Genomic DNA, 67,453 nt, shown 5'->3' on the forward strand with positions numbered 1-67,453 from the left:
AGTCAATTATACTCATGCACAAACTCTACCAACTAAACTATCACTACTGGCCTATACTTAGCTTCGGGTGCCCACTCAGCCAGAGGAACAATGGCCGTTGTCCGGTTCTGAGGCTGTTGGGATCGAACTTGTATGGAATAGGAGCTAGGAGCATCTATCCCGTAGCGTGCGTTGACTTTGGACTTACTTGTTCTGGTGCAGCTGCTAGGCAGGCCTCACGCCGCTGAGAGCCAAGGCCAAGAAGAACGATTCTCTCTTGGGGGCTTCCTCTTAAACCCCAAAGGGGCTTCGCGAGCTTTTGGGCGGGCCTTGAACTTGGTCCCAATTAATTGGACCATATCTTGACCATTGGTATCGATTTCCTCCAATAAGGGGGTGGCTGCCCTGATTGCTGGGCGTGTCCTAGGTGGCCGTTGGCCTGCTTTGTTCTAGCCTCCACAGGCGCCGGGGTGTCTGCTTTGGTATTGTTTGCTTAAATGTTTCTCTTTTGTCCCCTGAGATGGCCCATTACTATGCTAATGGCTTTGCAGTACCGGCCTTGTCTGGGAGCTGCAAACTCCAATCCACAGACAAACCTTGCACCTGCTTGCTTTCTCAGCATTGTCCATTTTTCCCATCATTCTCTGCAAGTGTCCATTTTGTAATCGGGACGTGGCCTCCCCAGGTGGCTACACGGGGACGGTGCCAAGGATGGGGAGGACCCTGCTACAGAGGCAGCAGGGAGGGTGGCATTGCCAAACTTGCTTCATTATTATTGGGTAGCAAATGTGGACAAATTGCGAAGATGGTGGGAAGGAGAAGGGGTAGAGTAGGTTAGGATGGAGGAGGAATCTTGTAAGGGTCTAGTTTCTGGGCTATGGTGACAGCAGCGTTGCCAATGGCTCCGAGAAGGTATTAAGGGACCCCAGTGGTGCTGTCTTCGGTGAAGGTTTGGAATCAGTTGAGGCATTTTAGGGTGAAAGGGATGTTGGTGCTAACACCACTGTGTGGGAATTATGGGTTTGAGCTGGGGGTTGGATAGTGTATACACGAGGTGGAGGGAAGTGGGGCTGGTCAAGGTGAGAGATTTGTATTTGGAGGAAGGGTTCGCCAGTCTGGAGGAGCTAAGGGAGAGGGTAGAGCTGCTGAGTGGGAGTTCAGGTGTCTGCAGGTTAGGGACTGTGGTGGTATGATTTGCATAGCTGTCTGCCATTGGTGCAGAACACCGGCTTACCATTGGCCCTGGTCGGTCATGTGCCTCTCGACCGATTGGTTGAGACCAGTCATGTGACGGCTCTCCGATTGATCGAGAGGCTGAGTTAACCACACCTCCATATCGAGGTATAAATAGTCAGAACGCCCGGCGGTCGTCCATTTACTGTAGTCGACCGCAGGGCTAACTTCTAGCTTATTAAAGCCTAACTTTTGTACAGCAACTCGTCTCGCGTTCGATTGATGGTTCATCAGGGACTTTGCACAAAAGGTCTGGAGGGGGCTACCTAGGTTGCCTGGATACACCCTGCTCGAGCGACTGCTGCTTCCGGATGTGGAAGGGGATGCAAATTGGGGATATATACAAGTGTGGGGTAGGGAGGTGAGTGGGTGGTGAAGATCAAGGAGAAATGGGAAGCGGAGTTGGGAGGGGAGATCAATTGGGGAGTATGGAGTGAGGCATTGCGAACGGTAAACGGGACCTCCTCTTGTGCAAGGATGAGCCTGATACAGTTTAAAGTGGTGCACAGGGTGCATATGACTCGGGCGGGAATGAGTGGGTTCTTTCAGGGGGTAGAAGATTGGTGTGAGAGGTGTGGGCGGGGGCCAGCGAATCATACGCACATGTTTTGGAGTTGCAAAAAATTGGGATGGTTCTGGGCGGGAGTGTTCGCGGTCCTAGCCAGGATTGTGGAGGAGAGAGTGGATCCGGACCGTTTGGTGGCGATATTTGGGGTTTCAGAGAAGTCGGAGCTCATGGAGAGGAGGAAGGCCGATGTCGTGGCCTTCGCCTCTCTGATTGCACGGCGGCGAATCTTGCTGGAGTGGCGGTCGGCATCACCACCGGGGGTAGCGGCTTGATTGGGTGCCTGTACGACTTCCTGCAGTGGGAGAAGATAAAGTATGAGTTAAGGGGTTCAGCAGGGGGGTTTGAGAAAAGGCGAGGGATGTTTGTGACCGTAATCGAGGAGCTGTTCGTCGCAGGGGGGGTGGGGGTGAAAGGGAGAAAAATCTGTAGACTGTATAGTTGATTGTTGGCAAGTACATTTCCCGTGGTGTTTATTTGCTGTGACTTGCTTTGATACATGTTTGTAATAAAATAATTTTTTTTTAATGAATTTGCATTTACACAGCATCTCTTAAGCCCTCAGGACTTATCAAATGTTTACTGCCAAAGGTTACTTTTAATGTATAGTCACCTTTGATTTGCAGTCAAAATGTGGCAACCAATTTGCTTGAGCAGATGAATAATTAATTAAATTGAAACAGAAAACACTGCACTAAACTCAGCAGGTCTGGCTGCATCTGTGGAGAGGAAACAGTTAACGTTTCGAATCACATGGCTCCTTCAGAGCTGATGGTAGCTCTGAAGAAGAGTCATTCGGACTTGAAATGTTGGGCGAAATTCTCCCAAAGGGAGACAAAGTGCCGACGCCGGAGTGAAACCCGGAGTGTTTCACTCCGGCGTCGGAGGCTACTCCTCGACCCCTATTCTCCCACACCCAGGGGGCTAGGAGCGGCGGCGCGTCAATCTCGCGCGCCGGGCCTTGACGCCCGCGTCAAAGCGGCGCGGCCTGAATGACGCGGCCGGCGGCGCCTAAATGACGTCTTCCCCTCCGCTGCCCCGCAAGACATGGAGGATTGATCTTGCGGGGCGGCGGAGGGAAAAGAGTGCGTCTTTCAGAGACGCTGGCCCAACGATCGGTGGGCACTGATCGCAGGCCTGACCCCTCCTGAGCATGTCCCTGGTGCTCGATCCTCCCTCCGCCCCCCCCACAGGCCCCAAATGCAGCGGTCGAGCAATTTTCACGCCGGCAGCGATCAGGTGTGGTTGGCGCCGGCGTGAACCGGTCGGATTGAGCAGGCCGCTCGGCCAATCCGGGCCGGAGAATCGCCGCTCGACTGGAGCGGCGATTCTCTGAGCGGCCTGTCGCAAAACGTGACATGCCATTTTGGGGGGGTGGGAGAATCGCGTGGGGGTGCCCGGGCGGCGTGGCGTGACTCACCCGGCATTCCCGCGATTCTCCCACTCGGGGTGGGGGTCGTAGAATCGCGCCCGTTAACTCTGTTCCGCTCCCCACAGACACTGCCAGACCTGCCGGGTTTTTCCAACATTTTCTAATTTTATTTCAGATTTCCAGCACCTGCAGTATTTTGCTTTTACCTCGGAAGTGATCAATTAAGCAATTTTGGTGGTGTTGGTTCAGGGGTGAATGTTGTCCAGCACTCTGGTTCCAGTTGTTCTCCATGGTTTCCTTTATGCCTCATTCACAGGCAAGTGAGCCCTCAACGTATCCTCTCACCTGACAACAGCACCTCCAACAAGGCAGAGCTGCCTCAGTACTGCACTGCAGTCACAGTCTTGATTAACATTCCAAACTTCCTTGGGATTCCACAGAATTATTACAGCACTTTGGAGGCCATTTCTCCATTGAGTCTGCACCAGCTCTCCGAATGAGCATCATGGCTTAATGAATGCCTTGTTTTTTCCCCATACCCCTGAACATTGGCCGGGATTCTCCCCTACCCGGCGGGGCGGGGGGTCCCGGCGTGTCGGAGTGGCGTGAACCACTCCGGCGTCGGCCCGCCCCAAAGGTGCGGAAGTCTCCACACCTTTCGGGGCCAAGCCCTCAAATTGAGGGGCTAGGACCGAGCCGGAGTGGTTCCCACTCTGCCAGCTGGCATGAACGGCCTTTGGTGCCACGCCAGCCGGGGCCGAAAGAACTTCACCGGCCGGCGTTAGTCCGCGCATGCGCCGGAGCATCAGCGGCTGCTGACGTCATACCGGCGCATGCGCAGAGGAGGGGGTCTCTTCCGCCTCCACCATGGTGAAGACCATGGCGAAGGCGGAAGAAAAAGAGTGCCCCCGCGGCACAGGCCCGCCCGCCGATCGATAGGCCCCGAATGCGGACCAGGCCACCATGGGGGCACTCCCCGCGCCCACCCCCCCAGACCCTGGAGCCTGCCCGCGCCGCCAACCCCGCCGGTTTGGTAAGTGGTTTAATGCATGCCGGCGGGAGAGGCCTGTCAGCGGCGGGACTTCGGCCCATCGATCGGTGCGGTGCGATTCCCGCCCCCGCCGAATCTCGGGGAGCGGAGAATTCGGGACACGGTGGGGGCGGGATTGACGCCCATTGTTTCTATTCAAGTAATCATCGAATGTCCTCTTGAACAAAGTCCTGCAGAAGAGATTATTGTGCAAAATTAAAGCGCATGGGATTGGGGGGAGTGTGTTGAGGTGGATAGCAAACTGGTTGGTAGAGAGGATACAAAGAATAGGAAATAATGGGCCCTTTCAAATTGGCAGGCACTAACTAGTGGGGCGCTCAGGGATCAGTGCTGGGACCCCAGCTATTCACAATATATATTAATGATTTGGATGAGGGAACAAAATGTGACACCTCAAAGTTTGCAAATGATACCAAGTTGGGTGGGAGGGAGAACTGTGGTGAGGATGCAGGGATCCTACAGCATGATCTGGACAGGTTGGGCAAGTGGGCAAATCAATGGCAGATGCAGTATAATTTGGATACTAGGGGCTGGTTAGCACACTGGGCTAAATCGCTGGCTTTTAAAGCAGACCAAGGCAGGCCAGCAGCATGGTCCAATTCCCGTACCAGCCTCCCAAACAGGCGCCGGAATATGGTGACTAGAGGCTTTTTAAAGTAACTTAATTGAAGCCAGACAGAGTGTGTGTACTGTTGATCTCTCTTGATCATTTGGTGAATTCAGAATTATAAATGTTCTCAATAGTAAATATATATCTAATGTGCTTCTGTTCAAAGGTGTTTCTTTTGTCTTCTGGATGTTGTTTGGGAAGTTATTAAGGATTACTTAGTGTTGTAGTCTTTGGAGGTTGTATTTGAATTGATGGTTGCTAGGATGTTCACTGTATGTTTTAAAAAGGTGAACTTGAGTTCATAAAATAAACATTGTTTTGCTTTAAAAAATACTTTTCCATTTCTGCTCTACCACACCTGTAGAGTGGACCGTGTGCTCCCCATACCACAATCTATTAAAAGTTGTGGGTCAGGTGAACTCCATGATACACTTTGGGGTTCTCTAAACTCTGGCTCATAACAATTCCCTTTCTTTCTGTCCACGACATCCTTGTCAATCTCAAAAACCAGGGGAGGGTTAGCCCTCCCGAATCTACAATTCTACCACTGGGCAGCAACAGCCGAGCGAGTAAGGGGATGGATCCAGGAGCCAGAAGCTGAGTGGGTGCATGCGGAGGAGGCCTCCTGCATGGGAACCTCCCTCCGGGCCCTCGCCACGGCAGCACTCCCATCCCCACCCAAAAAACACTCCAGCAGCCCAGTGGTGACAGCCACCCTCCAATCCTGGAACCAACTGCGGCAGCAACTTGGCCTGACCAAAATGTCGAACAGGGCTCCCATCTGCAACAACCATAGGTTCAAACCAGCACTGACCGACGCCACCTTCAAAAGGTGGAGGCAGGACGGGGGGACACTGACAGTCAGGGACCTATACACGGACGACAGGATCGCAACACTGGACGAACTGACAGAGAAATTTCAGCTAGCTGGGGGGAACGAGCTACGGTACCTGCAGCTCAAAAACTTCCTACGAAAGGAGACAAGGACGTACCCACAACCGCCACGACAGACACTACTGGAAGACCTACTGGACGCAAGTATCCTAGAGAAAGGGAACTGTAGTGACATGTATGACCGACTGGTAGATAGGGACGACACCGTACTGGACGCAACAAGGAGGAAATGGGAGGACGACCTGGGGATGGAGATCGGGTGGGGACTCTGGAGCGAAGCACTGCATAGGGTCAACTCCACCTCCACGTGCGCAAGGCTCAGCCTGACGCAACTAAAAGTGGTACATAGAGCCCACTTAACAAGAACCCGTATGAGTAGGTTCTTCCCGGAGGTGGAAGACAGATGTGAACGGTGCCAAAGAGGCCCGGCCAACCACGCCCACATGTTCTGGTCTTGCCCCAGACTCGTGGAGTACTGGACAGCCTTCTTCGAGGTAATGTCCAAAGTGGTGGGAGTGAGGGTGGAGCCATGCCCGATAGTGGCGGTCTTCGGGGTTTCAGAACAGCCAGATCTATTCCTGGGGAGGAGGGCGGATGCCCTTGCCTTTGCCTCCCTGATCGCCCGCCGTAGAATCATGTTTGGCTGGCGGTCAGCAGCACCGCCCAGAGCTGCGGACTGGCTGTCCGACCTCTCGGAATCTCTCCAAATGGAGAAAATCAAATTTGCCATCCGAGGGTCGGACGACGGCTTCCACAGAACGTGGGAGCCATTCATGCAACTGTTCCGGGACCTATTTGTGGCCAATGTACAAGAGGAAGAATAGTCGGGGGAAGGTAGCGGGAGGGGGGGGGGGGGGGCTACAGGTTCGTTACGGGGGTTCGATGGCTAGCTAAGGCCCAAAACCAAACTAAATAAACATGTTGAGGGGGGGGGGGGGCGGGCGCAGTTACTACTACGAAGATGCTTACCTGTAAATATGTATGTTAATTTTTGCGTGTTTGTTTTTGTTTGTTTTTTTTTTTGTTTCTCTCTCCTAACAATTTGTAATTTGTTCAATATAAAATACGAAAACTGAATAAAAACATTTATAAAAAAAAAAAAAAAATCCTTGTCAATCTCCACCTATCGCTGGCCCCCTATCCAGCCCCAACTCTCCACCTCACCTCCCACTACAGCATAAATCTAATCTTATTACAGCAAAGCTGAGTAGCAGCGCACCCACGATGAACTCAGTGTATACTATGCTCGGTTTGAGCAGGAAACCATCAAACACTGTCGACTGCCCAGCGGACACACTACCATCACAGCTACCAAAGTCAGATCGGCCTTTTTGAAAGTGAACCCTCGGAAAGTGTACTCAGATCCTGCGTGGATCAATTGGCAGATATGTTCACGGACATCTTCAACCTCACCAAAATCTGCTCCGAAGTTCCCACCTGCTTCAAGAAGACTACAATCATGCTGGTGCCAAAGAAGAACCAGGCAACGTGCCTCAACATTGTCCAGTGGCCTTGACATATGTCATTATGAAGTGCTTCGAGAGGTTGGTCATGTGGCACATCAACTCCATACTCCCAGAATGCTTTGATCCACTGCAATTCGCATACCGCCATAACTGGTCCACAGCAGACGCCATCTTCTTGGCCCTACACTCATCCCTGGAGATTCTTGACAACAAGGATTCCTACAGCAGACTCCTATTCATTGACTACAGCTCCGCCTTCAACACCATAAACCCAGCCAAGCTCATATCAAAACTCCTAAACCTCGGACTTGGCTCCTCCCTCTGCAACTGAATCCTAAACTTCCTGACCCATAGACCACAATCAGTAAGGATAAACAACAACACCTCCTCCACAATAGTCCTCAATACCGGTGCCTCGCAAGGCTGCGTACCTAGCCCCCTACTATATTCCCAGTACAATATTTGGTTCCAACTCAGACAGAACAAGAGAGCGAGGCAGGTAGTGCAGGAATCTCCTGTGGCTTCCTCTGCAGAACAGATATACCATTTTGGATAGAGTTGAGGGGAATGGCCTCTTAGGGGAAAACAGCAACAGCCAAACTTATGGCACCACAATTGGTTCTGCTGCAGAGGGGAGGAGTAATAAGTGTGACAGTGCAATTGTTATAGGGGATTTAATTGTAAGGGGAATAGACAGGTGTTTCCGTGGCCGCAAACAAGATTCCAGGATGGTATATTGCCTCCCAGGTGCTGGGGTCAAGGATATCTCAGAGAGGGCACAGGACGTTCTGGAGAGGGAGGGTGAACAGCCAGTGGTCGTGCTGCAAACGACATAGGTCAAAATTTGATGAGGTCCTAAAAGCAGAATGCAGGAAGCGAGGAAGGAAGTTAAGAAATCGGACTTCAAAGGTAGTGATCTCAGGATTATTACCGGTACCACGTGCTAGTCAGAATAGAATTGACAGGATATATAGGATTAATACATGGCTGAAGAGATGGCGTCGGGGGAGGGTTTCAGATTCCTGGGGCATTGGGACCGGTTTTGGGGGAGGTGGAACCTGTACAAACTAGACGGGTTACATCTGGGCAGGACTGGAACTGATGCCCTTTCTATTTGCTAGAGCGGTTGGGGAGGGCTTAAACTAATATGCCGGGGGGGGGGGGGGGGGGGGGGGTACCTACGCAAGGAGTCAGAGAAAGAGGGAGCAAGGACAAAAGCAAAGGGTAGAGAAGTGAATACGAAAAGTGATAGATGGAGAAACCAAGGACAAAATTCAAACAGGGCAGTAGAGAAAAATATTGGGAGCAAGGCAAGCATTGTGAAAAAGGTAAAATTAAAGACTCTGTGCCTTAATGCACGGAGCATTTGCAATAAAGTGGATGCACTAATTGCGCAGACAGATATAAATGGGTTTGATATAATTGGGATTACAGAGACATGGCTGCAGGGTGAACATGGATGGGAACTGAATGTCCCAGGGTTCTCTGTATTTAGGAAGGGCAGGAATAAAAGAAAAGGTGGTGGCATGGCACTGCTAGTTAAAGAGGAAATTAACACAATAGTGAGAAAGGATTTGAGCTCTGACAATGTGGAATCTGTATGGGTAGAGTTGAGAAAAACCAAGGGACTAAAAACGTTAGTGGGTGTCATATATAGACCCCCAAACTGCACTGGTGAGGTTGGGAATGGCATTTAGAGATGCATGTAATAAGGGAATATCGGTGATCATGGGTGATTTTAATCTTCACATAGATTGGGAAAATCAAATTAGCCACAATGCAGTAGAGGAGGAATTCCTGGAGTGTATACGGGATGGTTTTCTTGACCAATAAGTGGAGGAACCAACTAGAGAGCAGGCCATCTTAGACTGGGTACTGTGTAATGAGAAGGGATTCATTGCCAATCTGGCTGTACGAAACCCCAGGGGGATGAGCGACCATAACATGATAGAATTTTTTGTCAAGATGGAGAGTGAAGTAGTTGATTCGGAGACTAGAGTGCTGAACCTTAATAAAGGGAACTATGAGGATATGAGGCGTGAGTTGGCCTTGATAGATTGGGGAGAGTTACTTAAAGGGATGGCAGTGGATAGACAATGGTAAACATTCAAGGTACACATGGAGGAACTACAGCAACTGTTCATTCCTGCTGGCACAAAAACAAAGGGGGTAAGAGGGCCAATCCATGGCTTACAAAGGAAATTAGAAATAGTATCCGATACAAGGAAGAAGCATACAGTTTGCCCAAGAAAAATAATAGGTCTGAGGATAGGGAGCAGTTTGGAATTCAGCAAAGAAGGACAAAGGGATTGATTAAGAAGGGGAAAGTACAGTACGCAAGGAAGCTTGCAGGGAACATAAGGACTGACAGTAAGAGTTTCTACAGATATGTGAAGAGAAAGAGATTGGTGAAGGGAAATGTAGGCCCCCGACAGACAGAAACCGGGGAATGCATAATAAGGGACAAATAAATGGTTGAGCAATTGAATACATAATTTGGTTCTGTCTTTAGAAATGAGGACACAAATCAGATCCCAGAAATGTTGGAGAATGAAAGGTTTAGTGAGAGGGAAGAACTGAGGGAGATCAACATTAGTAGAGAAATGGTGCTGGAAAAACTGATGGGATTGAAGGCGGATACATCCCCAGGGCCTGAGAATCTGCATCCCAGAGTGCTTAAGGAGGTGGCTCTGGAAATAGCGGATGCCTTGGTGGTCATCTTCCGGGATTTTATAGACTCTGGAACTGTCCCTGCAGATTGGAGGGTAGCTCACGTCACTCCAATATTCAAAAAGGGAGGGAGAGAGAAAGCAGGGAATTATAGACCAATAAGCCTAACATCGGTAATGGGGAAAATGCTTGAATCCATTATCAAGGACTTTATAGCGAAACATTTAAACGCAGTGGCAGGATCAATCAGAGTCAGCATGGGGATTTGTGAAGGGAAAATCATGCTTGGCAAATTTGTTGGAATTCTTTGAAGAGGTAACCAGTACAGTCGACAAGGGGGAGCCAGTCGATGTGGTATATTTGGACTTTCAGAAAGCATTGGACAAAGTCCCGCATAAGAGATTATTGTGCAAAATTAAAGCGCATGGGATTGGGGGAAGTGTATTGAGGTGGATAAAAAACTGGTTGGTGGAGAGGAAACAAAGAGTAGGGATTAATGGGTCCTTTTCAAATTGGCAGGCAGTAACCAGTGAGGTACCACAGGGATCGGTGCTGGGACCCCATATTAATGATTTGGATGAGGGAACAAAATGTAATCTCAAAGTTTGCAGATGATACCTTGTTTGGTGGGAGGGTGAACTGTGACGAGGATGCAGGGATCCTACAGCAAGATCTGGACAGGTTGGGCGAGTGGGCAAACCAATGGTAGATGCAGTATAATTTGGATAAGTGGGAGATTATTCACTTTGGAAGCAAAAAAAGGAAGGCAGATTACTACCTGAATGGTTGTAAATTGGGAGAGGGGAGTGTGCAGCGGGACCCGGGTGTCCTTGTGCACCAGTCACTGAAGGTAAGCATGCAGGTGCAGCAGGTGGTAAAGAAGGCTAATGGTATGTTGGTCTTCATTGTAAGAGGTTTCGAGTATAGAAGCAGGGATGTGTTGCTGCAATTGTACAGGGCCTTTATGAAATGAAAATCGCTTATTGTCACAAGTAGGCTTCAAATGAAGTTACTGTGATAAGCCCCTAGTCGCCACATTCCAGTGCCTGTTCGGGGAGGCTGGTACGGGATTCGAACCATGCTGCTGGCCTGCCTTGGTCTGCCTTCAAAGCCAGTGATTTAGCCCTGTACTAAACCAGCCCCACTTGGAGGCCACACATGGAGTATTGTGTGCAGTTTTGATCTCCTTCTCTGAGGAAGGATGTTCTTGCTCTCGAGGGAGTGCAGAGAAGGTTTACCAGACTGATTCCAGGATTGGCGGGACTGTCATATGAGGACAGATTGACTAGGTTGGGATTGTTCTCGCTGGAGTTCCGAAGAATGAGGGGGGATCTCATAGAGACTTATAAAATTCTAACAGGACTAGACAGGGTAGATGCAGGGAAGGTGTTACCAATGATGGATGTGTCCAGAACCAGGGGCCACAGCCTGAGGATTCAGGGTAAACCATTTCGGACAGAGATGAGGAGACATTTCTTCACACAAAGAGTGTTGAGCCTGTGGAATTCATTACCACAGGTAGTAGTTGATGCTAAAACTTTGAATATATTCAAGAGGCGGCTGGATATAGCACTTGGGGAGAATGGAATCAAAGGCTATGGGGAGAAAGCAGGATTAGGCTATTGAGTTGGATGATCAGCCATGATCGTGATGAATGGCGGAGCAGGCTCGCAGGGTCAACAGGCCTCCTCCTGCTCCTACGTGTCTATGTAACTCCATCTGCAAGTTTGCTGATGACACAGCTGTAGTGGGCCAGATCTCGAACAACAATGAGTTGGAGTACAGGAGGGAGATACAGAGCATAGTGGCATGGTGTAACAACAACAATCTCTCTCTCAACATAAGCAAAACTAAAGAGCTGGTCATTGACTTCAGGCACCAAAGCTTCATACACACACCTATCAGCACCAATGGGGCCGAGGTGGAGATGGTTGACAGCTTCAAATTCCTAGGTGTGCACATCATCAACAAACTGTCCTGGTCCACCCATGCCAACGCTACCACCAAGAAAGCACAACAGCGCCTATACTTCCTCAGGAAACTAAGGAAATTCGGCATGCCTACATTGACCCTTAACAATTTTTACAGATGCATCATAAAAAGCATCCTATCTGGCTGCATCACAGCCTGATATGGCAACTGTTGAGCCCAAGACCGCAAGAAACTTCAGAGAATCGTAAATACAGCCCAGTCCATCACATGGACCTGCCTCCCATCCATTGTATATCCATCTACACCTCCCGCTGCCTGGAGAAAGTGGGCAGCATAATTAAAGACCCCTCCCACCCAGATTATTCTCTCTTCCAACTTCTTCAATCGGGCAGGAGATACAAAAGTCTAAGAACACGCACAACAGGGTCAAAAACAACTTCTTCCCCGCTGTTACCAGACTCCTGAATGAGCCTCTTATGGACTGAACTCATCTCTTCACACATCTTTTCTACTGAGTACTACTATACTGTGTATGCTTCACCTGATCCCTGTGTCTATGCATTTACAATGTCCTATTTATGCATGTCCTATGTTTTTTCATGTATGGAGCGATCTGTCTGGACTGTACACAGAACAATACTTTTAACAGTACTTCTGTAACTGTACGTGACAATAAATCAAATTCAAATTCAAGCGTTGATCACCCACATTAACATTCCCTTTGTCTTTCATCGACGACATCTTTGTCCAATCTCCACCTATCGCTGGGCCCCTATCCACCCCCCCGCCCCCCCCCCCCCCCCCCCCCCCACCCCAACTACAGCACAAACCTGACCCTATTCCAGTTCTCTCCAGATTTGACAAAGATTCAGCCACACACAAAACGTTAGTTCCACAGATGCTGTCAGACCTGCTGAGTTTATCCAGTATTTTCTATTTTTGCTCGTTGCTCTTGTACTCTATAGCCTGGTCTTTTCTTGCACTCTCTGCCCCTGGGGCGGCACAGTGGTTCGCACTGCTGCCTCCCAGCTCCAGGGTCCCAGGTTCAATTCCAGCCTCGGGTGACTGTGTGGAGTTTGCGTTTCCTCCCCGTGTCTGCGTGGGTTTCCTCCGGGTGCTCCGGTTTCCTCCCACAGTCATAAGATGTGCAGGTGAGGTGGATTGGCTATGCTAAATTGCCCCTTAGTGCCCAGAAGGTTAGATGGGGTTACGGGGATAGGGTGGAGGTGTGGGCCTAAGTCGGGTGTTCTTTCCAAGGGCCAGTGCAGACTCGAAGGGCTGAATGGGCTCCTCTGCTCTGTCAGGATTCAATGATTCTATGGTCACCTTCTTGTACTCTCTGTCCCTGGTCTCCCTCCACAAAAGCTTTGTTTTTTGGGGGGATGTGGGTATCGCTGATTGCCCGTCCCTAATTTTCCATAAGTAAGTGGCTCGCTAGGCCATTGCAGAGAGCAGTTAAGAGTCAACCATATTGTGTGGGTCTAGAGCCACAGGTAGGCCAGACAGGGTAAGCCTGGCAGATTTCTCTCCCTAAAAGGCATTAGAGAACCAGATGTGTTTTTATGACAATCGATGATAGTTTCATGGCCGCCATTATTGAGACTAGCTTTTAATGCCAAACTTATTCATTGAGTTTAAATTCCACCAGCTGCCATGGTGGGATTTGAGCCTATGTCATCAGGGGAATAATCTGGGTCCCGGGATTACTAATCCAGTGACGTTACAACTAAGCCACTGTCTCCCATCAAGTCCCTCATTTTTGGAGCTTTCCAAGAAGGGACTGAACTTCCCTTTGCCTGTTACAAGACAAATGATGGCTAGGGAGCAGAGGCCAAGTGGAGGTGGGAATATCCGATGGGGGCTGTTGCTGCTCCCTCAGTTTGAGCAGCGACACAGGGCACCCACAGACACATATGAACTTGAGATCTACTGACCCCCACAATTCTGTAGGTCAGAATTGATTCTGGGATGACATGGTCCGGGGTGTGGGAAGGAGAATGAGATATGGATGGCTGAATATTAACGTAGACTTTGGGGCCCCTGTTGAGGAGAGCAAATGAGGGCTCTGAGCCTGCACTGACTGACAGTGAGGCTGGCTGAGGAATATTCCGGAAGGCAACCTCCATGCTCACTGCTCCATTAAGGATGGAAGGCAGGCTCCTGAAGGTGCTGGCCCAATCAGGATTAATGGCAACTCTGAAGCTTCGGCATTCAGAATGGGAGAGGCGTGGAAGGCTGGAGATTGAGATGGCACCTCAACGTGGAGGCACTCTCAGAGAGATGAGTTTAAAATAAGAATTTTAAAAGATCGAATGGAAGGGGAAACCCCTCTGAATGGCTTAGAACATAGAACATTACAGCGCAGTACGGGCCCTTCGGCCCTCGATGTTACGCCGACCTGTGAAACCATCTGAAGCCTATCTGACCTACACTATTCCATTTTCATCCATATGTCTATCCAGTGACCACTTAAATGCCCTTAAAGTTGGCGAGTCTACTACTGTTGCAGGCAGGGCGTTCCACACCCCTACTACTCTCTGAGTAAAGAAACTGCCTCTGACATCTGTCCTATATCTACCACCCCTCAATTTAAAGCTATGTCCCCTCGTGTTGGTCATCACCATCCGAGGAAAAAGACTCTCACTGTCCACCCTATCTAACCCTCTGACTATCTTATATGTCTCTATTTTTTTTAAAATAAATTTAGAGTACCCAATTCATTTTTTCCAATTAAGGGGCAATTTAGCGTGGCCAATCCACCTAGCCGGCACATCTTTGGGTTGTGGGGGTGAAACCCACGCAGACACGGGGAGAATGTGCAAACTCCACACCGACAGTGACCCAGAGCCAGGATCGAACCTGGGACCTCGGCGCCATGAGGCTGCAGTGCTAACCCACTGCCCCACCGTGCTGCCCCTTATATGTCTCTATTAAGTCACCTCTCAGCCTTCTCCTCTCCAACGAAAACAACCTCAAGTCCCTGAGCCTTTCCTCGTAAGACCTTCCCTCCATACCAGGCAACATCCTAGTAAATCTCCTCTGAACCCTTTCCAAAGCTCCCACATCCTTCCTATAATGTGGTGACCAGAACTGCACGCAGTACTCCAGGTGCGGCCGCACCAGAGTTTTGTACAGCTGCAGCATGACCTCGTGGCTCCGAAACTCAATCCCCCTACTGATAAAGGCTAGCACACCATATGCCTTCTTAACAGCCCTATTAACCTGGGTGGCAACTTTCAGGGATTTATGTACCTGGATGCCGAGATCTCTCTGTTCATCTACACTATCAAGAATCTTGCCATTAGCCCAGTACTCTGCATTCCTGTTACTCCTTCCAAAGTGAACCACCTCACACTTTTCCGCATTAAACTCCATCTGCCTCCATCTGCTTCTTGAGACCAGAATTTCCTGTCCATAGTCCCTAATGAAGATGGAGCCTCAGGCTTGGATGCCCCTCCCCCATTCAGAATTGGTGAGGTGAGGGGCAAACAACTGTCGGATAAATGCCAGTGAGCTATCAGAATTGCCCTCTATTAAGATTTCAAATATGGCTCATTTTCCGCCTCTGTTTAATGGAGAGACAATTCCATCTGCTGGCCGGCCTCTGGGAAACATCCCCAGGAATTGTGTCTATCAGCCATTCTGATATGACTCCCTGCTAACATTCTGCCCCAAGCCCACCCACCATGCACCTGGAAAACATATGCCCAAGGTTCCAGGCCTGCTGTTGGCATCAGCAATGGCCCTTCCCATCATGGACAGCATTACTCTGTCATTGGGTTAGAGCATACAAGTATTGTCATAAGCTTTGCTCAAAACCTGAGGAGTCTCAGGTCCAACACGATTGTTTACTCTTCCATCATAGGGTGGGAGAGAGCTATATTGAAGGATCACTGAGGCAGCACTCTTCCAGTCTACAGAGTTGCAGTAACTTTATACACTGACAGTCACATACGCAGACCATTATTCAGGTGTCATGGTTCACAGATAGTCTCTCTCCTGGCTTAGGCACCATCTGTCCTCCCAGATTATTCCCACAGGCCCTACCTAATCTTTATTTTGATGTCTGTTAGTATGATCCCAGCGATCTCAGAATGGAACATTGGCTCAAAAGACCGCATCTATTATTTTTTAAATAAAATGTGGACAACTACAGTCACAGGACAGATATTAGTTTTAACAAGAAAAAACATTTATTAAACATGGAAAAATTGGATTGTATTCCTTTATTCTTCCCTTAGCTTAACAATCACAAACAGGTCTTAAGGTGAACACAGGTGACAAAGTCCATTTGAAGCTGCAATGTTCTAATTGACAAAGTCCTTTTGATGCACACAAAATCTTTGTGGTCAAACACACACTCCCCTCTGAAACGCCAGGTGAACGCCTGTGGATGCATCCTCAGAATCTCCCCAGATGATTGTCATTTGACAGTTTTCAAACTCCAGTCCCACAACGCACTTTAAAATCTTCTCTCAGAATCATGCTTTCCGTTAGTGGTTTGCATTCTGAAATCTGGTCCACGTTCTCCAAAAGGCTCTTCTCAACAGAGCTTCCGCTTCACTTTTACCAGGAAATCCAGTCCAGGGTTTTACACCAACCCCTTTCAGGATTCCTTGGTCTTGAAGGCTTCTGTACAAACACTGCGGTGCAGCCAATACTGTCTTCCCAATTACTTTAAAATGTGTTTCCAGACTGTAGTAAGACATTCCAAACTTTAGGATAACTTTAAAATCCTTTGGATCAGTATAAATACCTTAAGAAACCTATCTTCTTATCAGCTGATTCCTTCTTAGCTTTGACTGGGTTGCCCATGAACAGTATCCTGTGCTAATTTCAGGTTCCTAGAACAAACTGTCTTTTAGTTCCATTGGAGCTTGCTTTCTTACACATTACTCCATTTTACAACTTTCCCTGCTTAAGCAGAGCTATGAGGGCTGCTGTCTCACCCTCTCCCTGTCTCCATCTGCTGAGGCATTCAGTTTTTTAAAAACTAAGAACAAAGGAAAGCCTTTTGAAATCCTGACACTGCCCCGGTTGCTAAGCAACCACTTATCCTTCTCTATGCTTCGATTTATTTTTCACGCCTGTAATAATTTGCTGTCACAAGTAGGCTTATATTAATACTGCAATGAAGTTACTGTGAAAAGCCCCTAGTCGCCAGATTCCGGCGCCTGCTCGGGCGCACTGAGGGTGGAATTCAGAATGTCCAAATTACCTAACAAGCACATCTTTCAGGACTTGTGCCAGGAAACCGGAGCACCCGGAGGAAACCCACGCAGACACAGGGAGAATGTGCAGACTCCGCACAGACAGTGACCCAAGCCGGGTATCGAACCTGGGACCATGGCGTTGTGAAGCAACAGTGCTCACAACGGTGCTACCGTGCCACCTTAGCCCTCTCTAAGCACAATAAATTCCGAGTTTGAATTGAACCTAACCCCCACACATACAGAGACCTTTATCCAGCATAATCCAGCTATAGGTCCCTTCCAGGCACAGAAACATTAAATTAAACCCACCTAAAACTAGACCTTATTTCTACTGTTTACCCATATAAATCCCTTAAAACTATCTTTGTTTCCCTAACACTTTCTTTCTACAATAAACAGCCATCGCCTTGCATTAGAATGTGGAAACTCATCACACTCATATGCACTGGTTTTGAAGTGAAAATTCAATTGTGCAAAGTTGACTGCTTATGTAAGCATTCTGCTCGTGGCATCTTTTATTCCTTGTGCATGAATATTGGTTACAATCCCTTTTAAATAAATTCATATTAGTTTCATTCATTTTTATTTCCTTATGCAGGTATCCCTCTCCCATTCTGGTTAGTTGCTGCCATCTCCGTTTCTGTAGCAGCTTCTCCTGCGATGGATGTGAATGTGTGTCAATAAGTGTTGAGTATTTGAGTGATGTGGCTGTCATGGTTGAATAGCTGGCAATATGTGCAACCTGTGAGGTTGCAGCGCTAATTCTGTGAGGCTGCAGTGTAGCCCAGGAATGTAAGGTTTAAGTCCTGTTTGGCAGAGGTTACTGAGGTGAATGGTGGGATTTAGGCTGGACATACAGTTAGTGGGATGTGGCATTTCTGACCTTGACCACATCTGCAAGGTCAATAAACCTCTTCCGGCACTGCATCCAGGTAGTCTGGGCTAGAGTCCTGGCATTAACCTCTGCTGCTACATTTTCCCATTGATTTCATTGAATGGCAGAATAGACACGAGGGACTCAATGGTTTACATCTGTTTTTCTGTCCTTCATTTCCTGCATTTGCAGTGTAGCGCTCCCACATTTGGCCATTCTTCTTCTTTGATAAATCTGAAATAAAACTATCATCTCAGATTATGAAATGAAAATCGCTTATTGTCACAAGCAGGCTTCAAATGACGTTACTGTGAAAAGTCCCTAGTCGCCGTATTCCGGCATCTGTTCGGGGAGGCTGGTACGGGAATTGAACCCGCGCTGCTGGCCTGCATTGGTCTGCTTTAAAAGCCAGCTATTTAGCCCTGTGCTAAACCAGCCCCTATGGGTAAACATTAGAAATAAGGTATGGTTTTAGGTGGGTTTAATTTAATGTTTCTGTGCCTGGAAGGGACCTATAGCGAGATTATACTGGATAAAGCCCAGATTAGAACCAGAGGGAAGTTATGGTGCTGAAAGAGGCCCATTCAGCCCATTTTGTCTGTGCTGGCCAAAAACAAGGAACAAGAAACTAGCCATTCATTTAAACCCCATTTTCATTATTGCAAAAATCTGTCTGGCTCATTAATATCTTTTGGGAAGGAAACCTACCATTCTTACCTAGCATGGGGCAGCACGGTAGCATTGTGGATAGCACAATTGCTTCACAGCTCCAGGGTCCCAGGTTCGATTCCGGCTTGGGTCACTGTCTGTGCGGAGTGTGCACATTCTCCCCGTGTGTGCGTGGGTTCTCTCCGGGTGCTCCGGTTTCCTCCCACAGTCCAAAGATGTGCAGGTTAGGTGGATTGGCCAGGCTAAATTGCCCTTAGTGTTGGGTGGGGTTACTGGGTTATAGGGATAGGGTGGAGGTGTTAACCTTGGGTAGGGTGCTCTTTCCAGGACCCGGTGCAGACTCGATGGGCCGAATGGCCTCCTTCTGCACTGTAAATTCTATGTAAAGAGAAGGACTCGGTGGATGATGAGTCTGGGGAAGGGTGTGTAGATAGTCTGGGTCACATTGAGATCAAAAAGGAGGTATTGGGTGTCTTGAAAAACATTAATGTAGATTAGTCCCCCAGAGCCCAATGGGATCTACCCCAGTATACTGAGGGACACAAGAGAGGAAATTTGCTTGGACCTTCACAGAAATCATTGTATCCTCACTGACTCCAGGTGAGGTTCCGGAGGATTGGAGAAAAGCTGACGTTCCTTTGTTTAAGAAGGGTTGCAAGGATAATCCAAGAAATTACAGGCTAGTGAGCCTTACGTCAATGGTAGGGAAATTATTGGAGAGGATTCTTCGCGACAGGGTTTACTCCCATTTGGAAGAAAGTGGGCATATTAGCGAGAGGCAGTATGCTTTTGTGAAGGGAAAGTCGTGTCTCACTAACTTGATCGAGTTTTTCGAGGAAGTGACGGAGGTGATTGATGAGGGTAGGGCAGTCATGTTGTCGAGATGGACTTCAGTAAGGCCTTGGACAAGGTCCCTCATGGCAGACTGGTACAGAAGGTGAAGTCGCATAGGATCAGAGGTGAGTCGGCGAGATGGATACAGAACTGGCTTGGTCACAGATTACAGAGGATAGCAGTGGAAGGGTGCTTTTCTGAATGGAGGGCTGTGACTAATGGTGTTCCTCAGGCATCAATGCTGGAACCTTTTTCTGTTTGTAGTATATATAAGTGATTTGGAGGAAAATGTAGCTGGTCTGATTAGTAAGTTTGTAGACGACACAAAGGTTTGTGGAGTAGCAAATAGTGATGAGGACTGTCAGAGGATACAGCAGGATATAGATCGGTTGGAGACTTGGGCGGGGAGATGGCAGATGGAGTTTAATCCGGATAAATGTGAAATAATGCATTTTCGAAGGTGGGAAATAAACAGTAAATGGTGGAACCCTTAAGAGTACTGACAGGCAGGAGGATCTGGGTGTACGAATCTACAGGTCACTGAAAGTGACAACACTGGTGAAGAAGGTAGTCAAGAAGGCATACGGCATGCTTGCCTTCATCAGCCGGGGCATTGAGTATAAAAATTGGCAAGTCATGCTGCAGCTGTATAGAACCTTGGTTAGACCACACTATACAATTCTGGCCGCTACACTACCAGAAGGATGGGGAGGCTTTGGAGAGGGCACAGAAGAGGTTTACCAGGATATTGCCTGGTATGGAGGGCATTAGCTATGAGGAGCGGTTTGATAAACCCAGCTTGTTCTCACTGGAACAGTGGAGGTTGAGGGGTGACCTGATAGAAGTCTACAAAATGAAGAGGGGTTTGGACAGAGTGGATAGTCAAAAACATTTTCCCAGGGTGGAAGAGTCAATTACTAGGAAACATAGGTTTAAGGAGCAAAAATGCAGAGGAGATGTGCGAGGGACGTATTTTACACAGAGGGCAGTGGGTGCCTGGAACTTGCTGCCGGAGGGAGTTGGTGGAAGCAGGGATGATAGCGACATTTAATGGGTGCGTTGACAAATACATGAATAGGATGGGAATAGAGGGATACGGACCCCGGAAGGGTAGAAGGTTTTCAATTAGTTGGGCAGTATGGTCGGCGCAGGCTTGGAGGGCCGAAGGACCTGTTCCTGTGCCGGACTTTTCTTTGTTCTTTGGAAAACATGTGACTCCAGATCGACAGCAATCTTGACTGCCCTCTGAAATGGGCGAGAAAGCCAATCAGTTGTATCAAACTGCTACAAACAAAAAACTGTGGGTGTAGCTGCACCACATAGACGGCAGCGGTTCAAGCTGCAGCGCCTTCAATGGGGCAATTAGGGATGGGCAATAAACGCTCGCCTAGCTGGCGACCCACACATTCTGAGAATAAATGAACAAGATTTAATTGAAGATGGTCAGCACGGCCGAATGGTAGTAATATTTTATCCATTTTTATTAAGGCTGAAGAATCTCCCCAAAATCTGGCAAAAATCAAAAGGTAGCCCCCTGAGTCTGAATGTGCTCTCCAACTTTGTTCTCTGGCTTGCGGAACCAACACAAATATTGACTCATTCGCCTCCCGTAGCAGATCATTGGAATTTTAAAGCATCATTTTTAACTCAACCTCAAACAACCTTATGAAGTATCTTCAAACTCGGGCAGCAGGGTGGGGAAGCGAGTGAGATAAAGCTTAAAGGATGTTTTTCAAGTGTTGAATGATTCATGTATGTGTGTGTATCTGTTCAGGAGGAGCCCCGCATTGGCTCTTATTGGTTCATTACAGGTTTGCGCCAAGGGGCCTCATGAACCCTGAGTGTAACTCGGACCTGTGGTGAATTATTAACAGCACAAGATAGTTGTCATGGTGAATGAGGGCCTGTTGAGTCCTCTCTCCACACACCCCACTCCCCTTTGCTCCACGTAACCCAGGTTAATGTCATCAGTATCTGATCAGGGGGCGGCCGTATATATATACATATGTAAACTCTGCCAGGGTTCAATGACTGCGTCGCTATTACCGGTGCTGCATCCAGCTGGGAAGTAACGGATTTCCTCCTCCCCGTGTTTTTTTCTTTTGTTGGTTAATTTCGTTCGTTATTTCCCTCCCCGTTTGGTGCAGACTCAGGGGGCTGAAATTAACACCGGCGCTGAAAGTGACCCACCCCAGTCGGTGCCATGTGCTACGGGAAATGTGCCAGGTGCCTGGGCATCACCCTCATCCCTCTGGCCCTTACCTGCATCATTTTGAACACTCTGCTTTTCTTCCCGAATGGAGAGACGGGCTACAACACTCCGGAGCAACTGGCGGAGACCGTCTGGTGTTTCAGTGGGATAATAGGATCCGGATTGCTGGTAAAATATCGCCCTTTCTTTCGAAAGTTGTCCTATTTTGCGGAGGGCGCGATGGGGGTTTTGGGGTTGATCCGAGTTTCCGTCACTGCGCCTCTCTCAAGTAGGGGGTGTAGAAACTTCAGAAGATCACAGAGCCGTCGGAGCGCAGAAGGAGGCCATTCGGCCCATCGTTTCTCCAATCCCAGCACCATGGCTGAGTGCCATAGTGTCATTCCCCTGCCTCCCCCCCGCCCCCCTCTCCCCAATATCATCACCCTGAATGCCTCCATTGAAATTTTGGTCCAAGATCATTTGGTTGGTATTAAAGTCACCAACAAAGGCAGCTTCTGCAATCAATACTTTATTGTAATGTTCTTGTAAAACATATTTCTGATTGCGCCCGTACAATTTCAATTTGTCCTCCTCCATTTGCTGTTATTCCCTCTTATCAGGCATTGTTTAACTGCAAGGATATTTTTATTGACCGATATCTAATATTTATCTTTGTTGAAATGAGGGCAGATGGTGTTCCCGATTCTGGTGTTTATGGGAATGGAAAATAACGATTGCTGTGGCTGCTGTGGAAATGAAAACTGCGGCAAACGATTTGCGGTAAGATTTGCAACAATCGCCTGAACTTCCGCTACTTTTCACTTTTTAAAAAAATGCCTCCCTCCCCTCTCTCTGGTTTCTGCCAATGTCGAACCCTGTGGAAGATCAATAGAGGAAGACCTGTTCTGTGAAGAAATGGGAGGGGTATAAGAAGCGACTATATGTTGCACAAGTGGTTAGCACTGCTGCCTCACTGCCCCAGGGACCCGGGTTCAATTCCAGTCTTGGGTGAATGTGCGGAGTTTGCACTTTCTCCCCGTGTCTGCGTGTGTTTCCTCCGGATGCTCCAGTTTCCTCCCACGGTCAAAAGATGTGCAGGTTGGGGGAATTGGCCAGACTAAATTGCCCCTTAGTGTCCAAAGATTAGATGGGGTTTCGGGGTTGGGACAGGGGAGTTGGCCTGGGTATGGACCTCTTTCAGAGGGTCGGTGCAGACTCGATGGGCCAAATGGCCTCCTTTTGCACTGTAGAGATTCTTTGCCGGAACCCTGTACCGCCATTTCAGGCAGATTGGTAATGAGGGTCAGTCTGAATCTTGGGCCCTAATCATTCACTTCAAGGGGAAGATTTGCTCTGGTTCCCCAACATAACAAATTCAAGAAGACCCTGGCCCACCTAGTTTGCCTTCTCCCATCCAAGCCGTTACATGATACAGTGATAACAACGCTGTTCATTCATCATACCCTATCAATAACTGCACAGAGAATGTTGACAGGACTTTTTCCAGAAATGGGGGGCACGATTCTCCCAAAACAGGAGAAATCGTAAGGCTGGCGTCAAACCCGAGCGGGTTTGACGCCAGCGCGCCCCTTCCCGACCGGGAACCGATTCTGGTCCCCGGTCGGGGCTAGCAGCCCGACGGCGCAAGCTCCGGCATCACGGGCTTAACGAATTTCGTTAAGCCCGCTTGCCGGAGTTAGCGCCGGCTGACGCGTCATATGACGTCAGCCGCGCATGCGCGGATGACGTCATCGCGTATTTGCGCGAAACCCGCGCATGCGCGGGCCGGGATGCCCCTCAGCCGCCCCGCGAATGGATACTGCGGGGGCGGCGGAAGGACAAATAGTGCGCGGGCATCAGGCCCATGGCACCCTTGGCACGGCCGTGGTACTGCCGTGCCAATCGGTGCCATGGTTATAAAAAGCGAGTTGTTCCCGCCGTTTTTACGAACGGCCAGACCAGGTCTGTTTGCCGTTCGTAAAAACAGCGTAAAGGGATGGGACTTCGGCCCATCGAACAGCTGTGAATCGCTGCCGGCCGTAAAAAAACGGCGGCAGCAATTCGTGTCGGGAGTTGGGCGGGGGGGGGGGAGAATAGCGGGAGGGCGGGAAAAATGTCGGGAAGGCCCTCCCGCTATTCTCCGACCCGTCGTGGTGGTTGGAGAATTTCGCCCGGGGGGTTTCCCTTATGAATAAAGGTTGAACAGGTTGTTTAAAACTTAGAAGAATGAGAGATGAAATGAAATGAAATGAAAATCGCTTATTGTCACAAGTAGGCTTCAATGAAGTTACTGTGAAAAGCCCCTAGTCGCCACATTCCGGCGCCTGTTCGGGGAGGCTGTTACGGGAATGATGATCTTAATGAGACAAATAAGATCCTGAGGAGATTTGGTCGGGGTTATTTTCTACAGTACTAGAACCAGGCATGGGCAGTTTATAAGTGGCCCAGTGTTTATGACGGTGATGAAGAGAATTTTGTTCAGAGGGTGGTCAGTCTGTGGAATTCTCTTCATTTGAAAGCAGTGGAGGCCTGGTCATTGAATTTATTCTAGGCTGAGATTTCTGATAAACAGGGGAGTTAAGGGTCTTGAGGGGGTGGGATGGCAATGCCAAAGGGGAGGTGAGACTCCAGATCAGCCATGGGGTTGGATTCTCTGCCTCCCTCCACCGGTAGTGGAGTTCCCGATGTGCAGAGAATCCAGTGTCGGGGGAAAAAAAACGGTTCAGCACCCATTTCCCATGTTCCGGTCCACCGCGAGTGGCAGCATCGAGGTTTGTGCCACGCACCACTGGAAGGATGGGACTGGATTCTCCACGCCTCTGTGATTCTCTGTTCCTCGAGGTCAGGAATCACGTGGGCGTTGATTGATACAAGTATTTCCCAGAGTGGCCCTGAGGTGGTGGACCTCGCAGTGGGCCAAGTCCATCGGAGTGTCCATCAGATCCACACTGCAAATCCTGCCCATCCCACTCCCCCCCCCCCCCCCCCCACCAGACCCGCCTCCACCGGGCCTCCTACTAGACCCCCACCACAGACCCCACAGCAGAGATTATCCCAAAACAAAGAGCCGCACATAACAGAGAGCCCCCCATAACAGAGACCCTCATAGAACATACAGTGCAGAAGGAAGCCATTCGGCCCATCGAGTCTGCACCGACCCACTTACGCCCTCACTTCCACCCTATCCCCGTAACCCAATAACCTCTCCTAACCTTTTTGGTCACTAAGGGCAATTTAGCGTGGCCAATCCACCTAACCCGCACGTCTTTGGACTGTGGGAGGAAACCGGAGCATCCGGAGGAAACCCACGCAGACACGGGGAGAACGTGCAGGCTCTGCACAGACAGTGACCCAGAGGGGAATTGAACCTGGGACCCTGGTGCTGTGAAGCCACAGTGCTATCCACGTGCTACCAGTCACTCTTGCCTTGAAGCGAAAGAGCAGTCCAGATAAAAACTGAAAAACTCACTGCTTGAAAACTCACCTTTCCCCTAAAGCTGCTGCCTCAGGCTGAGAAAGCAGCAGCTGTATCCTCATAGAAAGCAAAAACCACTCAGATCCTTTAATCTGCAAGGCTTCTCTGCACTTCAAAGAGAAAAAGCTTTAATAGGCTGCAAATTGATAGCTTCCAGATAGCTAGGTGTTTGGATTGTTTAATTTCATTTCCCTTCACATTTGAATGGGTCTTAAGTACGCTGCTTTGAACCTGATCGCAATGTTACAAACATCTAGGAGTTTAAGTGCTTTCACTTTCGCTTTTTCTCAGCAGAAAGCACCTTAATTGCTTTTGCTGTGCACATAAACTGTCAATCATAACTAGATTTTTATAAACATTGCGGCCGCCCACTCAAAATGGCGGCCTGATAGAGGGTGGGGTGGAGATTCAAGCCTGCCCTCCTGAACAATGCCAGGGATGAGGTGGCAGAGGCAGTCAGTGCTGCCAACATCACCTGGAGGACCAGCACGCAATGCCGGAAGAAGATGACTGATCTCTATAGGGTAGCTCAGCTGAGTCACCACTTCTGTGCCCCTGGCATCGCTCCCATCCCTCACCCCTCACATCTGCCCCCAATCCCCTAGAGGCCAACAACGCCCCACCTGCCTGCATCTTACAACCCGCCCTCCACCATACCCCAACTCTTTGGTGAGGAGGCGTGACCTCACATACCTCCAGATAACAGACCCCTCTGTAAAACTTGCCTCCCAGGGTCTGACCATGTCCTTTCTGTGGTGTCAGGAATGCGTGGTATCCAGGCCAACATTGAAAGGGTGGCGTCCGTGGTGGCGTTCTTGTCTGGGGCAAGATGTCAGAGTCAATGGTCATGACGTCCAAGGCTTGGAGCACACTGTGCTCTCGATGGTGGAGGTGCAGGACACCAGAGCTCAGTCAGAAGCGGTCATGCGCCGGGTGCTGATGGACACTGCAACGGCGCTCCGGAGCTTAGCCCAGTCACAAAGGGTCATGGCTGAGGGCCTCGAATCATCGCCGGCCCTTGGAAAGAGCACCCTACTTAAGCCCACACCTCCACCCTAACCCAGTAACCCCACCTGAACCTTTTTGAACACTAAGGGAAATTTAGCATGGCCAATCCATCCAGCCTGCACATCTTTGGACGTGTGGGAGGAAACCGGAGCACCCGGCGGAAACCCACACAGACACAGGGAGAACGCGCAGGCTCCACACAGACAGTGACCCAGAGGGGAATCGATCTTGGGACCCTGGAGCTGTGGTGCAACTGTGGTAACCACTGTGCCACCATGCAGCCCAGGAAGTGAAACACTGAGGGAGAGGGAAGGTGGAGTGAAAGGTAGAGAGAAGGAAGGTGGAGAGAAAGATAGAGAGAGGGAAGGTGGAGAGAAAGACTGAGGGAGAGGGAAGGTGAAATGAAACACAGAGAGAGGGAAGGTGAAATGAAACACCGAGGGAAGGGGTGGAAGGACTGCAGGGGAGGGGAGGGCAGAATGGCTGAGGGAGAGGAAAGGGGTGAGAGGTTCAGGGGAAGGGGGATTCTCTTTGTGGGGGAGGTAATTAAGTGGGTTGGGGGGGTCACTGTCTGTGTGGAGTCTGCACGTTCTCCCCGTGTCAGCGTGGGTTTCCTCCGGGTGTTCCGGGTTCCTCCCACAGTCCAAAGATGTGCAGGTTAGGTGGTTTAGCCATGATAAATTGCCCTCAGTGTCCACAAGGTTGAGGTGGGTTTGCTGGGTTACGGGGATAGGGTGGAGGCCTGGGTTTAAGTCAGGTGTTATTTCCAAGAGCTGGTGCAGACTCGGTGGGCCGAATGGCCTCCTTCTGCTCTGTAATTTCTATAAAAAGAAGTTGGACAGGGCGTCTCAGATCATTCGTTAATCTTCGTTATCCAGGCTCAGCTTCCTTATCTAAGATGGGAACAGTTCAACTTTCTGGTATTTAGGGTCATAGATGTTTACACAAAGGAGTGGGCCATTCGGCCCATTTAGGCTGCACTCGCCCTTTGCTACAGAAATCTAAAACTAACTCCATCACCCTGCTTTCTCTTTCTGCGGATGGACCTTCTCTGCTTCAAGTACTGGTCTTATAAAACCCGGGCTGGTTTAGCTCAGTGGGCCAGACAGCTGATTTGTAATGCAGAACCAGGCATATTCCCATACCAGCTGCGAATTCTGAATTCTCTCTCTGTGTACCCAAACAGGCGCCAGAATGTGGCGAGAGAGGGTTTTCACAGTAACGTCATTGCAGTGTTAATGAAAACCTTGTGACAATTAAAAGATTATTATTATTTTGTGTTGAATAATTAATGCAATAGTCTCTGTCTCAATCATTTCCGGCAGCGAAACATTTTAACAAGACCAGCAAGGTTGGTTATAGGCGAAACCATTTACTACTATTTAACTACTTTGAACACCAGCTAGAATGGATCTCTTTCAGATTTTATAATATTAGCACTCAGAGCGTATATCAGAATTTAAGGACACACTTTGCCCAGTGAGTTTCAATCAATTAAGATTAAATGGCAGAAAATTGCAGTGGTGAAGTTCCGAACCCCATTATTAATACAGGCGAGTACAGGGAAGTCTGGAAAAGCTAGATACAGGGAGGCTTTGTCAACCTTAACAGCAGAGTCTCATTTCAATAACATCTGCCCAGTATGTGGCCAAATGTCCGCAAGAAACGGCAAGCGACCACTCAAGATCACAGTTAGGGTTTTCGAGGTTTGGACAGGGGGCAGGGGTTGGCTGAGTGAATGGGATTGTCGATGAGAATAGGGAGAGGCTGAAGGCTTCATTGTGAAGGCTGACAGGAAGAGCCTTTGCTCCTACTGGCCCACAAGGAGTGCTAAAAAGAGATGATCTTGTACTGACCTCAGGCACTCAGCACCTGCCATCTCAGATCCATTGCCAGGCAGCCAATGGCAGGGATCTTCCCCGACTTACAGTTAAGCTTAACTGACCGAGTGATGGTTCCTCATCGATGGCCTGATTTGGAATTGTGCTTTCTCCACTCCAGATCCCTGTCATGCCCGTAGGGTGGGTTTAACATCAATGCCCAAGGATCTGATACATGCTTCTGCTCCACAAAGTTCTGGATTGTGGTGGTAATCTCCCGGGGCTAATAGACAGAATTTACAAAGCAAGTCAATGACTGGCCAGAGCAGCAAAGTGTCCAACACAGGCTCATAGTTTAGTGACAACCTTTGTGCATTACTTCCTTGTTTTAAAGTTTGTAACAAAAAACATAACCTGAAAGTCGGACTCATTTAAAAGAACGTGGAATGGAATTCCTACAGTGCAGAAGAAGGCCATTCAGCCCATCGAGTCTGCACCAAGCCTCTGAAAGAGCACCCTACTACCTAGGCCCACGCCATCCCCCTATCCCTGGAATCCCAGCAAACCTTTTCAGAGGCTAAGGGCCAATTTAGCAAGGCCAGTCCACCTAACCTGCACATCTTTGGACTGTGGGAGGAAACCAGAGCACCCGGAGGAAACCCCAAGAGCTGCATCTAATTCCTTCTTGAAAAATAATGTTTTGGCCTCCACTACTTTCTGTGGTGAAGGAAACCAGAAATGGAGCATTATAGAGCGATTACTTTTTGACCTGATGTAACCTTGTTTTCTTCACTCTTAAGGTTTGTTAGCATCATATTTGAATTAATTTGTTGTTTTGCCTTTGTTTAGAATTTCTCCTCTATACTCTTTGCCGGGGTGGGTGTGGCAGGAGCTGCCTACTGTTTCATTGTGTCGGCTGTGGGACTCAATACAGGTCCAAAATGTACCACAATCAACAACAACAATTTCACCTACCCCTTTGTTGAAGGGTAAGAAGCATCACTCACTCAGACTCTCGTAGAATTGTCATTGTTGTATCGGTTAATTGAAATTCTAATTCCTCCAATGCTCCGAGGAATACTCTGTTTTTGACATTTCTCCAATGATACAGCTGTATAAACAATTTCTTAGTCATGGGGCTAGCTTCTGAACTTCGTTTGTGATCTTATTTTCAAAGCTTTTTCTCCAATGATCTAGTTATTAGGCACATGTGAAAATTGCAAGCCATTTTGCTGATCTTAACTCCACTATCCACTCACAAATGATGAAATGCGAAACTATGGAATATTTTGTTGAGATATTCATTGAAAATGCAGTTTCCGTGGCACTGCCCCAATCTTAGGGCTGGGTTGTCGTGGATCAAGCCTTTAAAAATGTTCGACGGAATCTGGATGCGGAAGCCCATTTCTTGCAGATCCCATTTTTGCCTGCAAGGGAAAGGGGATGGGGGAGTGAATCAGGGAGGTAGAAAGCCCAAACTCAGAAGGGCCATTTGAACTTAGTGCTGAGTTCAAACAGACCCAATTTTGACTCTTCTAACGACCTTAACTCGGAATCTGGGAGTCATGAATTTATGAAGGAGGCAGGAGTGCTCATGAAGAGTGGATAATGTTTATTTAAATGCCATAATCTGACGTTATTTAAATCCCCACCCTTTAAAAAGGTAAGAAAACAGGCTTCAGCTGTCAGAGACACCTGCTGCAAGAATGCATTTACTGACCGGCCAGATGATGTCGCTTAGAAAAAAAACATTAGCCATCTGTTCCTGCAGCCTCAATAGACTTCATTGTTGACATTTTCCAAGGGCTATTATTAGAGTGGATGCCATTATGAATGCTTGGCTGAAGTTCAAAAGCTCCAAAGTCATTTATCTCAGCAAGGAGTTTGGCTCACATTTCGATTGACAGTTCTAAGAGACTATTAAAGAATTAGCTGGCTGCGATGTGGGTTGTGCATAGAAATGTGTTTGTTTTTACAATAAATTGACTATTCAAAGAGACTTAAAATCTTTGAATGCATTTCATTAATGAGGATTTAAGTATCAAATGAAGGAGTATGTGTTCTTAGATTGTTAGAAGATTTTTTTTTCATCTCTACATGGCTCCTGAGGTCTACCCAATATGGATGTTGGTGAGTGGTCATGAAGGTGGCAGGGAGGTCATGAAAGTGCATGGGGTGGGTGCGAAAGTGAGGGCGAGAAAGCCTAACATCATTTTATAACATGGTATTCACCCCCATTATTCCAAAATAAAATGAAACCCAGTCAGAAGTGATGCAATGCACCTTTGGCTCTATACTCCAGACAGTTAAAAAGTTTAGTAATATTTGAGTACAGTGGTCCATAAGACCATAAGACATAGGAGCAGAATTAGGCCACTCGGCCCATTGAATCTGCTCCGCCATTCAATGGTGGCTGATATTTTTCTCATCCCCATTCTCCTGCCTTCTCCCCATAACCCCTGATCCCCTTATTGATCAAGAACTTATCTATCTCTGTTTTAAAGATACTCAGTGATTTAGCCTTCACAGCCTTCTGCGGCAAAGAGTTTGATAGATTCACCACCCTCTGACTGAAGAAATTCCTCCTCATTTCTGTTATAAAGGATCGTCCCTTTAGTCTGAGATTGTGTCCTCTGCTTCTAGTTTTTCCGACAAGTGGAAACATTCTCTCCATGTCCACTCTATCCAGGCCTCGCAGTACCCTGTAAGTTTCAATAAGATCCCCCCTCACCCTTATAAACTCCAACGAGTACAGACCAAGAGTCCTCAACCGTTCCTCATACGACAAGTTCTTCATTCCAGGGATCATTCTTGTGAACCTCCTCTGGACCCTTTCCAAGGCCAGCACATCTTTCCTTAGTCACGGGCCCAAAACTGCTCACAATGCTCCAAATGGGGTCTGACCAGAGCCTTATACAGCTTCAGAAGTACATCCCTGGTCTTGTATTCCAGCCCTCTTGATATAATTGCTAACATTAGATTTGCCTTCCTAACTGCCGACTGAACCTGCACGTTTGACCTTAAAACCTGATCCAGGTCTTTCAATCTCCAGGGGGTTGTACCCCGGAGGTACCCCCCCCCCCCCCCCCCCCCCACCAATCCCTGAGGCACCCCTGGAAAATGAGCTGGGGGACCCTCATGCAAGGATTGCATACGAATTGCTGAGCAAGTTTAATCTTGCAATGGGCAATTACCCTGCATCTTCGACCCTCCAAATCTCTGATTAAAAACAAAAACCTTGGGTGATTCCAACTCTTTTAGCAGAATAGTTACCCAGAAAGGTTGTAAGGATCAAAAACATTTCTAACTTCTGGGCAACAATAGAACTGACCATCCCTGTCATTACCATCCCTACCTTCCCCACCCCCCCCCCCCCACCCCCCCCCCCCCCCCCAAAACACACACACACTGGGCCCCCTGACTACCTCCCAAACCCACACAATCAAAATTACAGCCCCACCCCTGACTGCCAATCAGTCTCCATGCCAGCCGCTGATTACCCCAATCCTCAAACTACCACCCCCATCCCCCAGCTACCACCCAAACCCTCATCCTCACATCCCAGACTAATGTCCCCACCCCAATCCCTGCCTACAGCCCCCCGGCTACCCCCTCAACTCCTGCCCTCACATGCTGACTACTTTCCTGGCCACCCCAGCAACCTTCCCACTCCGCAACTATTCTCTTAGCCTCCCGACCTCTGCCCCCAGCCATCGCCACACGCCTACTTTCCCCACAGCCAGACTACACTCAAGACTCACCAATCAGCCCCTACTCCGTCTACCCTCTCGACCACCTGACTAACCAAATGTCCTAACCCGTCCCCCCCACTCCCCACTCTCCTGACTGCCACTCGACACCCTCACTGCTCCACCCGACCCCGACCCTCGCTATTCTCTGGCCACCCTCCCAACCACCCGACAACCCACCCCAACTACGCTCCCAACTCGCCAGCTACCCCTCATGCCCCTGACTAGCCGACACCTCTCCAACTACAACCCATTCCACCATTTGACCAACCGACACCCCTTCATTCCTCAATCTCCACCTACCCCCACCTCCTGACCATCTGATCTCCTGACCCCCTCGACCCCTCCAACCACTGAACACCTGACACGCACCTGACCACCTCGGCCCCCAGACTAACCAAACCCCAACACCCCTTCCCTGACCCATCCTACCCACTTACCATAAACACTAACCTTCTCTCCTGTCATAGTGGATGGCACTTGAAACTTACCACTTTACGGCTTCTATTGCTGTAAAACGGGACCATGGCGTCATTCCCCTGATGGCGCTGTGCTTTTCATTGCTCACCAGGCCTGGGTCGGAAACTAAGGTAATTTAAAAATTCTCGGCCAGTGTTTAATTCGCTGCAAAGATTAAAAATAATAAATGGTCGTGTTGGCTCATTACATACGTCTGATAAGATTTGCGGTGAAGGTTATTGACCGCTTCCCATCTGTCGAAAAGAGTCAATGTTGACATCTGGGAGCAATTACACTCATATAATCTAAAAGGAGACAGTCATGTGATACTGTAACCTACAACAAACTGCTTCAGACAGTCCAGAAACACCGGGCCTCCTCCCAGATCCTGGTCAGACTTTTCTGGAAAGTTCCATTTCCTCCCCTTGTAATTTAATTCAAGTTGATCTTACAAAGAGGTGCCTTTCCCTGGCTGAGCTCGAGGACAATCAGTCAGACCCTCTTCCCATATACAATTTTTCTCTGACATGCATTTTTAATGCCTTGGTGAAGAGAACAGTGGGTGGAGTTTGCCCACAAATAGGCAGAGCAGCGCAGCGGGCAGGAAAAACAGTGCGAGGGCCGCCAGACCCAAAGGTGGCTTTCCCCGCCCTTTCATGGCTGACAAGAAAGAATGGCCGCATCCCGTGTTGTGGCGCTGGAGCCCGACCCGCCAGAAACTTTATTTTTCAAAGATCGGGGCGCCGCCTCTTAAAGGGCCTCCCGAGCCAAGAAATGAAAAATGGAACCCCCTCCCCCATTCACCCACAACAAACCCCGCCCCCACAGGGCAACCCTCCACAGAATTCCTCCCCCCATGGAAGAAAGTGCTAGGGGTCAGTGCCTGGGCATGATCCTTTCCCCTCTGAGCCATGCACTAAACTGAAGTCCTCTGGCGGGTTCTGCTCGCCGGGTGCACGTCCTGGGAGACCTGACTTGATTCACGCATGTCAACGTGAAAGGACAATCTAACTGGGAGTTTCTCATGCCTGATCGCTGGGATTCCTGTCACTTCATTGGTGGAAGTGGGGGGGGAAGACAATCGCAATGGGAAATCCCGTGGTTTGGGACTCCCACAGGATTTCCTGCTCCCGCTGTCGGTCCTGCCCAAAAATCCAACACCCGCTCCACCCCCCCCCCCCCCCCCCCCCCCCCCCTCAATTTTGGAAATCTCAACAGACTACTTCAGGTTCTAGTTTTAATTCCATGCAAGAGTTTCTCTATACTTTATAAGGTATTGTCAGTTCCTTCACTTCTCCTGTTACCAAACCAAGGTGTGCCACAGCTCTCAGGAATTCATTTGATTCTCCTCAGTGTCCTGCTCTTCTCTGTGATTTCCTGTGGCCCTATCCCTAGCATCTGACTAGGCAACCCTCCAATTCGCTGTAAGCATCTCATGTGGGCACCTCAGCTCAAGCATGGACCTCACATCTTTCTTACCCATGATGCCAAAATCAGACAACACCTTTTGCCTCTGATGACCCTTTGGTTTCTGATTTGTAGCTCTGGCAGATCTTTCTCTCTCTGCGTCTCTCAGACTTTCTTACAGGTTTCAATTAATCGCTTCTGCGGGAAAATACAGATAAACCCCCAAAACACCAAAAGATTCCTCCAGGCAATCTATCCCCATGGCAATATGGCATTCATGGGGACAGAGATTTACTGATTTACCTTTCAAAGCATCCCTTTGAATCTGTTAAATCATATTGAAAACTTAACCCCCTTAAGAAGATGACTGTAGACACCACAACTTCACCAGACTCCAAAAGGGTTAATAGAATCCCTTTAATGCAGCAGGAGACCATTTGGCCCATTGATTCTGCACCAACCCTCCAAAAGGGTATTCCAAATGTGGCCGAACCAAAGTCTTATACAACTGTAACATGACCTGCCAACTCTTGTACTCAATACCCCTTCCGATGAAGGAAAGCATGCCGTCTGCCTTCTTGACCACTCTATCGACCTGCGCAGCCACCTTCAGGGTACAATGGACCTGATCACCCAGATCTCTCTGGACATCAATTTTCCCCACGGCTTTTTCATTTACTGTATACACGTATTTACCGTATATTTGTTTGCATATCTTTTAATGTGACAGGGCAAGTTGTTAAAGCTGTTAAATATTAAAAGGGATCCTTATTTTATAAATAGAATCTTAGAGTGCAAAAGTAATTAAGCTCCGCTAAATCTTCATTGATCAATGGTTAGGCCACAGCTGGATTATTGTGCCAATTCTGGGCTCCACACTTGAAGGAAAGATGTCAAGGCCATGGAGAAGGTGCAGAGGAGACTTGCTAGATGGTCCCAGGGATGTGGAGAGACTGGGAAGCTAGGATTGTTCTCCTCGGAGAAGGCAGTTGAGTGGAGATTTAAGAGAGCTGTTTATATATGTGAAGGGTTTAGATAAAGCAGAGAGTGAAAATCTTCTCCATTTGCTGGAGGGTTGGTAACCAGAGAACACAGATTTAGGACTTAAAGAAAACAAAATGCAGCAGATGTGGGAAATCTGAAATCAAAACTGAAAATGCAGAAGATACTCAACAGGTCAGGCAGACTATGTGCAGCAGGAAACCACGTCAATGGTTCAGCTCAATGATATTTTATCAAGATGCTATTGTCATTGAAAGGTTATTAACACTATGTTCTGAGTTCTGTAAGCACGGGCTGGTTGAGTATGGTCAGTTCTTTGTTGCAAACAGCTGAAAAGTTGTGCTGTTTGACGTGTTGGCGTCTCAAAAGCTTGAGCCTCAGGTGAAGCTAGCTGTTTGATACTGCCACCATGTAGTAGCAACACGAGTGGCCGGGGCGGCTTGATGGCGCAGTGGTTAGCATTGCTGCCTCACAGCGCTGAGGACCCCGGTTCGATCCCGGCTCCGGGTTACTGTCCATGTGAAGTTTACACGTTCTCCCCGTGTCTGCCTGGGTCTCACCCCCACAACCCAAAGATGTGCAGGGTAGGTGCATGGAGCACGCTAAATTTCCCCTTAATCGGAAAAAAAAGAATTGGGTACTCTAAATTTTTACAAAAGCAATATGAGTAGTATTTGAAGAGGGTGTTGCAGTCAAGCCAAGAAAGGGGGCTCTGCGTACAACGTACATGAGTCATGTGGTATATGAATTTCAGTGCTGGTGTGATGCCAGATATGTAGGGCGAGCTGGTGGATCGTATCAAGCTGAGCGGCCCTTTGGCTGTTCCCAACAAATTAGAACCCTCTTCTCATGCGGTATGAATTGTTGTTCTCTTTGTGATTTGGCATTCTTCCAATTCTGTCCTGATGAGCTCAAGACAGCATCTCCTTTTTCAGCAATACTCAAATTCTATACTTCCAAACAACAGTTCATTACTTGTTTTTCTCTCTCTCCATTGTTGCTGCTTGAACTCCTGAGTGTATTCCAGCATTTTGGGGTTTAATTTAATTGGTGAAAGAACCAAAGTTCCGGGTTGGGGAGGTGTGGTGGGCGTGGGGGGGGGGGGGAGACGAGGAGAATATTTTCTTGCGGAGCCAAGTTGCTAATGAGCTGCCTGAAAGGGAGGAGGGTTCAATCGTAACTTTGAAAAGGATATTGAATCGACAGTGGAAAAGGAAGAATTGCAGTGAAGCAAAACTAATTGGCTAACCCCTTCAATGCGACAAGATACACCCAATGATCTGTTTCTGTGCAACACGTGTCTATAACTGAGTTTCTTGAGCTGTTTTCACTTTGTGTTTTGTCTCTTTCCTTTGGCAGCGATTACCTGGGGGACCACTCCATGTGGGATGTCTGCATAAAGCCCCCCAATATAGTCACCTGGCATGTCACAATGTTCTCCCTCCTGTTGGTGACAAGTGGAGTTCAGCTCGTTCTCTGTGGCATCCAAGTTGTCAATGGCCTGGTTGGGTTTATCTGTGGAGAGTGCAGCTGCTGTGGTTCAGGTAACCAAAGTCATTACTTTATCTTATCATAATCCTACCAGCCTTTTTTTAAATCCACACCAATTGATAAACCGTAGTAAAATAGGATAAAACAATAAAAGCAAATAGCTAGGACGGTCATGACGCTAACTATATCCGTGTGCCTTTGAGGCAAAGGCACTAAAATAAACCTTTCTCTCCAGGGAGGATCTCATCTGGTTATACTAGAAACAACCAGATTGCAATCGTACTGTGCGCTGATTAGTGGTTTACATTCGTTAACACAGTGCCACGTTCACCATTGCAGGAGAGAGTTTAACCCGCTTCAAATGAAGAGGTTTCTTTTTATTCTTTCCTGGACCACAGACAAGGCCAGTATTTGTTGCCCATCCCTAGTTGCTCTCGAACTGAGTAGCTTTTGCTGGGCCATTTCAGAGGACAGTTAAAGGTCAACCACATTACGGTGGGTCTGAAGTTGCGCGTAGGCCAGACCGTGTCCTTACAGGGCCTGAGGGAACCAGGTGGGTCTCGACAACAGTCAATGATAGTTGCCACGGTCATCGTTGCTTAGACTAGCTTTACCTTTCAGATTGATGGCAGCACGTTTCTGGCGGTTGAGGCAGCTCGCCATTGACTGCTGATGGGACTGTCCTGTTCCACCAATGTTTACAGCGTTTTGCGTGGTTTGCCTGACCCACCACCGGGCAATACCACCGGGCAACCCACCATCGGGCAACCCATCACTGGGCAACCCACCACCGGGCAACCCACCACCGGGCAACCCACCACCGGGCAACCCATCACCGGGCAACCCACCACTGGGCAACCCACCACTGGGCAACCCACCACCGGGCAACCCACCACCGGGCAACCCATCACCGGGCAACCCACCACCGGGCAACCCACCACCGGGCAACCCACCATCGGGCAACCCATCACTGGGCAACCCACCACCGGGCAACCCACCACCGGGCATCACCTTTGACAGGATTGGAAGATCCACCGGTGGAAAAAACAGTAAAATCCCACCCAATTATTTTTGATGACCTCCGAAACTGACTGCCTTTAGGAATGGTGAAATCAGATTCAATAATAATTTTCAGAAGGGAACTGGATATATATTTGAAAATGAAAGAAAAAACGTTAAGAGCAGGGTCAGTGGAAGTAGAGCTCTTTCAAAGAGCTGGCACAGATATGAGGGTTGAATGGCCTCCTTCAGTGCTTTATCATTCATTCTATTAATTTTTAATGTTGCAGTATCAAACTTTTGCGTCACAGTCAATTAAGCAGAAATATGTTCTGTCAGAAAGCTGCGGTAACCAATTTAATCTGCTCATGATTAATTGTTAGCGTGCCTCCAACGTAAAAATAATGGAGGTAGAATATCTTCAACCTCTCCCAATTTTCCAATGGATCTGATGTGGTTGGAAACTTGCTTTGTCTTATCCCAACTTCACTTGCCCTCACTCGCCTTTCCCATTGGGAGAATCCAGCTCTCCAAAAAGTCCCTGCTCAAAGATTGCAGATGTGTGCAATTTGAATTTTAAATGTGGCCTCTATATTTGGGTTAAATGGGCATAATCGCACCAACCTTCCCCAATTTTTAAACGGCCCCAATTGATATACAAGGTGTATTGAAGTCAGTGGAGATGAAAGTCAAGCGGGGAGTCTACTAGGTATCTGATTGGATGCCAAATACCTATGGCCAGCAGGCAATGGGGAATTCTCACTGGCGTGGATCCCTGTTAGGCCCCGGTATCCGGCACTGGGAAGTCGGCCGGGGGGGGGGGGGGGGGGGGGGGCACAAGCAAAGGATGGCCTGTGTCCCTGGCCTCCAAGTCTCACTTTTCTGCATTCCCCCTCCCTCCCCCCTTCCCCAACAAACCCTCCCCTACCAATCTTAGAGATAGCAATATCACAAATATCAATAAACTTTGTTTTGAAGATGGACCTTTCATTCCTCCATTTTTCTCTCTCCTTAGCCTAAGCGCCCTGCAAGGTAAAGCGGATTACACAAGGTGAGCAATAACTGAGACTAAGCAGCCGCAGGAACCTTTCTTTTGACTCTCTTTGCCACACGGGAATGCAATGACGATGAAGAAAAACACCCATGGACTTCATTTTGTCCCCCGAAAATATCTGCCAAACCCAGAACGTAGAAGCAAGTCTATCAGATTCGCAGGACATTCCTCGGGCAACGATTTTAAGAGGGGCATTAACCTTTTTTAGTTTTTAAGTAGTTTTAAAATAGAGAAATCTCATAAAATGTTGTGCTAAAACTCATTCCTGGGTCACTTCGCTGATTTCGCTTTCGCTCAAGAGCATCTGGCTGGCAAAAATGAATGTATTTGTAAAAACGTAAATGTAATTCTTCCACAAGTTAACTCATTAATATATGGCTCTGGGTTTAACTCTTCAACCCTCCATCTAAGGTGTAGAATAGGTGCAGTGTGTGAACAGCCGTGTATAAAAAGTGTCTAGATTATTCCTTTCCATCGATTTAAATGGATAGAAGCTCAGGTGGTTTACGTAACAGGTTATCTGCATTGTTTAACAGTTTAACACCTGGCGAGTGAGTTGAAAAATGTCTAGTCAAATTTCAACTTCTGCGTGAACACCCGGGGAATGCAAAGATGGTGGAAAGGGTCATTCATAGCGATTCCTTTTCTGTTGTCATCACATCTAGATTCTTACAAATCAGAATAGATGGGAAAGTCTCAGCTGACCAGGTAATGGACATGTCGATGATGGACCAAATGGCCTCCCTCTGTCTATTGTGATTCCGTGATTCTAAAGTGGGATTATGGTGAAACATAGTGCTGAGGCCGTTTGTGTATTCCTTTTTTAAAAATAAATTTAGAGTACCCAATTATTTTTCCCAATTAAGGGGCAATTTAGAGTGGCCAATCTACCTATCCTGCACATCTTTGGGTTGTGGGGGTGAAACCCACGCAGACACGGAGAGAACGTGCAAACTCCACACAGGGCCGGGATTCGAACCCGGGTCCTCAGCGCCGTAGGCAGCAATGCTAACCACTGTGCTGCCGTGCTGCCCCCGTTTGTGTATTCCTAAAGCAACAATGGGAAGCATCCTTAACTGAGCTTGGGTTAATGTGCAATTAGTCACTCAATCCATCCTGTTTTGTTTAAGAGAAATGATTAATTGATAGAAGTGTGTCTGATAGGTACTGTGTTATTAATATTGATTAATAAGGGGATCAGGGGTTATGGGGACAAGGCAGGAGAATGGGGATGAGAAACATATCAGTCATGATTGAATGGCGGAGCAGACTCGATGGGCCAAGTGGCCTAATTCTGCCTTATGGTATTATGGTTTGGAGGTGACCATCTGTACAAGACAGCTGTATGAAGACCAAAATCTGAAAATGTTGGAACACTCAACACATCAGGAAGTATCAATAGACACAACAGATGATGTAACATTTTAGATATTGGACTCTTCACCAGGACCAATACCATAAGACACAGAACACAAGAGAAGAGAGCAGGAGGAGACCGCATGGCTCATCGAGCCTCTTCGCTATTCAACACAATCATGGCTGATCTTGGGTTTCAACTCCATTTTCCTGTCCGTTCCCCATATCCCTTAATTCCCAGGGAGATTAAAAACCCGTCTGTCCCAGCCTTAAATATATTCAACGGTGGATCATCCACGACCCTCTCGGATAGAGAATTCCAAAGATTCACAACCCTTTGACTGAAGTCATTTCCCCTCATCTCGGTCCTAAATGATTGGCACCCTCTTCTGAGACTGGGCCATTGAGTTTCAGAGTTTAGACTCCCCGACCCGTGGATACGATCTCTCAGCTTCTACTCTAGCAAACCCCTTCAGAATTGTGCATGTTGCAATGACATTGCCTCTCATTCTGCTCAACTCCAGAGGAAATAAGCTCAATTTTAACAGCCCCTCATCAGAGGACAATTCCCTCATCCCCGGGACCAGTTTAATGAACCTTCCCTGTGCCCCGTTCACTGCAAGTATATCCTTTCTTAAATGTGAAGACCAAAACTGCACACAGTAGACCAGATATGGTCTCCCCAAAACCTTGGACAATACTTCTTTATTCCTGTACTACAATCCTCTTGCAATTAAGGACAACATGCCAATGGACAGGAGGATGTTCAACAGAATGTACAGTGCAGGGGCAGCACGGTGGCACAGTGGTTAGCACTGCTGCCTCACAGAGCTGAGGTCCCAGGCTCGATCCCGGCTCTGGGTCACTGCCCGTGTGGAGTTTGCACATTCTCCCCGTGTTTGTGTGGGCTTCACCCCCACAACCCAAAGGTTTGTGGATTGGCCACGCTAAATTGCTCCTTAAATTGAATAAATGAATTGGATACTTTAAATTTATTTTTGAAAAGAATTTACAGTGCAGAAGGCCATTTGACCCACCGAGTCTGCACCGGCCCATGGAAAGATCACCCATCCTATCCCAGTAACCCCATCTAACCTTTTCTGGACACTAAGGGGCAATTTAGCATGGCCAATCCACCTAACCCGCACATCTTTTGACTGTGGGAGGAAACCGGAGCACCCGGAGGAAACCCACGCAGACACGGGGAGAACGTGCAGACTCCACACAGTCAGTGACCCAAGCCGGGAATCGAACCTGGGATGATGAAGCAACTGTGCTAACCACTGTGCTACCATGCCGCCCCGTACCAGTCTTGGCTATATTCTCTGGCAAGGGGTGAAAATTTCTTGAGACCAGAGGAGATGTGGGTTCCTTCCTCACATCATTTTAATAGAGCTCCAAAAGTGCCTGTGAAGGAATTGGGGAAACCGACAGGAATAACCTACTGCTGTATCCATGAGCCTCTTGGCCCCCCCGAGACTGAGTGAGTAGTTATGGTGTCGGCGCCATCAAGGGCTAGTTTCCTTTTCGGCTGAATTCATCAATGAATTGATCGGAGCGCCCAGGGAAAGCCCACACACATCTGCTGCGCAACTAGATAAGTGACAAGAGGAACACTACCCCACAGCTATGTGAAAGAAAAATGAGGAGAGACGTTCTTGAACCTTTTTTACTCCCCTCTTGATTAAAGAAGAAAGAATTGCACAGAATTTGAGAGCACTGAGACAGACTATTCGGCTGAACTGCTCCGTGCCGTTCCCCGGGAGCCATGTCCCACGCTTCAGAAAAGCAGAAAGGAGTCTCCACCTTTCGTACAGAAACATAGGCAGATAAATGTTTTATCCCTGATAAACCCTTTTAGCTCTGTTTAATCCAACTTTGGGTGCACCATGGCACCTTCTATAACCTCTTGTTTTGAAGATCTGTGTCTTATGAAAAATGAGAGTTTGCTGTAATGGTGCACAAATCAAGTCTTGTAACAAATTTATGATGACCGAATAAATACTTACTGAAGTGTCTGCTTAGCTCTGTTATAATTGTTCAATTTATTTCAGAAAAACTGGAGTAAAATTCTCACATTACCTTTCCAGTAACCAGGAGTAATTGTACATGGCAGATTGAGAAATTAACACATCCTTCAAGGTTATAGAACATAGAACATAGAACGATACAGCGCAGTACAGGCCCTTCGGCCCTCGATGTTGCACCGACATGGGAAGTCCAAAAACTAAAGGCCATCTAACCTACACTATCCCATTATCATCCATATGCTTATCCAATAAACTTTTAAATGCCCTCAATGTTGGTGAGTTCACTACTGTTGTAGGTAGGGCATTCCACGGCCTCACCACTCTTTGCGTAAAAAACCCACCTCTGACCTCTGTCCTATATCTATTACCCCTCAATTTAAGGCTATGTCCCCTCGTGCTAGCCACCTCCATCCGCGGGAGAAGGTTCTAACTGTCCACCCTATCTAACCCTCTGATCATTTTGTATGCCTCTATTAAGTCACCTCTTAACCTTCTTCTCTCTAACGAAAACAACCTCACGTCCATCAGCCTTTCCTCATAAGATTTTCCCTCCATACTAGGCAACATCCTGGTAAATCTCCTCTGCACCCGCTCCAAAGCTTCCACGTCCTTCCTATAATGAGGCGACCAGAACTGTACGCAATACTCCAAATGCGGCCGTACAAGAGTTTTGTACAACTGCAACATGACCTCATGGCTCCGGAACTCAATCCCTCTACCAATAAAGGCCAACACACCATAGGCCTTCTTCACAACCCTATCAACCTGGGTGGCAACTTTCAGGGATCTATGTACATGGACACCGAGATCCCTCTGCTCATCCACACTACCAAGAATTTTACCATTAGCCAAATATTCCGCATTCCTGTTATTCTTTCCAAAGTGAATCACCTCACACTTCTCCACATTAAACTCCATTTGCCACCGCTCAGCCTAGCTCTGCAGCTTATCTATGTCCCTCTGTAACCTGCAACATCCTTCCGCACTGTCTACAACTCCACCGACTTTAGTGTCGTCTGCAAATTTACTCACCCATCCTTCTGTGCCCTCCTCTAGGTCATTTATAAAAATGACAAACAGCAACGGCCCCAGAACAGATCCTTGTGGTACGCCACTCGTAACTGAACTCCATTCTGAACATTTCCCATCAACCACCACTCTCTGTCTTCTTTCAACTAGCCAATTTCTGACCCACATCTCTAAATCACCCTCAATCCCCAGCCTCCGTATTTTCTGCAATAGCCGACTGTGGGGAACCTTATCAAATGCTTTACTGAAATCCATATACACCACATCAACTGCTCTACCCTCGTCTACCTGTTGAGTCACCTTCTCAAAGAACTCAATAAGGTTTGTGAGGCATGACCTACCCTTCACAAAACCATGCTGACTATCCCTAATCATATTATTCCTATCTAGATGATTATAAATCGTATCTTTTATAATCCTCTCCAAGACTTTACCCACAACAGACGTTAGATTCACCGGCCTATAGTTACCGGGGTTATCTCTACTCCCCTTCTTGAACAAAGGGACCACATTTGCTATCCTCCAGTCCTCTGGCACTATTCCTGTAGCCAATGATGACATAAAAATCAAAGCCAAAGGCTCTGCAATCTCTTCCCTGGTTTCCCAGAGAATCCTAGGATAAATCCCATCAGGCCCCGGGGACTTATCTATTTTCACCTTGTCCAGAATTGCCAACACTTCTTCCCTACGCACCTCAATGCCATCTATTCTAATGGGCTGGGTCTCAGCATTCTCCTCCACAACATTATCTTTTTCCTGAGTGAATACTGACGAAAAGTATTAGAACATAGAACAGTACAGCACAGAACAGGCCCTTCGGCCCTCGATGTTGTGCCGAGCCATGATCACCCTACTCAAACCCACGTATCCACCCTATACCCGTAACCCAACAACCCCCCCCCCCCCTTAACCTTACTTTTTATGTCACTATGGGCAATTTAGCATGGCCAATCCACCTAACCCGCACATCTTTGGACTGTGGGAGGAAACCGGAGCACCCGGAGGAAACCCACGCACACACGGGGAGGACATGCAGACTCCACACAGACAGTGACCCAGCCGGGAATCGAACCTGGGACCCTGGAGCTGTGAAGCATTGATGCTAACCACCATGCTACCGTGCTGCCCCAAGTATTTAGTATCATTTAGTATCATTTAGTATCTCGCTTATCTCCTCCGCCTCCACACACAACTTCCCACCACTGTCCTTGACTGGCCCTACTCTTACCCTAGTCATTCTTTTATTCCTGACATACCTATAGAAAGCTTTTGGGTTTTCCTTGATCCTACCTGCCAAAGACTTCTCATGTCCCCTCCTTGCTCGTCTTAGCTCTCTCTTTAGATCCTTCCTCGCTTCCCTGTAACTATCATGCGCCCCAACTGAAACTTCACGCTTCATCTTCACATAGGCCTCCTTTTTCCTCTTAACAAGAGATTCCACTTCTTTGGTAAACCACGGTTCCCTCGCTCGACCCCTTCCTCCCTGCCTGACTGGTACGTACTGATCAAGAACACGCAATAGCTGTTCCTTGAACAAGCTCCACATATCCAGTGTGCCCAACACTTGCAGCCTACTTCGCCAACCTACACATCCTAAGTCATGTCTAATGGCATCATAATTGCCCTTCCCCTAGCTATAACTCTTGCCCTGCGGGGTATACTTATCCCTTTCCATCACTAATGTAAAGGTCACCGAATTGTGGTCACTGTCTCCAAAGTGTTCACCTACCTCCAGATCTAACACCTGGCCTGGTTCATTACCCAAAACCAAATCCAATGTGGCCTCACCTCTTGTTGGCCTGTCAACATATTGTGTCAGGAAACCCTCCTGCACACATTGTACAAAGAACGACCCATCTAATGTACTCGAACTATATCTTTTCCAGTCAATATTTGGAAAGTTAAAGTCTCCCATAATAACTACCCTGTTACTTTCGCTCTTTTCCAGAATCACCTTCGCCATCCTTTCCTCTACATCCCTAGAACTATTAGGTGGCCTATAGAAAACTCCCAGCAGGGTGACCTCTCCTTTCCTGTTTCTAACCTCAGCCCATACTACCTCGGAAGAAGAGTCCCCATCTTGCATCCTTTCCGCCACCGTAATACTGTCCTTGACTAGCAGCGCCACACCTCCCCCTCTTTTGCCCCCTTCTCTGACCTTACTAAAACACCTGAACCCCGGAACCTGCAACAACCATTCCTGTCCCTGCTCTATCCATGTCTCTGAAATGGCCACAACATCGAAGTCCCAGGTACCAACCCATGCTGCCAGTTCCCCTACCTTATTTCGTATACTCCTGGCATTGAAGTAGACACACTTCAAACCACCTACCTGAACACTGGCACCCTCCTGCGAAGTCAAATCTGTGCTCCTGACCTCTATACTCTCAATCTCCCGTACCCCAAAACTACAATCCAGGTTCCCATGCCCCTGCTGAATTAGTTTAAACCCCCCCAAAGAGCACTAACAAATCTCCCCCCCAGGATATTGGTGCCCCTCAGGTTCAGATGTAGACCATCCTGTCTATAGAGGTCCCACCTTCCCCAGAAAGAGCCCCAGTTATCCAGAAATCTGAATCCCTCCCGCCTGCACCATCCCTGTAGCCACGTGTTTAATTGCTCTCTCTCCCTATTCCTCATCTCACTATCACGTGGCACGGGCAACAACCCAGAGATAACAACTCTGTTTGTTCTCGCTCTGAGCTTCCATCCTAGCTCCCTAAAGGCCTGCCTGACATCCTTGTCCCCTTTCCTACCTATGTCGTTAGTGCCAATGTGGACTACGACTTGGGGCTGCTCCCCTTCCCCCTTAAGGACCCGAAAAACACGATCCGAGACATCACGTACCTTGCACCTGGGGGGCAACATACCAAACGTGAGTCTCTCTCGCTCCCACAAAATCTCCTATCTGTGCCCCTGACTATTGAGTCCCCAATTACTAATGTTCTACTCCTTTCCCCCCTTCCCTTCTGAGCAACAGGGACAGACTCCGTGCCAGAGGCCCGTACCTCATGGCTTTTCCCTGGTAAGTCGTCCCCCCCACAAGTATCCAAAACGGTATACTTGTTACTCAGGGGAACGACCGCAGGGGGTCCCTGCACTGACTGCTTCTTCCCAGTCCCTCTTACAGTTACCCATCTATCTCCAGTCTTTGGTGTAACTACTTCCCTGAAGCTCCTATCTATGACCCCCTCTGCCTCCCGAATGATCCGAAGTTCATCAAACTCCAGCTCTAGTACCATAACTCGGTCTTGTAGGGGCTGGAGATGGCTGCACATCCTGCAGGTAAAATCAGCAGGGACACTAACGGCATCCCTCACCTCAAACATCCTGCAGGAGGAACATTGCACTGCCATCCCTCTTAGTTCCAACCAAGTTCTGGTAAACAAATATAAAATAATTAAAAAATAATAATATAATATAGCACTTACCTGCTCACCCCAATGGGTCTTATTATTAGGTTAGAGGAGAAGGGCGGGTGGGAGACACTATACGTGTAGTGTCTCGGGTTTCCTCTATGCCAGAATTTATTGGCTAGGGGAAAATCCTTCCCAGAAGTCCGCGGGTCGTACTTCCGGTTCCCACCTTATATTATCTTTGCTCCCACTGGCACCCCGCCGCTCTCCGGCTCTCAATGTGTCCCCTCGCGCTCTTTTATCCTGAGTCCCCGCCGCACTCCTCGCTCTCACTGTGTCCCCGCCGCACTCCTCGCTCTCACTGTGTCCCTGCCGCTCCCCTCGCTCTCACTGTGTCCCCGCCGCACTCCTCGCTCTCACTGTGTCCCCGCAGCACTCCTCGCTCTCACTGTGTCTCCGCCGCACTCCTCGCTCTCACTGTGTCCCCGCCGCACTCCTCGCTCTCACTGTGTCTCCGCCGCACTCCTCGCTCTCACTGTGTCCCCGCCGCACTCCTCGCTCTCACTGTGTCCCCGCAGCACTCCTCGCTCTCACTGTGTCCCCGCCGCTCTCCTCGCTCTCACTGTGTCCCGCCGCTCTCCCCTCGCTCTCACTGTGTCCCCGCCGCTCTCCCCTCGCTCTCACTGTGTCCCTGCCGCACTCCTCACTCTCACTGTGTCCCCGCCGCTCTCCCCTCGCTCTCACTGTGTCCCCGCCGCACTCCTCGCTCTCACTGTGTCCCCGCCGCACTCCTCGCTCTCACTGTGTCCCCGCCGCACTCCTCGCTCTCACTGTGTCCCCGCCGCTCTCCTCGCTCTCACTGTGTCCCCGCCGCACCCCTCGCTCTCACTGTGTCCCCGCCGCTCTCCTCGCTCTCACTGTGCCCCCGCCGCACTCCTCGCTCTCACTGTGTCCCCGCCGCTCTCCTCGCTCTCACTGTGTCCCCGCCGCTCACCTCGCTCTCACTGTGTCCCCGCCGCTCTCCTCGCTCTCACTGTGTCCCCGCCGCTCTCCTCGCTCTCACTGTGTCCCCGCCGCTCTCCCCTCGCTCTCACTGTGTCCCCGCCGCTCTCCTCGCTCTCACTGTGTCCCCGCCGCTCTCCCCTCACTCTCACTGTGTCCCCGCCGCACTCCTCGCTCTCACTGTGTCCCCGCCGCACTCCTCGCTCTCACTGTGTCCCCGCCGCACTCCTCGCTCTCACTGTGTCCCTGCCGCACTCCTCGCTCTCACTGTGTCCCCGCCGCTCTCCTCGCTCTCACTGTGTCCCGCTGCTTTCCTCGCGCTCACTGTGTCCCCAAAGCTCTCCTCGCTCTCACTGTGTCCCCGCCGCACTCCTCGCTCTCACTGTGTCCCCGCCGCTCTCCTCGCTCTCACTGTGTCCCCGCCGCACTCCTCGCTCTCACTGTGTCCCCGCCGCACTCCTCCCTCTCACTGTGTCCCCGCCGCTCCCCTCGCTCTCACTGTGTCCCCGCCGCACTCCTCGCTCTCACTGTGTCCCCGCCGCTCTCCTCGCTCTCACTGTGTCCCCGCCGCACTCCTCGCTCTCACTGTGTCCCCGCCGCACTCCTCCCTCTCACTGTGTCCCCGCCGCACTCCTCGCTCTCACTGTGTCCCCGCCGCACTCCTCGCTCTCACTGTGTCCCCGCCGCTCTCCTCACTCTCACTGTGTCTCCGCCGCTCTCCTCGCTCTCACTGTGTCCCCGCCGCACTCCTCGCTCTCACTGTGTCCCCCCCGCTCTCCCTTCGCTCTCACTGTGTCCCCGCCGCACTCCTCACTCTCACTGTGTCCCCGCCGCACTCCTCGCTCTCACTGTGTCCCCGCCGCTCTCCTCGCTCTCACTGTGTCCCCGCCGCACTCCTCGCTCTCACTGTGTCCCCGCCGCTCTCCTCGCTCTCACTGTGTCCCGCCGCTCTCCTCGCTCTCACTGTGTCCCCGCCGCACTCCTCGCTCTCACTGTGTCCCCGCCGCACTCCTCCCTCTCACTGTGTCCCCGCCGCACTCCTCGCTCTCACTGTGTCCCCGCCGCACTCCTCACTCTCACTGTGTCCCCGCCGCTCTCCCTCGCTCTCACTGTGTCCCTGCCGCTCTCCTCGCTCTCACTGTGTCCCCGCCGCACTCCTCGCTCTCACTGTGTCCCCGCCGCACTCCTCGCTCTCACTGTGTCCCCGCTCTCTCCTCACTCTCACTGTGTCCCCGCCGCTCTCCTCGCTCTCACTGTGTCCCCGCCGCACTCCTCGCTCTCACTGTGTCCCCGCCGCACTCCTCGCTCTCACTGTGTCCCCGCCGCACTCCTCGCTCTCACTGTGTCCCCGCCGCTCTCCTCGCTCTCACTGTGTCCCGCCGCTCTCCTCGCTCTCACTGTGTCCCCGCCGCACTCCTCGCTCTCACTGTGTCCCCGCCGCACCCCTCGCTCTCACTGTGTCCCCGCCGCACTCCTCGCTCTCACTGTGTCCCCGCCGCACTCCTCGCTCTCACTGTGTCCCCGCCGCACTCCTCGCTCTCACTGTGTCCCCGCCGCACTCCTCGCTCTCACTGTGTCCCCTCCGCATCTCCTCGCTCTCACTGTGTCCTCGCCGCTCTCCCTCGCTCTCACTGTGTCCCCCCCGCACTCCTCGCTCTCACTGTGTCCCGCCGCATCTCCTCGCTCTCACTGTGTCCCCGCCGCACTCCTCGCTCTCACTGTGTCCCGCCGCACTCCTCGCTCTCACTGTGTCCCTGCCGCACTCCTCGCTCTCACTGTGTCCCCGCCGCTCCCCTCGCTCTCACTGTGTCCCACCGCACTCCTCGCTCTCACTGTGTCCCCGCCGCACTCCTCGCTCTCACTGTGCCCCCGCCGGCTCTCCTCGCTCTCACTGTGTCCCCGCCGCTCCCCTCGCTCTCACTGTGTCCCCGCAGCACTCCTCGCTCTCGCTGTGTCCCCGCTGCTCTCCCCTCGCTCTCACTGTGTCCCCACCGCACTCCTCGCTCTCACTGTGTCCCCGCCGCTCCCCTCGCTCTCACTGTGTCCCCGCCGCACTCCTCGCTCTCACTGTGTCCCCGCCGCTCTCCCCGCTCTCACTGTGTCCCCGCCGCACTCCTCGCTCTCACTGTGTCCCCGCCGCTCTCCCCGCTCTCACTGTGTCCCCGCCGCACTCCTCGCTCTCACTGTGTTCCCGCAGCACTCCTCACTCTCACTGTGTCCCTGCCGCACTCCTCGCTCTCACTGTGTCCCCGCCGCTCTCCTTGCTCTCACTGTGTCCCCGCCGCTCCCCTCGCTCTCACTGTGTCCCCGCCGCACTCCTCGCTCTCACTGTGTCCCCGCAGCACTCCTCACTCTCACTGTGTCCCTGCCGCTCTCCTCGCTCTCACTGTGTCCCCGCCGCACTCCTCACTCTCACTGTGTCCCTGCCGCACTCCTCGCTCTCACTGTGTCCCCGCAGCACTCCTCGCTCTCACTGTGTCCCCGCCGCTCTCCTCGCTCTCACTGTGTCCCTGCCGCACTCCTCGCTCTCACTGTGTCCCTGCCGCACTCCTCGCTCTCACTGTGTCCCCGCCGCACTCCTCGCTCTCACTGTGTCCCCGCCGCACTCCTCGCTCTCACTGTGTCCCCGCCGCTCTCCTCGCTCTCACTGTGTCCCCGCCGCACTCCTCGCTCTCACTGTGTCCCCGCCGCTCTCCTCGCTCTCACTGTGTCCCCGCCGCTCTCCTCGCTCTCACTGTGTCCCCGCCGCACTCCTCGCTCTCACTGTGTCCCCGCCGGTCTCCCCTCGCTCTCACTGTGTCCCCGCCGCACTCCTCGCTCTCACTGTGTCCCCGCCGCACTCCTCGCTCTCACTGTGTCCCCGCCGCTCCCCTCGCTCTCACTGTGTCCCCGCCGCACTCCTCGCTCTCACTGTGTCCCCGCCGCACTCCTCACTCTCACTGTGTCCCCGCCGCACTCCTCGCTCTCACTGTGTCCCCGCCGCTCTCTCCTCGCTCTCACTGTGTCCCCGCCGCACTCCTCGCTCTCACTGTGTCCCCGCCGCACTCCTCGCTCTCACTGTGTCCCCGCCGCACTCCTCGCTCTCACTGTGTCCCCGCCGCTCTCCTCGCTCTCACTGTGTCCCCGCTGCACTCCTCGCTCTCACTGTGTCCCCGCCGCTCTCCTCGCTCTCACTGTGTCCCCACCGCACTCCTCGCTCTCACTGTGTCCCTGCCGCACTCCTCGCTCTCACTGTGTCCCGCCGCTCTCCTCGCTCTCACTGTGTCCCCGCCGCACTCCTCGCTCTCACTGTGTCCCCGCCGCACTCCTCGCTCTCACTGTGTCCCCGCCGCACTCCTCGCTCTCACTGTGTCCCCGCCGCTCTCCTCGCTCTCACTGTGTCCCCGCCGCACTCCTCGCTCTCACTGTGTCCCCGCCGCACTCCTCGCTCTCACTGTGTCCCCGCCACTCTCCTCGCTCTCACTGTGTCCCCGCCACACTCCTCGCTCTCACTGTGTCCCCGCCGCTCTCCTCGCTCTCACTGTGTCCCCCCCGCTCTCCTCGCTCTCACTGTGTCCCCGCCGCACTCCTCGCTCTCACTGTGTCCCCGCCGCACTCCTCGCTCTCACTGTGTCCCGCCGCTTTCCTCGCGCTCCTTCACTCTCTGGATTATTACCCGAGCCACGTGCAATTTGACAACAGGATGAGAAATTTAGGGAAGTAAACGCATGGCTAAAGGAGTGGCGCAGGCAGAAGTTGTTCTACTGCATGGAGCAGTGGCACCATTATTGGGACAGGAGGGCTTTGGACCATTCGGACAGACTCCACCTGAACCGATTTGGGACCAGTGGTGCACCATGATATACTGGTGTATATTATGACAACCACTGGTCCCATACAATAGGACCAATCTACATGCATAACACCGCAGCCAATCACCAGTTAGAGCACACTCACTATGAAGACAGAGGGCATCAGTTTTCCCGCTCATTCGGGATGCAGCCTTTCAGAAGTACAGAGCTTACAGCTTACAGCACAGATCCTCACCATGTGCTGAGTGATTAGACTGGTTAGGATAGGCACAGGTCTTTAGTTAATCTAACATCGTGTTAACCCACAGTAAGAGTATGTTCAACAGTTTATAGTTTAATAAAATAGTGTTGTACCATTTTAAGTGTTGGTGGCCTGTATGTGTTCCACGGATCCAGAGCACCCAACACATCAGTGGTGCCAGTAGTTGAGGGATGTCAGAACTTCTTAGCCCTACCTGCAAGTCATCTGCCTTCCACCAGCATAGAGTCATCCTGCAACATGGACAGCGTCCGTCCTCCACCGCCGCTCCGCATCACCGGCAACCTGGGGTCCAACTGGAAGATCTTCAAACAACGCTTCCAGCTATACCTTGAAGCCACAGACCTGGAACCTGCTTCAGATGCCAGGAAGCTTGCTCTCTTCCTCTCCACAGCCGGGGACCATGCCATCCACATCTTCAATTCTCTCACCTTCGCCGATGGTGATGATAAAGCTAAATTCAAGACGGTCCTCCTCAAGTTTTACAGTCACTGCAACGTCGAGGTGAATTAAAGTTTGAGCGCTAGATCTTCCAGCAGCGCCTACAGGGTAAGGACAAACCTTTCCAGTCCTTTATCACCCCCCTCCGTATCCTTGCTTAGTCCTGCAACTACGGGTCCATCTCCGACTCCATGATACGCAACCAGATCGTTTGCGGTGTTCAGTCGGATCCCCTTTGCCAGCAGCTCCTTAAGGTCAAGCAGCTCACCCTAGCGATCGCCATTGAGAGATGCATGCTCCACGAACACGCCACTAGTCGGTATTCCCACATCCAGGCAGCTGAAACGGCGCGGCAAGCTCCCCACGAGGCAGAACGGGTCCAAGTCATCAAAACACTGCAGGGCCTCAGCCTGGATGAGGGTGGCCATTTTGCGCACTTTTCGCAGACTCACGCGCTTGGGCGCACCGAACAAGGGGACAGCGACGTCGACGAATGTAATGCGCAGGTGCGCACCATGCCTGATCGAACCGCGCATGCGCGGTGGCGCAAAGTACGCACTGATGCAACAGCGTGCGGGAACTGTGGCTCCGCCCATTTAAAGCGGCAGTGTCCTGCCAAATCCCAACAATGCCTGCAATGTGGCAAACTTGGCCACTATGCTGCTTTATTCAGATCAACTCAACCTTCTAGCTTTCGTCGCTCCAGCCAGCCTCGCAGGGATGGCCGGGCCATTCAACCTACAGTCACACAAAGCCATCTTGCCATTTGAATTCATAGGTTCCTCGAAAGCCTCCTTGCTTGGCACGCAGGCATGCAAGCTGTTGAACGTAGTTCAGAGGGTTCACTCTCTCTCTCCTGTTGATGTGTCTGCCATTCCAGACACTGACTTCAGGGCGCAACTCAACGCCATTATGAATCAGTACCACGGCGTCTTCAAGGGCATGGGCATGCTCCCGTATATCTACAAGATTCTATTAAAGCCGAACGCCACGCCTGTGGTACACGCACCTCACAGGGTCCCAGCGCCCCTTAAGGACCGCCTCAAGCAACAGCTCTAAGACCTCCAGGACCAAGGAGTGATCTCCAGGGTCACGGAGCCAACCGACTGGGTCAGTTCCATGGTATGTGTAAAAAAGCCTTCCGGCAAATTGAGAATTTGTATCGATCCCAAGGATCTTAATCGCAATATCATGAGGGAGCACTATCCAATTCCCAAGCGCAAAGAGCTCACATGTGAAATGGCTCCAGCGCCGGCTTTAGGGTTGCTGGCGCCCCGGGCAAGCTGAACTTCGGCGCCCTTGGGGGGGCGGGGCCGGCGGGGCCGAGGAGGGGGGCGGGGCCGAGGAGGGGGGCGGGGCTGAGGAGGGGGGCGGGGCCGAGGAGGGGGGCGGGGCCGAGGAGGGGGGCGACGAGGGGGGGGGGCCGAGGCCGAGGAGGGGGCGAGGCCGAGGAGGGGGCGGACCCGAGGGGGGGGGGCGGGGCCGAGGAGGGGCGGACCCGAGGGGGGGCGGACCCGCGGGGGGGCGGACCCGCGGGGGGCGGACCCGAGGGGGGGGCGGACCCGAGGGGGGCGGGGGGCGGACACGCGGGGGGGGGCGGACACGCGGGGGGTCGGGGCGGGCGGACCCGAGGGCGGGGCGGCGGACCCGAGAGCGGGGCGGGGGGGCGGACCCGATGGCGGGGCGGGGGGGCGGAACCGAGGGGGGCGGGGGGTACCGAGCGGGGGGGCGGACCCGAGGGCGGGGGGGCTGTCCCGAGGGGGGCGGACCCGAGGGGGGCGGACCGAGCTGGGGGGCCGCCCTGGGGGCGGGCGGCCACTGCGCATGCGCTGGTTGGCACCGGCCCAACTGCGCATGCGCGGGACCCGAGTCTCTGGCGCCCCCGAGCACATGGCGCCCCGGGCGACAGCCCGAGTTGCCGGTGCCTTGAGCCGGCCCTGAATGGCTCACGCCAAGCTCTTCACCAAACTCAACGCCTCAAAAGGATTCTGGCAAATCCAGCTGGATGAATCTAGCAGAAAGCTATGCACGTTCAATACCCCCTTTGGAAGATATTGCTACAACAGAATGCCGTTTGGGATCATCTCGGCATCCGAGGTGTTTCATAGGATCATGGAGCAAATGATGGAAGGGATTGAAGGTGTTCGCGTCTATGTCGATGACATAATCATCTGGTCCACCACCCCCACAGGAGCACATTAATCCCTCCGGCGTGTTTTCAGATGCATACACGAACATGGCCTCCGCCTCAACAGAGCCAAATGCTCTTTTGGTCAACCGGAATTCATCGCCCACCTCAGAGACTGAATTTATGAACTTTACAAATTTATGGACTCAGTTGTTTCCCTGCCTTGTTTGATCGTTTTCTTGGTTTGTATATAGTATTGTTCTCGTTTCTTTTGTTGCACACTAGTTCTCTGCACCAGGCACCGTCCCTTGTAAATAGCTTAGTTTTCCTGTACATAGTCCTGTAAATTCGTCTTCGCGCCCTACACGTAGTTACGAACGTTATCAACACACACTATTTATTGACACAAACATACAAATTTTTTTTTTTAAGGGGTGGATGTCATAATATACACCAGTATATCATGGTGCAGACACACACACTGATGGGCATACAATAGGACCAATCAACATGCATAACACCGCAGCCAATCACCAGTTAGAGCACACTCACTATAAAGACAGAGGGCATCAGCTTTCCCGTTCATTCGGAATGCAGCCTCTGAGAAGTACAGAGCTTACAGCTTACAGCACAGATTCTCACCATGTGCTGAGTGATTAGACTGGTTAGGATAGGCACAGGTCTTTAATTAATCTAACATCGTGTTAACCCACAGTAAGAGTATGTTCAACAGTTTATAGTTTAATAAAATAGTGTTGTACTATTTTAAGTGTTGGTGGCCTGTATGTGTTTCACGGATCCAGAGCACCCAACACATCAGTGGTGTGGTGGAAAGGATAAATAAGCTCTGTACTTCTGAAAGGCTGCATCCCGAATGAACGGGAAAGCTGATGCCCTCTGTCTTTATAGTGAGTGTGCTCTAACTGGTGATTGGCTGCGGTGTTATGCATGTTGATTGGTCCTATTGTATGTCCATCAGTGTGTGTGTCTGCACCATGATATACTGGTGTATATTATGACATCCTCCCCTTTAAAAATAAATTTGTATATTTGTGTCAATAAATAGTGTGTGTTGATAATGTTCGTAACTACGTGTAGGGTGCGAAGACGAATGTACAGGAAAACTAAGCTATATACAAGGACTTTAAACTAATAAATGGGGGTGGGGTGGGCCTCAGGGGAACTCAATAAATTCCAAAAACAAGAAGCAGGGCAGAGAGTAAAGAAATAGTCAGGAACCCAACTTCAGGACGTTCAGCTAATGGCAAAACTACAAGAAGTATACTGGTTAAACCAAAAGCGAAAAATAATAAACAAGCAAATAAAACATCAGTGCTGAGGGCCAGGTTAAAAGTATAGCCCAATTAAAAGTTCTATATATGAATGCACAGGGTGTAAGAAATAAACTCGGTAAGCTGCAGGCGCAAATGCAAATTGAAGATTATGATGTAGTAGATAATATGGAGACATGTAAAAGTGGTACGGCAATTATCATGGGGGATTTTAATCTACGTGTCGATTGGTCAAACTAGGTCGGTCAAGGCAGGAGGAGTTTGAGGAAGAGTTCATAGAATGTATCTGCGATAGTTTCCTCGAACAGCAAGACATCTGAATAGGAATTGGTTCATTGGTCAGACGCAGCATGAGTTCATGAAAGGCAGGTCATGTTTAACTAACTTACTGGAATTCTGTGAGGACATTATGAGTGGGGTAGACAATGGAGAACCAGTGGATGTGGCGTATTTGGATTTCTAGAAGGCATTCGGTAAGGTGCCGCACAAAAGGCTGTTGCATAAGATAAATGTGCACAGCACTACAGTATTGTACTACACTACATGTATTAGCATGGATAGCGGATTGGTTAACAGACAGAAAGTTACTGGGTTACGGGGATAGGGTGGAGGTGTGGGCTTAGGTAGGATGCCCTTTCCAAGGGCCAGTGCAGACTCGATGGGCCGAATAGCCTCCTTCTGCACTGTAAATTCTATGAAAGAGTGGGGATAAATGAATGTTTTTCTGGTTGGCAATGAGTGGCTAATGATGTGCCTCAGGGATCAGTGTTCATCAATTTGCGTAGATGATTTGGAGTTGGGCATCAATTGTAGTGTATCAAAGTTCGCACATGACACTAAGATGAGTGGTAGAGTAATATGTGCAGAGGACACTGAAAGTCTGCAGAGGGATATAGATAGTTTAAGTGAGTGGGCAAGGGCCTGGCAGATGGAGTACAATGTTGGTAAATATGAGGTCATCCATTTTGGTAGGAATAATAGCAAAATGGACTATTATTTAAATGGTAGAAAATTGCAGCATGCTGCTGTGCAGAGGGACCTGGGTGTCCTCTAAATTTATTTTTGTTAAATCCCAAGCCTTCACGTTACCCTGCGACTAATTGCAAACTGTGTCCATTCGAAATGCCTGACTGGAGTGGATATTGCTGCCACCTGGTGGAACCAAGCAGGCTTGCTCTACCTTTTAAACCCTTGCTGGTTTAATCCTTACACCTGATAGCAACACTGCAGTTGCACTGTATGTTACGTTGATGGAGCATTCAGAATCACAGAATTTTTACGCACAGCAGGAGGCCATTCAGCCCGTCGTCTATGCTCCGACTCTCGAAATAAGCGGTAACTTTTAACCGTACACTTGCCCTTTGTTTCAAATCAAATATTCCCTCTTGAATGCCTCGGTTGAAGCTACCTCCACCGCTTTGCAGTGCAGTACAGACTCCAACTACTCTTTGTGTAAAAAAGCTTTTTCTTACAACGCATTTGCTTCTTTTGCATATCACTTTAAATCAATGCCCTCTCACTCTTGATATTTTTACGAGCGGGCACTTTCTCTCCCGATTTACTGTATCCAGCCCCCTACTTATTTTGAGCATCTCTATCAAATCTCCTCTCAGCCTTCATCACTCCAAGGAGAACTGTGGTGATTGTCACTTTAAGGGCACGTTAGTGGAAGAAATTGCGATATGTGCCAGGATTGGCACAATAAAGATGTCTCGAAGTACTGTAATAGCACAGGTCAAGGGCAAACCAGCAGGCTAGGGGTTAAACGTTTTGCGCTCCAAATTCTATCATCACCCTAGTGCTATAATTTGGGCAGAGACCAGACTGCAGGAAGCCATAGATGACGATACCTACAGGATCGCCCCAGAATCAAAGTTATCCAGGCGCAGCAAACGCAGTTCGTGGGTTGTTTGGCAGCGCAAATTCTGTCATGAATTCAGCACAGTCAGCGGAGTAGCTGACTGACTCCTGGGTAGCAGCCGAAGTAGGAAAGGGGCTGCAGTACGGAGCTTATGGGACTGAATATGCACCGACTGCCACAAGCCTACAAGGAGAAGGGCTAGTGCGAGTCTTAGATATGCTATCAGCAGGAATAATTAACACCACAGAAGAGCAAGCAAAAGGCAGGGCTTGCGATACATTGGCAAGGGGTGCAATTGACAGTATCAAAGCTTACATCACAGACTTACGATTTGGAACCATCCCGTGGCATCTGTTCGCCTCCCTACAGAGGCTAAATGTCTTAAATTTACATAGGGACAGGCATGAGCCTATAGTCACCAGGCCAGGCGACGAACAAATTGAGGGAGGGATGAGATTCACAAAGGCGGTCCCTCAGGAAAGTCAAACAAAGGGCACCTTTAAGGACAGTTACAGGGTCGAATCCTTGGGGACAGTACAGGAGGTTTGGGTCTATCGAACTGGATCCAGGGGGTACATTGCTCACAGCGGAGGTTTGGCATACATAAGCACTGCGGAGTGCTGTTCAGAATCAATACATTGTATCGTGTGTGCATGTAAAACCCTCGAGCCCCTGTGTAATACCAGCAAAGTGATGGTCAAAATACTGCCTTAACGGGAAGCCTTCAAAGCTATACAGGTGACGGGGGTTAAGGAATTTTCGTTCTTCTCCCATGTCCACAAGGCTTACTCCTGGATTGACTTTTTTGTTTTGAGTAGGGCGCTAATTCCGGGGGTGGCAGGTGCGGAATACTCGGCGATAGCCATTTCGGACCACGCTCCGCATTGGGTGGACCTGGAGTTGGGGGAGGGGAGGGACCAGCGTCCGATGTGGCGGTTAGAGGTGGGGCTGCTGTCGGACGCGGAGGTGTGCGGGCGGGTCCGAAGGTGTACAGAGGGGTACCTAGAAATTAATGATAATGGGGAGGGGCAAGTGGGGGTGGTCTGGGAGGCACTGAAGGCGGTGGTTAGAGGGGAGCTGATCTCCATCAGGGCGTATAGGGAGAAGGGGGGAGAAGAGGGAGAGGGAGAGGCTGGTGGAAGAGATGGTGAGGGTGGATAGGGAGTAGGCGGAGGTCCCGGAGGAAGGGTTGTTGAGGAAGTGTCGCAGCCTCCAAGCGGAGTTCGATCTATTGACCACCAGGAAGGTGGAGGCGCAGTGGAGGAGGGCGCAGGGGGAGGTATACGAATACGGGGAAAAGGCGAGTCGGATGCTGGCGCACCAGCTCCGCAAGTGGGAGGCGGCTAGGGAGATAGGGGGAGTCAGGGATGGAGGAGGGAGTCTGGCACGAAGTGCGACGGACATCAACGGGGTGTTCAGGACTTTTTATGAGGAGCTATACCGGTCAGCGCCCCCAGTGAAGGAGGGAGGGATGGACCGCTTTCTGGGTAAGCTAAGGTTTCCGAGGCTGGAGGAGGAGCAGGTGGAGGGGTTGGGGGCACCAGTTGAGCTGGAGGAGCTGGTTAAAGCGATGGGGAGCATGCAGACAGGGAAGGCACCAGGACCCGATGGGTTCCCGGTTGAATTCTATAAGAAGTTTTCAGACCTGCTGGGCCCGCTGCTAGTGAGGACCTTTATTGAGGCAAGGGAGGGTGGGGCTTTGCCCCCGACGATGTCTAGGGCGCTGATCTCACTGATTCTGAAGCGGGACAAGGATCCCCTTCAGTGCGGATCATATAGACCGATTTCGCTCCTGAATGTTGACGCGAAGCAGCTAGCAAAGATATTGGCCAGGAGGGTAGAGGACGTTGTGCCACAGGTCATACACGAGGATCAAGGGCAGCACGGTGGCGCAGTGGGTTAGCCCTGCAGCCGCACAGCGCCGAGGTCCCAGGTTCGATTCTGACTCTGGTCACTGTCTGTGTGGAGTTTGCACATTCTCCCCGTGTTTGCGTGGGTTTCGCCCCCACAACCCAAAAGATGTGCAGGGTAGGTGGATTGGCCACGCTAAATTGCCCCTTAATTGGAAAAAATGAATTGGGTTGTCTAAATTTTTTTTTTAAATACACGAGGATCAGACGGGTTTTGTGAAGGGGAGACAGTTGAATGTTAATGTGGGGAGGCTGCTGAATGTCATTATGATGCCGGCAGTGGAGGGGGAGGCGGGGATAGTGGCGGCGATGGACACGGAGAAGGCCTTTGATAGGGTGGAGTGGGGATACCTTTGGGAGGTGTTGAAAAGGTTTGGGTTTGGAGAGGGATTTATTAGGTGGGCGAGGCTTCTGTATGAAGCCCCGGTGGCAAGTGTGGTTACGAATGGGAGGAGGTCGGAGTATTTTCGGCTGTACCGGGGGACGAGGCGGGGTGCCCCCTGTTTCCCCTACTGTTCGCGTTGGCAATAATTGGCCATGGCACTAAGGGAGTCGAGGAACTGGAGGGGTATAGTGCGGGGGGGGTGGAGGAGCATCGGCTGTCGTTATAAGCGGATGATTTATTGTTGTACGTGGCAGACCCGCTGGGGGGGATGCCGGAGGTGATGAGGATGCTTGAGGAGTTTGGGGACTTCTCCAGGTATAAGCTCAATGTGGGGAAGAGTGAGCTGTTCGTAGTGCATCCGGGGGACCAGGAGAGAGTGATTGGGGAGCTCCTGCTGAAAAGGGCGGAGAGGAGTTTCAGGTACCTGGGGGTCCAGGTAGCCAGGAGCTGGGGGGCCCTGCACAGGCTCAACTTTACGAAGCTGGTGGAGCAGATGCAGGAGGAGTTTAGGAGGTGGGATGTGTTGCCACTCTCCCTAGAGGGCAGGGTCCAGTCTGTCAAAATGACGGTGCTCCCGAGGTTCTTGTTCCTCTTCCAGTGCCTCCCTATCCTGATTCCTAAGGCTTTCTTCAGGAGGGTCAGCAGGAGCATTATGGGGGTTGTGTGGGCGCAGAAGACCCCAAGGGTGAGGAGGGTATTCCTGGAGCGGAATAGGGAAGTGGGCGGGTTGGCGTTGCCCAACATATGTGGGTACTACTGGGCCGCCAATGTGGCGATGATACGTAGGTGGGTGATGGAGGGGGAGGGGGCGGCATGGAAGAGGATGGAGGCGGCGTCCTGTGTGGGCACGAGCCTGGAGGCGCTGGCGACACGCCGTTGCCGCTCATCCCAACAAGGTATACTACGAGTCCGGTGGGGGCAGCTACCCTCAAAATTTGGGGGCAGTGGAGGCGGCATGGGGGGGAGGTGAAAGCTTCAGTCTGGTCCCCGATACGGGGGAACCACCGGTTTGTACCAGGGAAGATGGACGGAGGGTTTCTGAGCTGGCACAGGGCAGGTATCAGGCGGATGGGGACCTCTTTCCCGGTGGGAAGTTTGCAACCCTAGAGGAGTTGGAGGAAAGGCTGGGCCTTCCCCAGGGAACACCTTCAGGTACATGCAGTTAAGGGCATTTGTCAGGCGGCAGGTGGCGGAGTTTCCACTGTTGCCGCCAAGGGGGGTTCAGGACAGAGTGCTCTCAGGGACGTGGGTTGGTGAGGGGAGGATTTCGGCAATCTACCAAGTGATGCAGGAGGGGGAGGGGGCCTCGGTGGAGGAGCTGAAATAGAAGTGGGAGGAGGAGCTGGGAGAGGAGATTGATGAGGGGACGTGGGCGGATGCTCTGGGGAGGGTGAATTCCTCCTCCTCCTGCGCGAGGCTTAGTTTAATTCAATTAAAAGTGCTGCATAGGGCGCACATGACTGGGACTAGGCTGAGCCGGTTCTTTGGGAGTGAGGACAGGTGTGTCAGGTGTTCTGAGAGCCCAGCAAACCACACCCGCATGTTTTGGGTGTGTCCTGCACTGGAGGGCTTTTGGAGGGGCGTTGCGGTGACGTTGTCAAGGGTGGTTGGTTCCAGGGTTGAACCGGGCTGGGAGCTTGCAATATTTGGGGTGGCAGCGGAGCCGGGAGTGCAGGAGGCGAAAGAGGCCGGTATTCTGGCCTTTGCGTCCCTGGTAGCCCGGTGCAGGATCCTTTTGCAGTGGAAGGATGCGAGGCCCCCGGGCTTGGAATCCTGGATCAACGATATGGCTGGGTTCATCAAATTGGAGGGGGTCAAGTTTGCCCTGAGGGGGTCGGTGCAAGGGTTCTTCCGGCGGTGGCAACCGTTTCTAGACTTCCTGGCGGAGCATTAGTGGGTGGTCAACTTCAGCAGCAACCTCGGGGTGGTGGGGGGATGGGCGGGCTTGTTCTTCTTCCTGCATTGGATATGTATATTTGTTCCCATGTTAACTATTTTTGTTAATTTATTGCTTCTGTATTTGGGGAGGGGGGGTGGTTACTGTTATTTCGCTTTTTCTTCTGTTTTCTGTTGGTTAAAACTTGTTGAAAATTTGAATAAAAATTATTTCAAAAACAAAAGCTATACAGGTGGGGCCGTCACAGTGGTGCTTCACAACGCCGGAGATGGAGATCATCTCAGGGGGTTTACTCTGTTGGAGCAGCCATAGCTTCTGTTTGCAAGTCACAGGCTCATTGACAGTGAGAGAATTTCACCTGCCAGGGAGCACATCAGGATATTTATTCGGAGCCTGGCGGGACGATTCCCTGTACATTGACAAGACACCAGGCAGTATAATTTGTGAGGCAATGAAACGCGCCAAAGAATTAGCCCAGGATTATACCAGGCAGTCTGCAGAACAAACTAGCAAGGGGAGAATTCAGGAGAACTTAGCACTTAGCGCTCCAGACTGCCATCAAGATAGGACTCTCAGGGGCACACCACTGGTGGGACATATTCGGAGGGGTTCGTTCAGCAGGTGCATGGGAGACAGTGAGGTTAGGGATAACCCTGGGGACATGTGCTGTACTGATATGGGCACCAGTTATGGGCTGCAAGCAAAGAAAGACAGGGAAAGGCTAATTTCCCCTCAGTGCATCCCAATGGCATTCGCCCAAGACGGGGAGGGAAGGAGAAAGGAGTAGCTGGAATTTACACCCATGTTGTTTAGGATACGTTCCATGGAACCAGAGGGCTGGCCACCCGATGGGATCAGGTGCAGTCGGTGTCTTCAACAAATAAGTAAAACGGTAGGAAGTCACCCATGGGCGAGTAGGCATGATAAATCCACAAGATAGCTATAAAATATTTTTCCAATCAAAGGAAGCACACAGAGAGAAGGGAGTGTTTATATGGCTTTCTTGGCTATCTACATTACCAAGAGCCATTGGGGGGAGTGTTAGCGGAAGAAATTGCTATATGTGTCAGGATTGGTACAATAAACATGTCTCAAAGTATTTTAATTGCACAGGTCAAGGGCAAACCAGCAGGCAAGGGGTTAAACATATACCAAGGGAAAACCAGCAAACAAGGGGTTAAAGTCACCCACATTGGATGTGATTCAATCATCTCACAGAGCATTTGAATATGAAAAGGGAAACACAGGAGGCCCCAGTAAGTCGAAGGGATCCATTGTCCAACACATTCACACCTCTTCTAGAAGTTAAATATGTTAAGCACAAACCCATGCGATTGTAAGGAATCATTGTATTCTTTAATCATTTTCCCATTACAGGGACCAGAAAATATGCATACTGATCACCTTGTATTGTTCTGACCGAATTGATGACATTGAATGCCTAATTGTAAATCTGAAAGAACTTTAAACATACATGCGTGTCATTCTGACTATGATCAGAGCTGGCTTTTGCGAGCTATAGCTAGCAGCAGAACTTGCCTCTCCTGTGTGCACACAGCTATTCTGAAATAAACGCAACTTGTACAACTTCACGCGGTCGAGAACAGACTCTGAGCTTTACTTCCCTCCAACAGGCAACACAGTAGAGTAAGGGTCACCTGGCCTGGGTGACCAACGGGGACTCAGAGTAGGGAATGACCCCAGGGGGTGGAGACGTCTTAGGCAAAGAGACATTTTGGTGCTAGCTGCAGCACTCCACTGCTGTACAATCTTTATTAATGAATAATGTTAGTGCTCACTAATGAAGTCTATGAACGTGCATCCTTGCTAGAACAGTCCCAAACTTTCCCATCTATCGTCATAATTGAATTTTCTCATCCTTGGAACCGTTCTTGAATGCCTCTTCTGCGATCTCCTCAATGCGTCCCGATCCTGCCTATAGTGTGACGTCTAGAACAGAACATAGTATGCCAGCTGAGGTCTAAATAGTGTCTGGTATAAGTTCAGCATAACCCTCTTGCTCTTGTACTCTCTGTCCCTGGTCTTCTTCCACAGAGCCTCTGTTTTTTATTCTTTGATGGGATGTGGTCATCGCTAGTTGCTCAACCCTAATTTCCCATAAAGTGAGTGGCTCGCTAGGCCATTGCAGAGAGCAGTTAATGGTCGTCCACATTGTGTGTGTCTGCAGCCACAAATAGGCCAGACAGGGTAAGCCTGGCAGATTTCTCTCCCTAATACACATTAGTGAACCAGATGGGTTTTTATGACAACTGATGAGAGTTTCATGGTCACCTTTACCGAGATTAGCTTTTAACGCCGAACTTATTGATTGAATTTAAATCCCACCAGTTTCCATGGGGGGATTTGAACCCACATCGACAGAGGATTAACCTGGGTCTCTGAAGAAGAGTCATTCAGACTTGAAACGTTAACTCTGTTCCGCTCCCCACAGACGCTGCCAGGTCTGCTGAGTTTTTCCAGCATTTTCTATTTTTATTTCAGATTTCCAGCACCTGCAGTATTTTGCTTTTCCTTATGAAGTGAACAATTAAGCTGTTTTGGTGGTGTTGGTTCAGGGGTGAATGAGGGCCCACTTGCCTTTGAAGATGGCATAAAGGAAACCATGGCAACCTGTTTAGCACACTGGGCTAAATCGCTGGCTTTGAAAGCAGACCAATGCAAACCAGCAGCAATTCCCGTACCAGCCTCCCTGAACAGGTGCCGGAATGTGGCGACTAGGGACTTTTCACAGTAACTTCATTTGAAGCCTACTTGTGACAATAAGCGATTTTCATTCATTTCATTTCATCATCTAATATCCCCTTGATTGGATTTGTTTATTGTCACGTGTACCGAGGTACAGTGAAAAGTATTTTTCTGCGAGCAGCTCAACAGATCATTAAGTACATGGGAAGAAAAGGGAATAAAAGATAATACATGAAAGAAACTACATAGTAGGGCAATACAAGGTACACAATGTAACTATGTAAGCACCGGCATCGGATGAAGCATACAGGGGTGTAATGTTAATGAGGTCAGTCCATAAGAGGGTCAGTTAGGAGTCTGGGAACAGCGGGGAAGAAGCTGTTTTGAGTCTGTTCGTGCGTGTTCTCAGACTTCTGTATCTCCTGCCCGATGGAAGAAGTTGGAAGAGTGAGTAAGCCGGGTGGGAGGAGTCTTTGATTATTCTGCCCGCTTTCCCCAGGCAGCGGGAGGTGTAGATGGCATCCATGGATGGGAGGCAGGTTTGTGTGATGGACTGGGCGGTATTCACGACTCTCTGAAGTTCCTTGCGGTCCTGGGCCAAGCAGTTGCCATACCAGGCTGTGATGCAGCCCAATAGAATGCTTTCTATGATGCATCTGTAAAAGTTGGTAAGAGTTAATGTGGACATGCCAAATTTCCCTTGTTTCCTGAGGAAGTGTAAGCGCTGTTCTGCTTTCTTGGTGGTAGCGTCGACGTGGGTGGACCAGGACAGCCATGGTTTCCTTTGTGCCACCTTCATAGGTGAATCACAGACATGAATGCTTCGATTCAACCTGCCTCCACCACACTTTCGTGCAGTGCATTCCAAACCCAAACCACTCATTGCATGAAAAACGTTTCCTCGCATCACATTTGCTTCTTTTGCAAAGCAACTTAAATCTGTGCCCTCTCGTTCTCAATGCTTTTACGAGCGGGAACAGTTTCTCCTTATCTACTCTGCCCAGCCCCGTCATGATTTTGATCACCTCTATCAAATCTCCTCTTAGCCTTCTTCTCTTTGGTGCCATGGTAGCACAGTGGTTAGAACTGTTGCTTCACAGCGCCAGGGTCCCAGGTTCGATTCCCGGCTTGGGTCACTGTCTGTGCGGAGCCTGCATGTTCTCCCCGTGTCTGCGTTGGTTTCCTCCGGGTGCTCCGGTTTCCTCCCACAAGTCCTGAAAGACGTGCTTGTTAGGTAATTTGGACATTCTGAATTCTCCCTCAGTGTACCCAAACAGGCACCGGAATGTGACGACTAGGGGAGTTTCACCGTAACTTCTTTGCAGTGTTAATGTAAGCCTACTTGTGACATTAAAGATTATTATTATTACTATAAACAGTTCCAATCTCTCCAATCTATCCTCATAAGTGAAGTTTCTCATCCCTGGACCCAGTCTTGCACACTTCTTTGGCCTTCCCTCCAATGCGTTCACACCCTTCCTATAGTGTGGAGCCCAGAATTGTGCACCAACTGAGGTCTAGTCTTGTATAAGTTCATCATAACCTCCTTTTTCCTGTGCACTATGCTCTTATTAATAAGACCATAATCAACCCACATTTATTCATTGCATTGCTGCATCTCTTGAGGGCCAGCAAGCAGCCTGCTCCAGGCCTCCCACAATCATTACTCTGAAAACAACCTCTTCGGAACGCCCCTGAGAGCAAGTCTGTCAGAAATAGATCTGCCTGCTTCATAAACCTGCTCTCACATTAAAGGTGCCAAAGCAAGTTGTTGTTTTCAGATGCAGGAGTGGCTGCAGGGTGTAGTGCTCCCTCTATAGGTGCCTGAGAGAAGTCACTGTCTAAACTCCAGATGAAAATTGGTGCCCAGTTGGGGCAAAGGGCCCCGGGATTGAACCCCAACATGAGTCAGCATCCGCTGGAGAGGATTGGAGGAGGGTGAAATTGGGAAATGGGGATCGATTAAAATAATCAAAAAATGATACCTTAGAAATGCGCACAGTCCTGGCCTCCATATTCTTGAAAGGGTAGTGAGGCACAGAAAAAGGTGAATGAAATATTTACCAGAGGGAGACCAGAACTGAGAATGATTAGGTAATATTGAACAGGCTAATGTTCTTTACTCTAGAAAGGAGAAGGCTCATTAGGTGAAAGGGTTTGATTGAGTGGCCATACAGAAGATGTTTCCACTCGTTGAGGCATCTAAAGTTAGGGCCCATGAATATTAGATTGTCACTAATAAATCCAATAGCGAATGCAGGAGGGAATTCTTTACCTGAAGGACAGGTGAGAATGTGGAACTCACTATCACAGGGAGTAGCTGAGTTGAATATAATTACATGTATTTAAGAGAAAGCTGGGTGTACACTTGGGAGAGAAGGGATTAAAATGATATGCCAAGAGGGAGAGATGAAGTAGGGCAGTGTAGTGATATGCATCACTGCATATACACAAGGGGTTAATGTAAATACACTACAACTAAGTAACCACTAGAGGGAGCACCAGAGATGTCATGACATGCAGACACGCAACCAATGGGTCATTAGAACAGGCCACAACCTAGTACAGAGGTACTCAACAATCAAAGTGAAACGACTCGTGATTCCAGTGAGACCACGTCAATTAAAATCTCATCCACAAGAGCCTATCCACAAGAAAATGAAATCTTGAAGATTTTGACTCCAGGTGAGGAGCATCAAGAAACCAAAGGTGATTCAAGTGAACCAGAAATGACTCCAGAAGAGGTAGCCATGATGTGGAGATGCCGGCGTTGGACTGGGGTGAGCACAGTAAGAAGTCTTACAACACCAGGTTAAAGTCCAACAGGTTTGTTTCAAACACGAGCTTTCGGAGCACGGCTCCTTCTTCAGATTTCACCTGAAGAAGGAGCCGTGCTCCGAAAGCTCGTGTTTGAAACAAACCTGTTGGACTTTAACCTGGTGTTGTAAGACTTCTTACTGTCCAGAAGAGGAGCAATGAGGAATCAAAGAGAAATCATATCAACAACAAAAGAGTGATGTCACCAAGATCAATGCAACATCCGGTCATTCTCACAATCCTCAAGAAGAAATGCTCAATGAAACATCAGATACCACAAAGGACACGGAACAGTCATTGAGCACGGCAAAAACAACAGAAACAACAACAATGAAACAACAACTTGTACAACATGGTACAACTCTGCACATGAAGGACAATGTAACAGCACAGCTCCAAACAATGGCAAGAGTACAAACATACCATGGCCTGACAACAAATCTCACCAATTCACGTTTGCTCCACTACAAACAAGCAAGCCAGCTTTCCAGAAAGATGGCATACAGAATCGCTACCACAAGCATAAAAAAAAAGTCTAAATCAGACAACGAAGTGATTCGACCATTCGAACACCTCATGATGACTTTGTAGTTACTTAAACACAAGAACACTGACGTTCACAAAGAAATGACAACATCAACATCACCACTTCAACAACAGAAGAAGAAAGCAACTCAACCATACAAATTCATAAGATTGGACTCATAAATAGCAATTGGTATTGTATAATCATCAATATCATCACAACTTGTGCATGTCATCATTCATCTACCTGTTTTGTACAGTTTTAGTTAACAAAGTACAGAAAATATGTAACACAAAAAAGGGGGGATGTAGTGATATGTATCACTGTATACCAAAGAGGTTAATGTAAATACACTACAACTAAGTAACCACTAGAGGGAGCACCAGAGATGTCATGACATGCAGACACTCAACCAATGGGTAATCAAGACACCCAGAGGTGGCATTACCACAAGGGGGCACTACACGACCCATACAAAAAGGACAAGGCACACAGGCTCTGCCTCTTCCACCAACAGAAACCTAGAGAGTAGGACAGGGTTGATTAACAGCAACATCACACCCTAGCATGTGGTCAAGAGCAAGCTTGTATAGTTAGCAGAATAGACTGAGTTACTACAGGCAGATTAGTAGAGAATTGAACTCATTTAG

The 67,453-nt window shown here is 49.9% G+C and overlaps 1 protein-coding gene across 1 annotated transcript; it reads left to right on the forward strand.

The window, feature by feature from the left end:
* Positions 1 to 21,377: 21,377 nt before the first annotated feature.
* tm4sf4 (transmembrane 4 L six family member 4) lies at positions 21,378 to 38,279 on the forward strand. The gene is made up of 5 exons (XM_038817459.1): positions 21,378 to 21,742; positions 22,244 to 22,333; positions 28,706 to 28,845; positions 35,833 to 36,017; positions 37,979 to 38,279. Exons 1-5 carry the CDS (start codon positions 21,566 to 21,568, stop codon positions 37,981 to 37,983), a joined length of 597 nt encoding a protein of 198 aa, XP_038673387.1. The 5' UTR covers positions 21,378 to 21,565; the 3' UTR covers positions 37,984 to 38,279.
* Positions 38,280 to 67,453: the final 29,174 nt, after the last annotated feature.

Source organism: Scyliorhinus canicula, chromosome 13 (genome assembly GCF_902713615.1).
Source record: "Scyliorhinus canicula chromosome 13, sScyCan1.1, whole genome shotgun sequence".
Lineage (NCBI taxonomy): Eukaryota > Metazoa > Chordata > Chondrichthyes > Carcharhiniformes > Scyliorhinidae > Scyliorhinus > Scyliorhinus canicula.

Excerpts from the sequence above, each read along its gene's own strand:
- tm4sf4 (XM_038817459.1), top strand. The coding sequence starts at position 21,566 with ATGTGCTACGGGAAATGTGCCAGGTGCCTGGGCATCACCCTCATCCCT. Across the intron at positions 21,743-22,243 it reads TAATAGGATCCGGATTGCTG|ATGGTGTTCCCGATTCTGGT; the intron begins GTAAAATATCGC and ends AAATGAGGGCAG. Across the intron at positions 22,334-28,705 it reads ACTGCGGCAAACGATTTGCG|AATTTCTCCTCTATACTCTT; the intron begins GTAAGATTTGCA and ends GCCTTTGTTTAG.